This window comes from Psittacula echo (genome assembly GCF_963264785.1).
Source record: "Psittacula echo genome assembly, chromosome: 3".
NCBI lineage: Eukaryota > Metazoa > Chordata > Aves > Psittaciformes > Psittacidae > Psittacula > Psittacula echo.
In genome coordinates, this window is record NC_137736.1 from 116,741,010 (window position 1) to 116,813,098 (window position 72,089).

A 72,089-nucleotide genomic window follows, 5' to 3' on the forward strand; every position below is an offset into this window, starting at 1 on the left:
GTTAGATGTAAACGGTTGTCTGCAGCTACAACTCCACTGCAAACCAAAGCACAGCCCCCTCCCAAGCAAGACATTAGCAATTTTTCACTAGAAAAAGTATATTTAGAATGGCAAGTGTATAATTGCAGTTAAAGCTGGCTGAAATATTCAGCATGAATACATGATTTGGCACATCAAGCTGTTTCTTGGACCGCAGGTTCTTTAACCTGATCCTGATTATTGCAAAAGGCTCATATTTAGCGTTGGATACTCTATGCATGAACAGGCTGAGCCACAAGGTTGCTTGCAGGGCCTTCAGCTCAGTTGTTTGCTTCTCCCAGCATGTGACAGGTCACCCAGCTCACACGTTGTTGCTTCTCTTCCCTGATTCTCAGCCTCACACATTTCATACATCTGAAATGTAATATTAAATATTCTGGTTCCTATGCAAAGTGTCTTCACTAATATGCAAATCACAATCTGATGGGAAGAAGGTGTTTAGAACCCTCCAAAGCCGATGGTCCCAAATTCCTCTCTTGCTGGTGTCTGTGGTTCCAATTCTACAGACCAGGAATGAGCAAAGTCAATGTTTCCTGCCCACTTTGCTTGGGGGTGGGAAAGGAATCAAACCTGAACCCCTCTCACCACCTCAAACCCTTGCCATAGGATTACTCTGCAGAGGAGGAACCAGCTCTCAACAAGGTTGTAGAGGCAGCTCCATCCAAAGAGATGTCAGTGTGGCTGGACTGGATGTCCCTTCTGCAGGCAAGTGGGCAGTTGTGAGCACACTAAAGCCGAGGTTTGCCTTTTCCCCACCAGCACTGTGTTGTGGACTCTTTGATGAGTCTCTTCAGCTTTAAATACTTCTTTGAAGGGCAGATATTTGTTGGATAGGGGCCTCAGAGAGTTAAAGAGGAGGCTAGGTGGGCTGGGATGGGTTTCATAGGTGGTTTTGGTGTATGCAAAACCTTCCCAGTGAGTCTGAAGCCCATCAGAGAAGTCATCAGTCAGTTCTGCCCCGGACCTTGTCCCCTGAAAGAGGGGCAGTGGCTACAGAAGCGAAAGAGAGAAACAATTGACTTGTGCTATTTGCAGACGATGAGAGGAATCCTCTACGAGAGTTCCAAAAATCCAATTAAATTGGAGGCATCTTTCATGTAGAAATATTCTTAATGTAAATTAAGGCTATTTGGCAAGTTCTGAGCTTCTACAATACTGATTGATTCTTTAATTTTATGGAGTGAACTAATAACATTTCAGAGCTGAAGCGTAAAAGGTAATTTTCTGGTTTGTGTGTTATGAAATGCAGCCTGCAAAAGCAAAATATAAAGTGTCTCTGGAAATAACCCTCGCAACTGCAATAATCGCTGGCAGTGGCTGCAATTCCCAGTAGCTGCCTGTACTCAGCTTTACATGAAATTGATTTGACTTTGCATTTACTTTTCGATCGGGGCTCAGGTGATTTGATTCAGGGCTCAAATTAAGAATGGGTTCCCATGTTAGGATGGAGCAATGTATCAGATGCCTAAGGGAGAAGAGCAGAAGGGAGCTGGGAAGCGCTTTGTTCAAACTTCTAATTATTTTACCTCATTCTCAGTCTGAGCAGCACAGTGATGAGTTTTCATGTGATCACATCAAACTTTCAGTGCACTTCTTCTTTTGCTCTAGCTCGCACACTGCTTACACAGCACTGAGCTTTTAGTTCCATGACACTCACAGATGTGAGCTCTGCTCCCCCCACTTTGGAGCTAGAAGCTGAAACAAGCAAATAATGCTCAAGTGCTCATCCCTTTGCCTGCAGACCCAGGGCCTGAAACACCATGGCAGCTCTCAGCTTCCATACTAACAGCACTTCATCCTTGCTTAAATGTGCCTGCACAATAGAAAGCCCTTTTCCTTCAACTTCCTAAGCTTCTACTGAGAAAAACACCTAAGTTTTGCTTATGCATTTCCAACGAATAATCCAGCTTTGTGTGACACCCACAAGCACGTTAGGTTTCTCTTTTGGGGGCTTTCCTCCCATAAGCCCCAGTGCTCATTGTCCTTGCAGCTTCATGGAACATAAAAGCTTTGGAAGACTCCAAAGGCACAAGGTAAGGGCTGTCCTCACCCTGCCTGTGGCTTTGTGGTGGAGCTTGATGGCAGGACACGGCTTGTCCTTGTGTCTGTTGTTGAGAGAACCGCACTCCTTTGGCACAGTTTGGGAACTTGCCTTTAGGAGGCAAAACACAAGCAAGGATGCAGAGGTCAGCTCTATGCAGGTGAGATCCAGACACCAGCCCAAAGAGTGGGCATCTTGCATGCATCCCCACTCCATTATGTGGGAAAAGAGACAAGCAAGCAGCTCCTCCTCTCTCTGCTTCCTGTGAGGAGAACAATGCTAGAGGAGAATAAGAAGATCTTAAGAGAGGACAAAGGCTGCCACCCCACCACAGACACCCCTGTACCCTGCACTGGGCAACAAAGACAGGGAATGGACCACATGGGCACTGCCTCTGTCAGAGGAACTTCTGAATGTGGCTCTTCCCTTGCTGCAGGTACAATTTCCCATTGACTTCGCAGCAGCATCCATCTCCCCCATGGGGAAGAAGGGTCTCTCTCTCTAAGGCTAAGCTGGACTTCTGCACCAGCCTCTCTGAGCTCTGCCCATCCTTTCATGAAGCAAGAACGAAGCAGAGCTAGGCAGAATATGATATACACAAGCCCTCCAAAGGCAGGAAGAGCTCTAATCATCAGAACTATTTTTGGAGGGATCTTTTAGCTTTCTCCCCCTTCACCCTGCTGAAGCTGGAGAACAGAGCCAAACACCCAGAGGGAAAAAAGAGGATAAAAGGATTTTTCGTCCTAAAGGGAGGAGGGACCATTATCAGAGTCACAGAAAGAAGATCAAAAAGAGCTACACAAAGCAGAGGGGCAGGCTCTTTCAGTCCAGAGGAATGAGTTGCGAGCCAGCAGAGTACCTTTATAACGCATTTTTAAGCCCCACACATCTGTTACATCCCACCAGCATAATACTGCACTGGCATGTCTTGTTAATGCATTAGAAATCAGAGCTGCACCTTCAGATTTTAGGGATCTGTGATAAACAGGGACAGGGAAAAACAGGGGGACTCAGTAGTTGTCCCAGATGTGGTGGCAAAACGATCTGAGCAAGAGACTGAGCCACCAGTGCCACCTTCCCTCTCTTCCCACCAGGACAGCACGGATGAGAAGCTCCATGCGAAATCTGCTCAGCTCTGATGCCCCTAACAGCTTATAGCTGCATGGTGCCTGTGTGCGTATGCAGTGCAAGGATGTCAGCCTTGCAATCAGTATGGTTTTCATCAGCAGAAACAAAGACATGTGAACAGCTACTGGCAAGCAGCCAGAACTTTCCCCCATCACATTTTTCACAGTCATTTTGCATATGACCTCAAGAAGACCTGTTTGTTTTGCCATAAAAGGCAAAGGGTCTAATTCTAGGCAGTTCAGTGCTGATGCTTCTAGTTTTGCAGGCAAGAAAGCTTCTGCCTGAAGGCATTAGCAGAGAAAAGGGAGTTATTGGTTATGTTCTGGTTTTTCACAGGATAAGAGAGGGAAAAAATTACACATAGACCCAATAAAGGAGCTGTGGTACTTAACACATCAGCACTTGTTAATAAGTGCTATCCAGGCTTAGATATTAGAAATGTGTGTGTTTGTGAGCATGGCTGGTGACAAGAGAAACACAGTATGATTTATTAGTGGTGACTGCGGCACAACTGACTGCTCTTTGCCACTGGAGAAAGCAAGAAATTATTCCAGACACAGTTCTTGCCACTTGACAAGCTTGGGAGCAACCAGAGGTATCCATTGCTCCTGAAACAATGATGCTTAATAGCTGACACACAGTTCAGGTCCAGTTAAATTCAGTAGACTAGATCTACAGGCCTCATCCTGCAGACAAGAGGGACTGGTCCTCAAAGGATCCCCTCTTCAGCCTGAAAGCAAGGATCCATGACATGCTTTTGGCAGCTCCATACTTGACCCACTAGGAGACATCTGCTTCATCTGGGTGTGTGGTTTTTTATCTTTCCCACTCTTTTCTGTTTACTTTACACTATTCAGAATGTGAGCTCTTTGAAGTTTGCATCTAGCGCAAGATGCATCTGTGAACTTCCACAAGAGAAGTAAAGCTTACAGTTCAGTGCCAAGTGTGAAGTCCCCTACAGGGAAGTTGACCCTGGTATTGTAAGACTTATTTTTGTAAAGATGCCATAGGCTACATCAGCAAAACGTTTGCTTACCCATGATGATGGATCAAACATCACCGAACTCTACAGATTATCTGCACAATGGGGAAAGTGTATTCCACTTTGTATTCACACAGTTGTCTTACACATGGGCTGGACAAGTAAAAAGTTTCCTGGGTTGGATTATTTGAAGAACTGTTCTTACACCATTGAGTTGTACTGGAAGACGAGCACCATAAAAGCAGAAGAAACCATATAGAGGGTTGTAAACAAGTCTTGAAAAGGGAGAAAGTGCAAGTGGGGAAGGCCAGTGTGCAACAGCTGGTGTTGAAAAGCAAGCATACAGCAGTCCAGCATATTGGAGTCATTGTCCAGGAAAAGTTTATCCTTGTGAAGGTATTTCCTCCTTCCAGTGCTAAGATCTTGATGGAGATGTTGTTGGGGATCTATCTTATACATGGGATCTTTGTTTTAACTGGCAAGGAGAGTGTGCTTTCATGGATTGCTATTATCTTGTGCAAGTCCTGTCTGTCCATCACATGTACTTGTTCTTTGTCGTTTGTATGAAGAAGCAGCTGCTTCTAAAATTTATTTAAGGGTACTTAGTTTTCACCTGGACTTAATGACTTTATGACACACCAACTGTCATAAAAGGTATTAAAATAGGTGAAAATAATTGTCCTGGTTCAGCAGTAGCAGTCATTTTTTCTCCTTCTTAGTAGCTGGTGCAGTGCTGTGGTTTTTTTGACTTTCGGCCTGGGAACAGCGCTGATAACACCGATGTTTTTAGTTACTTCTCAAATGTTTACTCTGGCCAAGGACTTTGTGAGTCTCATGCTCTGCCAGGGAGGAGGGGAAGCCGGGAGGAAGCAGAAACAGGACACCTGACCCAAACTAGCCAAAGAGGTATTCCATACCACAGCACGTCATGCCCTGGATGTAACTGAGAGTTCCCGGAAGGGCTGGCTCATGTCGGAGTGGGGGCAAGGTACCAGTCGGTGAGCGGTTGTATTCTCTTCCCTTGTTATTTCCTTTATCATTATTATTATTGGTGGTAGCAGTAGTGATTTGTGTTATACCTTAGTTATTAAACTGTTCTTATCTTAACCCGTGGGAGTTGCATTCTTTCAATTCTCCTTTCCATCCCATTAGACTGCGTGGTTCTAATTTACGGCCTGGGCTTAAACCACGACAATAATAATAGACAAAAATAAAATGGGTGAAAAGATAATACACTGACAAAACTGGAAACAGTGTTGCTAAGTCAAAAAGCACATTCTTTTAGCACCTTTAAAGAAATGTGGGGTTTTTAGATAATAACTTATGCAGAAAATTAACTCACCGAGAATTATGCTGGACAAACATTATTCTTCTGCTTTATTTTCTACTATAGCACATGCAATTTTAATTTTTTGATGTCTTTGAAATGATCAAGTTCCTGTAATACTCAATTTAACTTAATTTAACTCTGGAAAAGCTAAATGGAATAGCCTGGTTAAGACTGAATCAGTTGCCCTGACTTTAACTGAAGGGGAATAGGGGGCTACTGCTATAGGACTTTACCATGAGGAATTAAAGAAGTTTAATAAAAATTATGTCAATCAATTACTTACAAAAACTAGGCCTAGGGGTACCCAGTGAGATATTTAGGGATTTCGAAAGGTGACTCATAACTGTAGCTGCATAAATACAGCACATACTTCCACTTCCACCAAATACTTGATTCACCATACACTTCTAACAAAGAAGCTGCAGCGATAGAAACCCTGTAAGATACACAGTGAAAGGATAAAAACCAGTGAAATGTTAAGTCTTAAAAAATAATGGCAGATGAAAGGAAACTCACTGTTGAACAGGTGAATCTGAGAAAGATCCATTCCTCAGGGACATTTTGTCTCTGGTTTGAAGAAGAAATCAGATTGCTGGTAACATTTCCAGGTGACAGAACAGCAGTGGGAGAGGTGAGAAATGGACAGGACAATCTGGACAAAGACGATCCAAAGTTGACCTAAACTGTATGTAAGCTGGGCATAAACAAATGGGACATCCAAGAAAGTTGAAGGTGAGCTCATGTCTGAAGGTGGCCAACAGTTCAGTCGTACTTCGAATATGTGGTTGCCTTTCTGAGAAGCACAGACATGCACACAGACACAGAGAAATCTTGGCAGGGATGACCAGCTGATATCCTGCTTCCATGAGATGCCCAGCCAGCCCTCATTAGTGCTTGGCTGAAGAAGCAAAGGGGTCTCAGCTAAGATTAGGGAGGTTATGTTCCTTCTGTATCTGCAGACATCTGGTTATTCCTGGAACATCATGCCAGGTCTGGGGTCCTCCTTTCATCTTGTAACATTAGAAGTTGGAGAGAACTCAAAGAGCCACAGGCATGACTGAAGGTCTGGAAAACATGCCTCTAGGTAGGAGTCAAAGATGTTTGTCTATTTACCTGGAGTACAAGGAGGGACTTTTGTCACTGTTCATAAGACACTGCATAAGGAACAATAATTTTTCAGCAAAGAGGTTTTATATCCTCATAGGCATGTGTAACCCAAACACTTCAGACGTCTGACCTTGGCAATGGTTGTCATGTTAGCAGGTAACTGGAGCAGGGATTGCTAAGAGAGAAAGTCTGTTACTGATATTTTTATTTAAGAGAAACCCACATGTTCAGGGTAAGACCTCCCCTATGTCAGACACAAGGGTGAGATGACTTACACATCAGAAGTGCTTGTTTCCCAGTATGGAGTCTCAGGGACCAGGGACTGGTCCTGTCAATGTACCCACTCACAGAGCATTATGCTCAGCCAGCTCGTGCACCCTTTGGATGCTTGTTGGTGTTGTTGGGTGTAAGGCAACCTAGAGAGCTTGTCTGAGGGGTGAGCTGGAAGGACGTTTGGGGCCTTTCCCTGGTGCTGTTGTTAACACACTCAGAGCCCTTTGGAAGACTGTTTTAATCTCTCTGTGCTTCATTTTACCAAGTATCATCAGTCATTTTCAGCTCTGGAATGCAATTTGCTCTATGAGTGCAAAACACAAATCTGTCCATGGCTCTCCTTGCTCATTAGGGACTGCCGCCTTGCTGAAGCCAATTACAGCTCCATGGGCCTCTTAATGGGATTTCTTCTTTTTTTCCCCATTTCTTATTCTACTAATCTCTCAGCTAATTTGCTTGCAGGTGCTATAATGTGAATTCTGCTGCACAAGTCAGAGCTGGTGATAATGTGAGAGAGAATACCAAGGTTCCCACTGTGGGTTTCTTTATGTGGATGAGGTTTCCATCTCCATGCCATACACGCTCAGGTGCAGATTGCCACACTCAAGGAACTGCACAGGGTGACATAACTGACCCAGCCCTCACCCTCCATAAATCTTCTCCTGGAAAGAGAAAACCTGTGATTTTTCTGTAGCTGTACTCAGGGCACAGGTTCATCCACTTAAAGGCTGCTTTTCTGTCTTTCCCCAACCTCTCCATTGCTTCACTTCACTCCGTGCCCTCTGTGTTGGAATGAAACTGGTCCAGTCTCTCCTGGGTCAGCAGTCTGGGGCTGGCCAGGCTGGTTTGCTGTGACTGCTGAGGGAGGTGGCAGCTCGGCCAACACAGAGAAATGCCATGGGGATTTCAGTTGTGCTCCTTCACTTGTGCAAGCTGCAATTCACAAGACACAGTTTGGACAACTCAGCGAGGGTGGATTTCCACGCATGAAGCCAAGGGCACATCCTGATGTACAGGTCATTCTCATTGACACGTTTTAAGCCCCTGCTTCAAAACATGAGTACATTTGGGTTTTTTTTTCCTTAGAAAACAGCGACCAGAAATCTCTTTTTCTTCTCTAAGTCATTCTGGATGAAATTAACCCCTCCACACATGTGGAAATCAGCCCAGAACAGACATGCAGAACAGAAAGTCCAAACAGTTACACTTGAACCATTATATAAATAACTGCAAACAGGGATATGCAAGGCAAACATCGTAATAACAATGCCCAGAACAGCCAGATGATAGACAGGAACCCAGTAACCTCTTAAACACCAGAACAACTCTGCAGCTTGCTACAGCTGCACTGACTTATAGATCACAGTTATTCTAACCAATGAGGGAATTTTATTATATTGCATTATATTTTATTATATTATATTAATTCTATTAGTGATTGCTTGGCTGTTTAAAAGAACAAAGTCTCACAAGAGCCTCGGTCCCTTGCAGAGAGCGCCGTATGAAAATCTCCTGATAAATAACAGTTGTTGGGAGCAGTTGCTCAGCCCACGTGCTGCCCGGTACAGAAATGATCATCCACAGCAAGGTTTTAAGAAACCAGGAGAGCTCCTCAGAGAAAGCAGGAGGAGGGATGGAGGAGTGGGGGAAATGGCTTACGGAGGCTGGAAGCTTCTGCCAAGCATTGCTGTGCAACTGCTTGCCTGAGTCAAGTGGTTTTTCTCTTTGCAGCATCAGGACCTGAGCTGGTAACTTGAATATTAAAGTAGCACATCAGCACCTTCTAAATGGGTGCCTGAAAGCTCACAGGGCTCTGCCTGCCTGTGATTCTCCTTCCCAGCCATACCCACTCCATGCAGTTGTACCAGGTCATTTTAAGGGGGAGGCTCATCTGGAAAGCTGCTGCATATTTATAAGAAGACCATCTATTACACCAGTGCAGGATGGGATTGAAAACATATGGTCCCCCGAGACCGGCTGCTTCTGTTTTTAGGCCTCTTATGCCCTTCAGAAATGTCAAGATGGAGGAACAAAAATGTCAAGAAGCTGCAATGTGCTTACTCTAAAGGCCTCCTGTTGGTGATGTAGTTATGAAGCTGTTGGAAATTTGGTTCACACCGAGCACAAGAGACCAGGTTTTAAAGACCTCATTAACAGAGTGGTCTGCTAAAACCAATCCTCCTAATCTGCATCTTTGACACAGGTCACCATGCACCTTAGGAGAAAGTCCCCACTCCTGTAGTGCTGGTTTGATGCTATTTACTTGTAGGGGTCTCGAGGAATGTCGCTATGGCTTTGCTGCTGTGGCTGGAGAGCCAGGCATGCCAGGCTTTACCATGGTGGTGAGCTGCTGCGGCGGGTGGTGATGGTGCAGCTGGATGGGATGATCCAATGGGACTCATGTGTAGTCCTTAGTGTCTAAAATCTGATTCACGTGATCAAACAGAACAATGACCTGGCCCAAGCTGTGCCAAATTCTGGTTCACTTCACTAGTGAGCATGCAGCCACATGGACCAGTTATGGGCGACTCAAAAGTTCTCCTCATGTTTTACGTTTAGAGATTCAGCCAGAGCTTCCTTAAGGCTGATTGCTTCTCAAAAGCCACAATGTCAGCATCAGTGTAGTACATTAAAGACATAACAGGTCCCACAGACTATCTGGAGCCAAATCAGAGAGGGTCAGCTAAGCCCTGTTTCCTCCCTGGACTATAAACCCCACTCGCCTGCAGGACCAAGTGAGATATTGATCCTACATAGCATGTACTGACAGCCCACAGGAGCTGCCAGTGGAGCTGAATTGTCTCCAGTACAAGGTAGACTAAAACTACAGAGCTGCTTTTGGAACTGATTGCAAATACAACCTGATGCTGTCTCAGATGCAAAGTCCTGGCTGTGCTCCAGCAGCAGTGACTTGGCCACCAAGCTGGAGCTGAACCACATCAGAGCTCCTGATCTCTTCCCAGTTCCAGCTTTATGGAGATCAGAGCCCTCAAGTCATCATCTTTAAAATTCCCAGGCAATCCTCAGGGGAAGAGATATAGGGGTTGGGATCATGGTGTCCTCCCAGCTTGAGGAGGATGGGAACGTGCACCCAGGTGGCTGTGCTGGACTGCCTGTGCCATGGGAAAGTATGAGCATCTCTTTTCCTTGTCTATGGCCAATAACACAGTCCGACAGAAAGAAGAGGAAGAGGCTTCCAGCAGTAAGCTGGAACAGAGAGTGGAAATATTTCAGTCAAGCTTCTCAGGATTTTAAATAAATCAGACTTATCAAACATCATGGTTTCGTTGGTTTGGGTTTTCTGGTTTTGTTTTTTTATTCATTTTTGGCAAAAATTTCTGGCAAGGAGCACAAAGCTGTGACCATGTTGCAGTTCCTGCTATGAGCTGTACTAGAGGAAAAGGATGTGGGAGGTCTTGGAATAGAGAAGAGCTGGGGGAAACAGATATGCCCTGTTTCTGAGCCCAGAATCTGGGATGGGAGGTGGAAAAGTGGTTAAGTGTGGACAGATTATAGAGAGACAAAGTGTGGACCATTTCCAGAGTAGGGCTGAGAGAGAAGAGAAAGGATGAGACAAGACCCTTGAGCAGGGAGCTCAGCACCTCTACATGGTGGCAGGACGGGCTCAGCAGTTACCTCCCATCTGCAGCTTACACACGAGTTAAATTCTACTTCAGTTCATCATGAGGATAACAGCCCTGAGACAGGCACTTTCCCCAAGGGTAGCTCAGTTGCAGTGAGACGGATGTGGCCATGCAGGTCCCACTCCAGACTGTCTTATAAAGAGGCAGAAAGCATCACTTTGGAGCCCAGGGTATGTGATTCTACAGCAGGAGCAGCCCCATTGGAGGGGATGACAGGTTTGGGTCTGCCTGTAAGCCCCGGTGTGCAGCTCACATCACTCCCTTCTGCATGACCCTTCTAGCAGGCTGGAAGAGCATGCCGGAAGTCATATGGCAGAAGAGGGTAATAAGTGAACAGCAGTGTATGCAGAGCAGGGAGCAGAGGAAAAGGATGGATAGAAACATGATATTGAAGAGAAAACAGGAAGGACTGCAGGAGCAGAAAGGGATATCACAAGCTCCTAGGGAAGATTAGCGTATGAGCAATGGCACATAAGAATTCAACCAACCTACAGTTCTGCTTGCAGGAACAGTCTCTGCTGGTCTTTCACGTGTTTGTGTCTCTTCTCCCACCCTAGAACCAGTCTGCACATTTCCAGACGCGGAAATCCCTTCTGGTGGCTGTACATAGGGGTATTAAGCTTTATCTCCAGCATCCTGGGTTTCACCTAGTTCTTGGGGTAGGGAAAGAAAAGGAAGCGATGGAGGATAGATGGTAGTGGTTGAGACTGAAGAGACTTTTTCTGGTAATGAAGAATGACAAAGAAAGAGATGAAGAAAGAGGAGAAAGAAATTGTCTGAAATCCAGGCAACTCTTGGCCATTCTCAGACCCATATGAATCTCTGTGGGTGCTGGCTAGTATATAAATTCGGATATGAGAAATACCAATGAGAAGAGCAGTGACCGATATCCCTCTGTCCCATTTCCCAGGCAAGGGATGGAGCGTTTCCTGTGCCTATAAAGCAGTTTGATCTGGACCCACTGTGTTTGTGCACCAGCTTGGTTACCTCAGACAGTTAAGGCAGTAATTCGTCCTCCCATTGCAACTTCAGGCTGACCAGCAATCCCAGCCAGCTGTCATAAGGCTCCACTGGCACAGATTTCAGTGCACAAGGAAGAGAAGTTTGTTCTCTGACTTGGGGATAGCATAGTTTGGAGCAGAGGGTGAGGAGGTGGCAGGTTTTAATCTTTGCTTTGCTGTTGGTTTGTAGCCAGATGACCACTGTCCCTCTGAGAAACTCTCACTTTTCCACTCAATCCTCATCTGGGTGGGTTACATGGGGAGGAAGTCCACAGCAAATCATTCCAGGGTTAAAGTCTGAAAATCACTGTGGAGAAGTAGGAGCTTGCATTCCATCTTGGAAGAGCTGTTTGTTGTTGAGTGAGACATCATCCCAGGCACCCTCCACCCTTCATCCTCAAATGTAGGGGTAGCTCAACAACTGGCCTGGGGGCAAGACATGTTGCACAGGTCAATTATGGGGGAGCTGTAACCACCAGCTGTGGGTCTGCAGGCTGCTTATGCTTTTGTATACCTCCAACGGCAAGGAGGTTGCTGTCAGCCAGTGCTGGGGCACTGCTGATGCAGCTCCACACTCAAGCACTTCCCCTGGTGTTGAGCAGCTCAAAGAGGAACAGAAAGAAAAAGCCTTGCATGTAAATGTGGAGCAGGTCATCCCCAGGCAGCTCCAGCATGGCAGTTACAATGAGAGGGACTTGTTCAGGTCTTCTTCAGGTGGAGATAGACATACTCCTCCTGAAACAGGCTCATACTGCCTGTGGGGATGTCATCCCATGATCACGGTGGGTGTTAGGTTAGGGGATTTTACCTCAATGGAGGTAAAACCACCTGGGTGTATGAAACCCTTGGGAAAATATGACCTTTCTCTCTTAATTTCCCTTCTTGGTGTGCTGGAGATAACCGTGCTTATCTGCCTCTGTTGAACACGTTGAGATCTGCAGAAGAGAAGCACCGGGTGCGTGACTAACTTCAGCATCATCCTCACCATCCCTTTGCTGAACCCCAACAGGCTGAGGTTGCTGAGAGTCAACTTTGCACCATTTTAACTACCTGTGCAGGGGAGGGCCACAGCCGTTGCAGTCTCACTCAGATGTGGAGGTGCCACTAAACAGCTTTATCCCGGTGATACAAGCCATTCAATGAGGTTTTCAAAGCAAACTCCAGGCTACCAGCAGAAGTGGGTAAGAACCAAGCACAGACGTGACGATAGGGAGCAGTTAATATTTCACAGGCATGATCCACAGCCACGAAATGTGATCATGGCTGGGAAATGTGGGCTTGTATTTTTTTGTCTAAATTCAAAGGACAAGGCCAGAGCTCCAGCAGAACATGGGACCAGGGAGCTCTGTTTTAACTTTGCAGCAGAGCTCAAGCCTGCCTTTAATACTAATTAAATCTTTTGCTGTTGTACAAGGAAAAGTATCAGCTAAGAGACTGCCTTTGCCTCCAGAGCTTTTGATGTGGTTAATTTCTGGAAGGGAGAATTTGGGACTTGGATTTTGCAGTGCTTCACCCCACTATCCTGGCCCGGAATAAATACAAAAACCCATGCCAAGAAGTAACAACAAGAAAAACATTTTCTGTGGTTTTCTGCCACAAAGCTGAGATGGGGATAGATGGGTTGATTTGAGGCAGGTGATGAGTCTTCAGGGTGCAGGACAATGGAGGGAAGGGGAGTGAGTGTTGCCCTTGTTACCATACAGCAGATACCATTCAGAAAGAGGTACAAAGGTGCTGGTGCTGACACAGCAGAACGCTTTTGCAATACGCCTATTTAAATAAATTCATTTATTGGATGCAGTTCTGTTTACTTGGACTAAGAAGGAGACTGGAGGGAGGATAAAACTCAGAGCGAGAAGGAGTTAAAGCATTTAGAGGGCTAAAACCTGCACCACTGGGATAAAAGCAAACTTAGCCAGTGACTTCACTGCAACTCAGCAGTAAATCCAGAGTCACTGTTTTCTGTGGAGTGCAGATGTCTGAATGCCATCCCTGGATGGGAATAAAAGGAAATGCTGTTTACTGTGAACAAAACGCATTATGAACAAACTCCGACACACCCTAAACCAACTTTCTTTTGAAAGCAAGCAAGGGTTTCATTAAAAGCAAAATCTGTGAAAAGAGATTTACAGGATATGTGGGAACTTGCTTGAACAATTAAAAATTAATTACAGCAAGGGGGAGGATGTAGAAACGCATTATGTTAGGATGCCACTGCATGGCCCAGACAAATCTGTTCCTGAGATTGCAAATTCAGTCCCTTTCCTCCCCTTCCCTCCCTTATATCTGATTTGCCACTGGGCTTGCTGGGCACTGGAGCAGATGCCCTTCCACATTTGAAAATCACAGTGGTGAGTCAGTGGTGCAGCGCTCCCTGTTAAGGCTGTGTCCTCCCTGTCCCCCATTTGTGCTGCCACAGAGCAAGGGAGGAAAAAGGCTCGAATTGTTTTCTCTTAGGTTAGAAAAGATCTTAATACTTCCCAAGCTTGCAGCTTTACAGATATCAAGCAAAGCCACCAAAGAGATGGTGGAAGCATTGCAGAAATGGGCTGCTGGTGTCAGAGACCCAGGATGGGAGATTGGCCCCGCTCTGATCCCACCCATGTACACTGAACTCCTGCCTGCAAGAGGTCCTTAATCCAGGCACTCACTTCCCACCTTCTGCAGTGGTGGAGGGTGCTGGGAGAAGCCCTGTCCATCCCTCCAATGAACCAGTGCTCTGAGCAAGACCTTGTGAGGTGTCATGGGTGGCATAAGGACTGTCCCTGAGGGAGACACCAACCACCAGCTCTTTGCATCTCCTCTTAGGTCTCCCTTTAATTTTGGTCTGCTGGTGTTTTGGTTTGCTCTTCTTGGGGGTAGCTGTATAAGACCGTGGAGCAAAGGGGAAGCATGGCTCCTGATGCGATATGGAAGCAGGGGAAATGAGGCTTGCTTTTTGTGTATTTGCTTTGCGTGTGCTCTCTAAGGAGCACAAACCCAGCAGCAGAGACACCTTCAGGGCCTGCTGTGGCTGTGCTGAGTTGTCCCCATTTTGGGTAACTGGTGCATAGCACCCAGTACAAGCCCAGCTTGTATGTGAAATGCCCTTCAATTGTCTCCTACCCCATCCAGACAGTGACCTGCAGAAGGGAAGCAGCTTAGCAGCAAGAGCAGCAGCACATTGATGGATGGAGTCCAGACTGAGCTGTAGGTGTTGATGCTGTCCTTGCTCTTTTAGCTCCCCACATGAGGCTGCTGGAAATGCACAGATCTGGTTGTCCAATGCCTGCTGCTGGTGGTGGATGTGGCAGACGTGCAGCACTTCAGAAATGAAACCAGAAGGCAGCAGCAAGTGGCAGATAAGAGCAACTCCCTTCTCCCCACTGTCCTTTCTTTATTTTTCCATGAATTTGATTTGTTTTCATTTCTTCTTCTTTTTTTTTCTTGGTCATGTAAAAAAAATTGTGTGTCCCACACAAGTCCAGGACACCTTCCTTGTGCTTACCATTCTCAGACGGAAACACAATAAAAAACACTGAGAGCTGAAAACTGGTTTGATTCAAGCCCCTGACCTCCAGTTTCCTGAGAACAAGGAACTGCTTTGTGCCTGCTTATGTTTCAGTGGTCTTGCACCATTTTATCACGCCCAGAGAGCAACTCAGACATAAACCGGTGATGGAGGACTTGGTCTTCTGCCCTTCCTCCTCCTTAGCTCTGTTAAAACAGTTTTCAACCAATCTAGATACTTTCTGCTCTGTCTTCTTCTATTTTTTCTGGCCTTTATCATCTGCAATAGCATCACTATCACCAAGAGTGTTTCCAGCAATCATTGCAGTACGTGTCTGAGGCTCAGCAGATGTACAGTAGAGCTGCAAGGCTGCTCTCCTGCAGTTGCTTTCCCATCAATTTCCAGCCATTTAGCTTCCTCCAGCCCCAGAGCTGTTTATCCTTGCTGCGAGCTCCTCAGCGGGCTGATTCACCCCTTGGGTTGTGCCAGCTCGTGTGAGGGAGCCCTGTGCTCGCCAGCTGGCAGCCCCTCCAGAAGCAGATGAGCTGGCCCGGAGAAGGGCTGAGGTCAGGCTGGCTGGAAGAGCTGCTCAGTTACCATTCCTCCAGGGGTATTCTTCAGTCGTGGGGCTGGGCAAGAACTTGGAGCGGAATTAAAGAACCTCTGCAAGAAACCCAGGAGAGGAAGGGTGGTTTGATGGGAAAGTGCTAATTTTCAATCTGGGAGAGAGAAATTCAGTCCCTTCCAGCACCATTTAGCCCCTTAGTGCTTCATTTCTTCCTCTTCTGCAGAGATGATGCTCTCCTAGCAATTGAAGGTGGTGCTCGACTTGGTGTAGGGGCTGTCCAAGTCCACAGAGACAGCCTAGTGCTGGGCAAAGCCATGTGGGACAGGTCTGTCAAACCCAAGCCTTCTGCTGACTCCAGTTGCAAGATTCCTAGGGAACAGGCAGCAGTGGGACTGTTTCTTTTTACCTCTACACTCCTTTCCCCTGCCTTGTGTTCACACTCCAGTGCAGTTTGGTGACGGTCAGTGGTAGGGATGAAGCTGAGATCAAACACAACTCTTTAGGCAGATTTTCTTATTACTGTTATTACTTTTTCAGAGACAGAAGTCTTGCCTGGAAGGACCTACAGGTCAGTGAAAATCCCATTAGCCAACATGTAGCATACCCAGCTGTTCCACAAGACAGACACGAATTCAATCAAGTATTTTGATCCTGCCAAGGCAAGTGGGTGTGAATCCCTGAAGAAGTGGGTGAAGAGGAAATGGCCTTAAGTTGCAACAGGGGATGTTTAGATTGGATGTTAAGAAAGGGTTGTCAAGCATTGGAACAGGCTGCTGAAGGAAGTGGTTGAGTCACCATCCCTGGAAGTGTTTAAAAGATGTGTAGATGTGGCACTTTGGGACATGGCTTTGTGGTGGGCTTGGCAGTGCTGGGTTAATGGTTGGACTCAATGATCTTAAAAGTCTTTTCCAACCTGAATGGTTTTATGATTCAATGGCCCTGTGGAAGAGATGCCCTCACGCACCCCATGCAGAGGAGTCCCCCTTGCAGAGCTCTGATCCATGCTGTTAGCTTTCTCTACACCTCATAGAAACTCCTATCTGTGTAAGTCACTTTCCACACCTCTTGCTTTTTCCACTCACCCCATTCCTCAGCTGGGTAGCACCCAACACCCCTTTGCACAGTCTCTTCTGCACTTGGAGTAAAGCCGTCCTTTGGAGAGGACAGCAGAGATCACCTTTAAGGTCTTGGCTTTCATAGTTCAATGGCAAGAGTGACGGAGGCTGTATGAGGACTTGGAGGGAGGCAGCTTGTTTTTGTCCTCCAGCATACGTCTGTGTGGGAAGGAGAGCACTGATCCACAAACAATCTGCTCGCGGTTTTGTTTGCAGGCTGCGCCAGGGACTTCTGGCCCAAACTGTGTCTCCAAAGAGGCTGAGATAGGCACTGGGGCAAACTCTGCCATAATTTCCTTCCCAGTGCACAGGGGACAGCATTCAACCCATTGTCTGATCCGGATGGGGACTCCCACACTTCCCCATATATGCAGATTAACATGGCATCCCAAGTACTGCATCTCAAGTCCCGCACTGCATCCCAAGGCAGACTAAGCCTGGAGCCTCTAGCTGCCAGAGGAGCAGAGCTGGGAGGGATACCATGGGATGCACAAAGTTTAGTGGGTCCTTTCCCTCCTGGGGTCAGGGCATCGGTTGCTGGGAACAGAAACGTATGAGACATAAGGTGCACTCTGGATAGGGCTGGCAGAGCCACCTCCCGGGGGCTTAGCAGCATCGGTCAATGCCAACTGTCCTTACTCATGGAAAACACCCACTGGAGTCAAGGGAAGTTCATTGACTCAGTGAGTGGAACTGCTGCCAGGCCAATATTGTAACTGAGGGCCACGTCTGTGCACTTACAGTCAAGTTACCTCGAATTTCTTCTCTATGAGATGTCCATTTCATTTTAGATGGAGGCTCAGTGAAGTTCCCCTCTATCTCTTGCCAGGGAAGCCCGTCCTATTAAGAATGAGGCTAATGCACATGCGTGTGTAAACTGTGCAATCCCTTGTATGTAGGAAAAAGCACTTCATCTGCTTCTCTTTCTTCCCATTGGTCTTCCCTTGTTTTCTTCTTATCTGAACTCTTCAACCCTATCTCAAAACATCCCACTAGACAACTCTTATTGCTGTTAATACTAAAAGTCTATGTTGTAGAGACCTCCCTCTTTCCCTCAACTACATTACGTTTATTGTTTTTCCTCTAGTTCTTGCCATGCTGAGTCTGTGCCCAGGTTGACCATCAGGACATTCCATTGCTGACAACATTCAGTATGTAATTTGTGGCTGCCCCATCCCTGGCAGTGTTCAAGGCCAGGCTGGACGGAGCTTGGAGCAACCTGGTCTAGTGGAAGGTGTCCCTGTCCGTGGCAAAGGGGTTGGAATGAGATGATCTTTCAGGTCCCTTCCAACCCAAACCATTCTATGGTTCTGTGATTGCATGATTTCAGTGCTGTTCTCAAGGGATTTTTCACACTATTCCTGTTGGATTTGATGAGATTGTCCCTCAAGACCACCCCAAAAATGTTACTGCTGAGTTTATTTGGTCTAGATAAGAGAATTGTGGGTGGATCACAGCCTCACACTGAAGTGGAGGATGTACCAAAGTCTTTACCATGTCTGCAGAAGGCAGAAGACACATGCAATGACTGAATGAAATTACAGAGAAGTTTTAGTTTAGGCATTTCTAACAGTGAAGATGAGCCTGGTAATAGATTTCCTGGGGATGCTGAGCATTTTCCAGCATTAGAACTTTGCAAACAGGTTGGACAAAGCTCTATCAGCAATGGCTTGGGGGATGATCCTGCCCATGGGCAAGGCAATGCAGTAGTCAAACACCCAAGGTCCGTCCCAGCCTTTGTTGATTTTATCATACAGCTTGACTTGCACAGCATTGCCCTTAGAGCTTGCTGGAAGGTCTGTGGATGCTGAAAAGTCTTCTCTTCTGAGGCAGACCTCTCCAGCAGACTTAGGTAATAGGCTAGTAGCACAACAGAAAGTCTCCTGGCACTGCAAAACCACTGGTAACTGGGATAAATCATGTTATAACTGCTTTGTATGTGCTGAGTTCACTCCCAGTGACTGAGCATAGTGTGCGACTCTCAAATGCAAGTGATACTGGGAAAAAAAGTCTATTATTTCTTCACTTTCTTGTTTTTCCATGTAGCTGAATTGATGTTCTGCAGACTGCCCAGGGTCACCGTATGTGCTGTCCTGCAGATGCAACCAACGTGGTGCTAAGCATGTGCGGACCAAGGCTGTTTCTCATCACAGATGGTTTCACCTGAAAGGATAGCCCACAGACAGATCAGTGGGAAGGTGGGGGGTTCAGATGCCCGCGCTCGCTCTGGGCAGCTATTTCTGCCCGGTGCACCCTGTTGCTGCAGCTCCTTTGCTGGATGGCGATGCAAGCTTTCCAACATTGAGTAATAGCAGAATACATCTTATCTAGGGGATTGGTTGTGGTTAAAGATAATTCTCCTCAAGTATTCACACACGCTCTGCTGTGCAGCTGGGATGTTTGGAGAGGGTAAAAAGGAAAGCTCACAAACACGAATGAGTCAACATTTGTTTTTTGAATGTTAATGGATGTCTGTGGGGCAATGCTCCTGCTGTGTGCTCTGCAGCTCCTCGTCTGCTGAAGGAGTTCTCCTTTCCCTCGTTGCTATCATGAGCAGCAGCTCTGGGAAACCAGCTTGCCCTGATGGCCACCACCAAGGGCAATGAACTTCACTGATGGCATAGAGAAATCACAGGGAATATTGATTGCTGCAGGAATTTGGTACCTGAATAGCTTCAGGGACCAGACTGAGTGAAGTCGATGGTTTCAGTTTAGTGAAGACAGCACTGGAATAGTGCTGTTAATTGTGAAGCATTGCATCAGCAACCCTTGGAAAAGAATTAGCATCCTTATTGTTGGTGAAATAGTCAGAAAATGTATATGACCAGCTGAAGGCTCTGGAGATAAAAATACTTGATGTGGATGAATTTGATGTGGGAAACATCATTCCTGTATTTGTTCTTGGGACCCTGAGCTTTTGCAGTGCAGGAGGTTTTAGAGCTCTCCCTGACAAGCTGGAAACTAAAGAATTTGGCATGCAAAACCTGAGATCCTTATACATGCACTTGGCTCTTATAGCTATGACCTTAAGATCAGCATCTGCTATCACGAGTCTTGCCATGAAACCCGTAACTGTGACATGTAGGCAATGAAGTGTTCCTCAGCACAGGCATCTCCAGGCTGGCAAGACGCAGATTTCTACAGCCAGGCCTGTGATGACCTGTGGGCAGCATCACCTTGGGCTGCTGGACCCAGGGATGCGCCAACCTTTAAACCAGCTGACAACACAAACACTGCGGATGCTGATGGCTGGAGGTGGAATGCAATCAGACCCTTCAATTACATCTCAGTGATTTAATCAGCTCCCTACCAAATGCTAGCTGGGTGCCCCGTGGTACTACACAAACACAGTAATCACTCCTGTGTGCCATTTTGCAATAAAATATAACTTACCAGGATTAGATAATGCCATTTTGCTGTCAGCTGTCTGCAGCCCCTCGATAGGCACCCTCATAGGCAAGGTGCCTCCTTGACAGTGCTGTTGCTGCAGAACAAAACAGGTTCTGTTCTGGAGTATTAAGTAATTTCTTTCTTGTTTATGAGATTAGGAAGTGTTGGGAGCAGCTTTCTGGATAAAGCTCTGGTTGAACTGAGCCCTTATACACCAGAAGATCTGATTTGAAGGGGGGAGAAAAGGAACCATACAAATAGCCAACGCACAGAACTGAAACCAAGAGCTGACTGAGGCGGTTTTCACCGCGTGCAGCCCTGGAAACACAGATGTGTTTCAATGAGCGCAATCTGAGAGGCGATGAACTCATCTGGAAGCCTTGTTTGTTCCTTTCTGCTTCTCCACCCACTGGCCACCCCCAGGAAAACAGCGGCTGCCGCCGCTCCAGCTCTGCAAGTGCTCCTTCCTAAACACTCCCTTTCCTTTCTTGTTCTGTCTACAAGGACACAAGCCTTTTGGTTTCTGCCTGTGTCTCCAAGGCCAGAGGGATGGGAATGCTGAGGTGCCATAACCCCAGCCCACCTTAGCCACCCGCAGGAGACACCTAACACTGGTCCTTGCTTCGTGTGGTTGATGGAGAAAGGGGTAGATCTAGGTCCAGGAGCAAGGTCTTTCCCCTGCAGCCTGCAGCCACAGCTGAGCAGCACTTTGACAGGGAAGCAGGGAGAGATGGTGAAGGCAATGCACTCTCCTCCAGCAGCACAGGGATCGTATCTGCTGAAGTATCTTGGAAATCTTTTCTCCTCCATCAGATGCAGCTAGAGTGGACCAGTATTCTGGGGTTTATTTGATGTTGGGGAAGAAAAGGGCATAGATAGAGCCACAGGCAGCACAACGGCTTGTGCATCATTTCCTTAGGAAACCAGGCTAAAAATAAGAAGTGGAGTAAACATGAAGAAAAAAGTATGACACACTGGGGAAGTAAGGGCAGAATAGGAGAAGTACCTAAAATAAAAGCAATCTGGAAATAATAAGGGCAGAAGTGAAGAGATTCAGCACAGAAGGACTTCCATTTTCTTTCAACTGATGGAAATCTGGCGCTGCATAAGGAAGGTACCCGCGGCTGCACTTTGAGTGAGTACTGCATATGCAGCACACCGGTACTGTGAACCCAAGGGAGCTTGGATTGTCTTGGGCTCTGTATGAGGATGGAGGAACAATTACTTTACTTCTCTCACCCTACAGCTCATTCTTCCACTGCCAGTGCGGGGATGCCCAGTTCACCCTGTGAGAGGATGGAAAGCAGGGTTTGGTTTTACCACTGAAAGCATTTCATGCACACTGGCACCAAACAGAATAGATTTTCATTTTGATTTCCTTTTACTGGGTAAAATAGGCAAGATTCATCCCACTCACCAAGCCTGTCATCTGTTCACCACTCTTGTGTTACCTTCCCACAGGGTCAATGAGCCCTCTTGGTGCAGCCAGACACGTGAGGACCAAGTGGGTCAGAAAAAGGGGAAAAACATCTAAATGCTCCTACGGATTTATTCGTGACAATGGATTTCATTATTACATTATCTCCCTGACTACCCGCCCCCCTCCTCCACAGAACGGGTAATCACATCTCAGATCTCGGCAATAATCGCTCCGCCACACTGACAAACCCAGTAAAGAAGCAGCGTTTGTTGAGAGCTAAGAAAGCTTTGCAAACATTGCTGATTAGCTGGATCTCTCAGTGTGCGAATGGAGGGCGAGTTCAACTGGAGGTGATGGGGAAATAGCCCAGAGCAAAAAAGAAAAGGAAAAAAGGAAAATAAAAGATTAGTCATAATAATATGCCTTTCGTTGTTGTGCTCTTGTTTGTGACACAGTGTTTCTGCTTGTCTTGATGGGATTCACCAAGTGTAATCTTCATATTTGCATGAAGGACTTTGACTTTGCTTGTTTGAGACAGCAAATATTGCAGATGTGATGGAGGGTGATGGAGGCTCAAGGCTTGGCACAGGGCACACACTTCTCATGGGTGGCACTTCGCGTTGCCTTCATGTCCTCATGGAACACAACATACAATCATTGAATCATAGAATGGTTTGGGTTGGAAAGCACCTTAGGATCATCTAGTTCCAACCCCCCTGCCATGGCCAGGGACACCTCACACTAAACCGTGGCACCCAAGGCTCTGTCCAACCCGTCCTTGAACACCACCAGGGATGGAGCATTCACAACTTCCTTGGCCAACCCATTCTAGTGCCTCACCACCCTTACAGTAAAGAACCTCCTTATATCCAACCTAAACTTCCCCTATTTATGTTTGAACCCATTACCCCTTGTCCTATTGCTACAGTCCCTGATGAAACCGCTAACCTAACACCAGCAAACTGGTGCTTTCACAGAACAAACCCGAAAACTGCCTGTGCCCACATGCAGGTCTGGCAGAGCCATACTGCTGGTGCCTCAACTCACTGCTGTGCCTGGGGCCAAGCACTGACCCCGGCTCCACCAAAGAGCTTATGCCTAAGAAGCTTACATCCCCGTGCGATGCTGCACCAGGAGCAGAGGTTTAGGTTGAAAAGCTGGCACTGTGTGGGACCCAGGGACTTCTGAGCTTCGGTGGGGTCATTTTGTTGTCACTTTCCACCCAGAGGCTGTTATTTCTCAATCCCGTCTCTTGCACCCTGATTTTTTAGCACCTCTCTGCATCCCACTGATTCTTGCCCCCTTGCCCTCACTGCTGGTGCCTGGGACTTCCTGAGGTATCGTGTTCCATGCTGCAAGAAGAGCTAAAACTAGTAAATGTGGGCAGAGACCCCATCCACAGCTCTCTGGACCCAAACAGCTGATGTCTGGGAGGGGATTTAAGTTCTTGCATAAGCAACATAACTGTCTTTGGCCATGTGTCACCCTCTCCTGCCACCTCCTGCCATCTCATGCCACCTCCTCCAGACAGCCTTGCCTGCAGCACAGCAGACTTGCTTGTGCCCCATGCAGCACCTCCCCTTCTGTGTTCCTTTAAGCAAAGGAAAGAAAACAGGGGCAATTCCCAAGCTTATGGTAGTTGGGCACTTCATGATGCTGTGCACTTCATAAAACCCTTAGCTGGGCTATGGGGCAGTCTGTTTCTTGTGCATGGGGCATGTGCTGTTTGCTATGGGTACCTGTTCAAACCACAAATGCATCCTAAGGTGTATTTCACTGTAGGAATCCAATATAACTGAAGTAGGAAAGGCCTGATTTCCATCTGACCTCATAATAACTGTCCTTTCAGAAATAATGAAGAAAGGGCAGATTTCTTTCCCTGATGGACCACCTCAGTAAAACTGGCTTGCTTAGGGAGTATGTTGAGGACTAAGGGTTTATGATGAGATGCCACCCCTTCTTTTAATCAGATACATTTTCCAAAGAAAATTCATGTTTTCAGCTAAACAGAAACTTTCTGTTTAGGTGAAAATGCCTGCTTAACGCTCTTTTTTCCTTAAAAACGCAGTGCCTGCAAAATAAACAATTCTGATAAAAAGTCCAATGATTTCAATTTGGAAATGACAACTTGATCCATTAGGATTGTTTCACTTTGATTGCCGATTGGCTCTTGGTTTTCTCTATAAGCTGAGCTTCCAGTAAGCACTTTGAGTGTATGTTCTGGTACAGTGATAGGAAAATCCTTCATGTCCCCCAGGCGATGCAGCCCAAGGGAGGCAACTGAGAAGAGACTCAGAGCTTGAGGCATCCAATTTCACATGAACATAAGATGTTTCTGTTTTCATCCAGAAGTTCCACTCACCAAATAATTTTTTATTTTTCCCACTATTTTTCACTTCTCCTTAATATTTCCACTAAATGACTAAGTAATTCAGTGGAAATGAGCCTAATTAAATGACACCCAGGACATGTTACACTTCAACTATTCAGAAGCCCAAGCGGAATGAGATGTTGGTCTTGTTTTCTTACACCATCAACAGGTAGCACAGGAACAGCTCTGCAAGTTCAAACCAAAGGTTTAGTTGGTTCATTTCCAGTCATTATCTGGTGCTTCAAAGCAGAATCCATCTTTTTTGAACAGCAAAAGGTAGTGCTGGTTTACTCTAGGTAATGGTCGCTGTCTCTTCTTCACCAGTGTTTTGAGGATTAATCTGACTTGCTTGCCCTCTTCTGATTTTCTGCCTCAGGCTGTCACTATTAATGGTTATTAGGGGCAGCACAGGAGGATGGTTGGATCTCCCCCCTGCCTTGGCAATCCCAGACTGGTTTGGGTTGGAAGGGACCTTAAAGCTCATCCAGTTCCAACCCAAGCGCCATCCAACCTGGCCTTGAACACTGCCAGGGATGAGACATCCCTCAGGACCCACAGATGTGTCTCATCAGGTTCCATGTTCTTGTGCACATTCAGGTTCCTTACATGGTCGTGAACCTGATCTCCTACAGTTATCAGTGGCATCATTCATTATCTCACAGGTCAACAGGTTTCCAGACTCCTATTGGATAACTGAATGATATAAGAGGAAAGTTGCTGAACATGTGCTACCACTTTCCCAAATTATTCCCAGGCAGGGTGTGCTGTCCAAAGGCAGTAGAAGGGAAGGGGGCAATGTACCCAGTGAAGCAGCCCTTGAGCTGCTCTCTTTTAGCCTCCATTGAACATCTTAATTTCTGGGGCTTTAGGGAAGGTGCAGCTCCAATGCTAGGAGCTAGTGGGACTGAACTGATCCTCCTCAAGATGCTCACTCACAACCCCTCCAATTCTATGCACACTTCCACATGTGGTGGAGCACCCATATATGTAGAAAGCGATGATCCCACACAGCTGAGGGGTTCGTAAGAGCATTTTCAGGGGAGAACTATCAGCTACTTCCCCTGTACTCAGGCAGAGACTGAAATAGGGAAATAGAGAAGCAATCCTGCTCCTTCTGAAATAGTTGATATGGTCAAAATAGCTCCTTCTTCTGCCATGAGGAAGTTTATTTACATTTAGACAGTGGGAGGAGGCTGAGGGGAGAGCTGCTGTTCTGCTCCCATGGATGGGGGCAGGAAGCAGGTGAGGAGGGGAGTGATGAAGGATAGGTATAGCTGCCTTCCAGCTCATGCCAATGCACCAGCATTCCCTCTTTCAGGGGTCTGCCTTGTGAATGGGTGGATCACCAGCAAGAACGTGTGGCCGTTGGTGACACCCCTGCTTCCCAAACCTGGCTGGGTACCAGGCTGGGTGGTTAATGGTCCTCAGTGGCAAAGTGATGTAGGATCCAAGCACATTTGTTAGATCATTGGGTGACCCAAATCTCTCTGTTGTGCTCAGGATTGTCACAGGACCACCCTGTCTTGAAACATCAAATTAATTTGGGAGGGAACATCAAAAAGGGAGTTGCTTCCTCCGATGTGTTGAAGGTTTTGATGGTGCCATGGCTGCTGCTATTCAGCCAAGCAGAACTGTCACTTTTTCTGTGCTCCTCTGCAAGTATCCGTCCTCCACTGGTCTTGGCACATGCAATGACCCTCTGAGGATGGGCACACGCTCATTTTCCATACAGCACCCAGCATGAGAGGATCCATGCTGGTGACCAAAGGCTCTGGAAAAAATCACTCTCATCTGCTGCAGAATGGGGGTAACAAGAGTTTTATCTTAAGTCTTTTAAATATCATGCTGCCTGCAACAGTAAGAATGAAGAAGACCATGAATTCATCCTCTACTCCAAAAAATGTCCTTCTACACATCATATTCCCTTTTGAAGCAAATGGTCAGCAGCAATCAGATTTTTTACTGAAGCAGCAAAACTCCACACAAGGACAGAACACAATATCTGTGTTATTTACTCCAACATGAGTTATGATCTGCCTACTGCGTACAACTACTTCTGTGTTTACCATTGATGCAAATCAAAAGCCTGTATTGTCTTTTTGCTGACGTTGTGCTTCACTCACTCATTACATTGGATGCATTTATTCTTTTTTATACATGCGTGTATTTCAGTGTCACAAAAGAGCCCATTCTGGAGTGAAAGATCTGACACTGTTCGTGTCTGAGGGCTCTGTGCAGTCCTGCTCCTGTACTGTGCAGTAAGTGTATTTCAGTGGAAAATAAATGACTCCGTCACACCCATGAAATGGAAGTAGAAGGTCTGGGAGGTTCATTAGTCCACAGGCTTCTAAAAACACCTAATCCCTGACCATAGGCTGAAAACTGGGACAAGAGAGCAGCAGGACCTCAGCTGGAGGAGGAATTGTGGCAATAAACAAGGCTGAAGCAAAGCCCCATCTGAGACAGGGATCATGGCATGCTGAAGCCCCTGCACTGGCGGTCACCATGCTGTGGCTGAAGCAGATGCCATCACACACAAGACTTATTTGATCTGCTCCGCATCTCTGTATCCACCCAGGAGCTCCTGTGCAGCCTCAGGGAGGAGCAGAGAGGCAGTGGGATGTCACAGAGCAGATGGCAGTGATGCAGGGACAGGGTGGGAGGCTGAGCCCAGCAGCTTCTGCCCAGGCACAGGCCATTGGGAAAGCAGCCCTTGGGACATCTGTGTTGACAAGGTGGCACAACACACTGTTGCTTCAGCCAGCAAAGCCCTAAGGAAGAAATTTCCCAAGGCATGGTGGTGATGGGGCTGCCAAAGTCCCATTGGAAGTAAACTGATCCTTCAGGCACCAGGAGGTCTGTGGCAGCTTCTTGAGAAAGTTTTTCAGTAAGGAGGATTAATTTCCTAATTATGTAATTTTCTCTTACATGATTTCAGCAAGACTCTGGCCATGCACTCCAAGTGAAGGCAGGCTCATGCTTAGTACTGTTGATGTAAATCTGCGCTTTGGTTCCATATGCCCCAGCCTGCTGCTTCAAACCTCTTGTACCTTAAACAAGTTGAATGATGGAGCGTTTCACATGCAGCATGACTCACTCCTGTGGGTCCATCTCGGAGAAACCTCATCAGAGCAGTTCAGAGCACCCATAATGCTAAAGAGGAGAAGAAGCAGTGGGTTTACTCCCTCAAAGCATGTCATCTGTAGGTGCTTACCAGTTTAAACTACCCTGCAGACAGTCCTTTGAATTTACCATCCACGCAGCCCCCAGCACCATCCTTCTGGCTTTCTGCCACCCAGCTTCTATCTTAACAGTACAGAACACAGAAGTAATACTGCTTTTTTGCCCATATTTCATTTCAAATGGCCTAGAAATCCATCAAATGGCCTAAGCATCTCTCCACATTCTCATTAGAGCACAAAGAATATTTCTCACTGGTAACATCAATCAGTTTCCAATTGTCTGGTAACATTATAGTTGCAGGCAAAGATTTTTTGGAAACTATTAGAGAAATAAAGGCTACCAAGGATAGGTGGTGTTATGTGGATTTTTCAATTTTTACATGTAGATGGAAGAACAAATGCTACCAGCAATAGTGGCTTCTGGGTATTCCTGCCAGTGAGAGCCAGCAGGGGGTTTTTAATGACACAATGATTGAATCATCCAAAGGCAATGCTAATTTAGCCTTTTTCTTGCTAAATAATGGCAAAGAACGTAGTCCATAAATGCATCTTTGGGTAGAGTAAAAGGAAAAGAATAGTTTGAATTGCATGGGAAAGTAAATAAAAAAAGTAACAGAAAATATGCAATTTGGAAAGGCCAAATTAATTTCAAAGGGAACTGATGAAGTTTGCTAAAGGACTTGAACATCAACGAAACCTGAAATTTCTTTACATAAAAGGTGCAAGACAATTCACTAGAACACAGAAAATAGGTGTTGCAGAGAGAAAGGATAAAGGGGAAATTGCAAGAAAAAAGGTTGATATAGACCTTGCAGAGGTCATTAAAACAAATAAGCGAGTTCTTCAAATGAAAAGGCAATTGAAAGAAATGGACCCGTGTGCAAGGAATATTGAAGGTACAGAATGAAATTAATACTTTGCTGTAGTTTAGAAAAGGATGATGTTGAATACAGGAGGGAAAAAGGTAACACAGGAATGTGAGAACAGAAATGATCACACCTGATTAGAAAAAAAAAGCTTTTAAAACCTAGTAGGTACTTAAAATCTGTGGTGCATTCTCTATATCTAAAGGCAGGAAGAGCCAGCATCTGAAACTGCAGGGGCAGAGCAAAGGGCCTTTGTAAATTAGTCAAGCTGGGAGTAAAAGCAAATGGAGTACCTTCGCTCAAGAGGGGAAAGGAAAGTAATAGAGGCAGCTGCAATCTGCTTGTTTCACAGCTATAGCATTAGACAGGAAAATAAACTGCATGGAAAGAATCATTGAAAAAGGGTACATAGATGGAAAATGGATTAAAAAGCATTGGAATTTGTGAAAGTCGTGCCAGATGAACTCGATTATCTTCCTCTGATGCAACTATTTTCTGCACAGGGATCTGCAGTGGATCTACTATTTGGTACACTGCCACAAGAAAATTCTTTATTTAAACTGGGAAAAATGGGGATTAGGCAAAGAACAGAGAGCTGATGAAAGGGAAGGCAAAGGGGTGTCCTGTAAGATGCAACATCTGTGGGGAGGAAGGTCATTAGGAGGGCTCCTCATAGAGGTGCCTTTGAACTGTTCTTAACGAATATTTCATTAATAATGTCAATAAAGGCAAAGTGTTGATGAAATATCCCAATGTCACAATGTCAGAGGGGAGTGTCAGTAATAGGAAGAGATGAATATCATTCAGGAAGATTAAAATCACCATGAGAACAAGAGCAAGAGAGGCAGAAATGTGATTATACAGAATTCAAGGTCCTACACTCAGAGGAAAGAAAGATCTTGACAAACTTCTACATATTTCTTTAAATCAGATGAAAATTATACACTAGGAGAAAAACATGGGTGTGTTAGTCAACCGGAATAGGTCATAAACATAAGCCTAGGAACAAGAAAGGTAAGACTGCTAGGGCACTTCCAATGGGAAGGGAGAAGCATTAATGGTACCTGAAGAACAGTGTAGGCTTCTGGCAAGTCATGTTCAAGAAAATGAAATCAAATATGTGGAGGTGTAAAGGAAGACTTCTGGGAAGCAGAAGGGAATAAAGATCCATTTTCATGCTATGAGATCAAACACATAACCTTATCCAGCCCGACTAGCAGTACAAACTCTATAGATTCACTTGAGGTAAACATGAGACGGGAGCAAAAAGATCTATCCAATTTAAAGGAGAATGTTGGCCTAAGAACAAATGGGAATAGACTAACCACAGAGCTGGAAATGAGGTTTCTCCTCAGAGGCATGAAGTTTTGGAACAGCCTTCCAGGAGGAGGACTGAGTTCAAAAAACTGCTTTAAAGACGGAGTTAGTGCAGTTTCTGAAAGGGGTTGTATGGCACGGCTGCTTCTGATAGCGGGGGAAGGCAGGGGTTAGATCTGGTGAGCCACAAACCCTGCAATGCTACTGCAGAACTTGGTCATGCAGCAATTACAGCACTAACAGCTCTATTTCTGTCTGCCCCCACAGCAATGGGACAGAAGGGCAAAGAGCTTTACTGGGTGCTTGTGTCAACACAGTAAATGTGCTCCTCTGTGTTTCTCTGTCACCTCTGATCCTGAGTTGCAGGCTGATTTTCACTTCAGGTTTCTGTCAAAAAGTTCCTTGCAAGGTTTGATTCCCAGTAACTGCCAAAAAAAGTGTTGCGAAAACCATTGTCAAGAGCTGGGATCCTCCCCGAAATTCAGATTGCCAGAAATGTCACTGTAAGGGTGAGACAGAAGAAGTATAATTAGATGTAAGAAAGGATCACAAGCATTACTGATACAGATTTAGATAGGCAGGTAAATTACAACATAGGCATTTTACAACTGGAAGAGTCAATGCTGAGGGCTGGGGGGGCTTGTTCACAAGAAGTGATGGGGCCTTATGGGGGCTCTTGGCACAGCAGTCAAGAAAGAGCTCTGCTAGGTCAGCTCTGCTCACTTTAGGAGTACAATTTAAAGCACTGGTCGTGTGTAACAGCAAGGTTTGATTCAGATTAAAGACATGTAAGTGAAAACCATCTTAGTGACTACATCTTGTCAGCTGAACAGCTCTCCCCACCCTGTCTAGTTCATCATTTCAGTTATCTCTTGGCTTGAGAATCTGTTTGCTGCCCATGGAATCATAGAATCATAGAAGGGTCTGGGCTGGAAAGGACCTTAAGATCATCCAGTTCCCTGCCATGGGCAGGGACACCTCCCACTAGAGCAGGTTGCTCTAAGCCCTGTCCAACCTGGCCTTGAAAGGGATGGAGCATTCACCACCTCTTTAGGCAGCCTGTTCCAGAGTCTCACCAAGACCTGCTGAGATACCCAAGTTTAGCTGAGGCACCAGATGGTATCAGAAAACATGGGGAAGTTGAGACCTAATGGAAGACTGTTTCCTTCTGGAGTAGCTTGTAGTAGTTGGGCGGGATGGTTCTATCAGTTGTCTGTGTGTCGGCCACTGACTTGAATCCTCATCTCCACCAACTACAACAGGAGTTTAGAGACTTGCCTTGTGTATAGGCAACTTCTGCTAGAAGGTATGGGGAACTGGCTTCACCTAAATGCAGTTGTCCAATAATCTGGATCTGATGCCTATCCAAAATATCACTGTGCAGAGCACAGTAACACTGATACTTGCTCATGGGCTTTGAAGAGAGAAATAAAGCTTTTAAAAGTGCATATGGCAAAAACGTGACTTAGTTAAGAGGGTTAAGCCTGTTAAAAGATAGGTTTGGTAATATTCAGAGGTGGATTGAGCCCACAGATTAAAGAGGTTTAAATGCAAGCAGAAATCAAAATCATGATATTCCTAGCAGTCAGTTCTTACCATACTTAACTCAGTGGTCCCAGCTCTTGCTATTTTATCATGATTATCCCTGAATTCCAGTTTCACAAGTTCGAGCTCCAGTCTTGAGAATCGATTCCAGTCTAGGGAATAGGCTCCTGAGAATGCCAGCTTCTGTTTTTAACAGTTATGGAGGGAAAGCTTGAAAGTGTGACTTGAGCATATGCCAAAGATTTAGAAACAAAAAGTAAATAAAATGAATGCCAAATGCCCATTTTTATAAAAGTCCTGAACACTCTCTATTTTAAAGCTAATCTCTTGACTTTGGGGTCCTGGTTCATTATTCCTGAATGCCTGATACTGAGAATACTGATAACTCAGACACCCTTTCGAAAGGATTTGTGGAAATAGACTGAAAGACCTTCACTGTTCTGGAATAATTGGTCCCTGGGGAAAACCTGAGGAATGCTTATTCTCTGTGGAAAAGCTGGTAAATGGATAATGCTTGATCTCCTTCTTTCCAGATTAAACTAACAGAGGAGGGACAACAAAGAAGATGTGCCTGGACATGTGAGATAAAGAGTGCAAGTAAACAGGGCAGCTGCCTCTGGAGCAGCTCAGCATACTGATACCATGGAACTGGAGAGGCAGCACTGATGGTGAGTGGTCTCCCAAGGTAGTGGGTGCTGGAGAGAAGGTGTGTGGAGCTAGGATGCAGGCAGGAAGCCTTTGGCAATGGAGCACCCTTGACTTGTTTTACCTGCAAGCCTGGGCTGGACATGTTTAGAGGCGAGGTAAAGACCACCAGACATGTAGAAAGATGTGTTCCCATCATTCCCCACTTTCCCTTTCATTTGCCAGGCAACTCTGTGGATCTCGAGATGCTTATGAAGACCATGTGCCTCCAGAAGGGATTTCTGTCTCCAGCATGTTATCAATCACAAGAACTCCACAGACGCTGCACAAACCTCTGAAGTAAATTCTATTCCAGTGCATAAGATAGTGTGAGGACCTGTCATGGGCTGAAAGACATATTGACCTGTTGAGTCATTTGGAGTCACAGCACTTGGCCAAGGAATGGCCCCATCTCAGGGCTCCTTTTAAGCCTGATGCCCCTTGATGTAGCTTGTCCCTACCAGCCACTTTCTTCTGCTCTGAAAACCCACATACCAAATGCTGCTCGTCATCTCCCAGCCAGCTGCAGAGCATATGGAGCCACAGGGCAAGACAGAGGCTGCAGCAAATGCAAGAGACACAGTGAGGAGGGACACAACAACATGAGCCTTGCACTGAGCGCATGAGATCTCATGGGTCTGCTCACTGAAGGGTAGGAAGGTGGATGTTTGCTCCAGGCCTAATGCTGACTACTGCCACTGAAAATGGGGAGAGGCTCAGGAGCCCATCACTAACCCACACAAGCATCCTGGATTGCTTACCATGGATCAGATGGCGAAAAGGGCCTGGGTTTGTTGCTTGGAGCAGTCAAGTCACAGCACGTAGCAAAAAGCCTTCTCAGTATGTCTGTGCAGAAGACGAACCTGACACTTCAGAGTTTGTAGCTGAGCTCTAAATGGAAAACAGAGACTGGGGAAGGGGTTTTTTTTTCCACCTCTGGTTTTGTGGGAGAGAAAAAACTCTAAAATCTTGCTCAAAAGCAGTTTTGTGCCTGCAAACAGGGTTTATTTTTATGAGATTTATTTTTAATTTCATCCAGATGTTTATTTATAAAATAATTCAGGATTTATATCCAAACTGACATCAAAGAAACCTTCTGGGAGTAGCACTGTTAGTAGCAAAGGGGTTTAATGATCCACAAGGCGAGTGAATGGGTTTGAGCAGTGTCAGAGTGCCTTGGGGGAGCACATGCATGAATCCAATTAGGAACCCGTTCCAAGGTCACTCAGACACGGGAAAGATGCCTCCTTTGGGAGAAGGATGCCAACTATTATGCACAGTGTGATATGGGGTATTGCAGAGCACACATACTTTCCTAAAGACAGTACCAGGAGGACTTTTGCCTTGGAGAGTGCCACGTAAACTACCCACCATGTCAATTGCTTTGGGTCATTCTAATCCCAAGTCTTTCCCATGATGTTCTTAATTCCCTTTCATGCAACCTGTAAATCCCACCTCTCCTTGGAGGTAACATCTGCTGCTGTCCCCCAGTTTGAAGATAAATAGACAAATCCCATTATCCCTGTGCAAATTTAATGGGACAAGTACTGATGTGTCATGCTAGTGTCCATTCACTTCACCTCCACACAATGTGCAATGGTTTGCTTGCTGTTAGAGAAAAATGCTTAATTACACTGTTCAAACTTTGTGTTTTTCTATAATTGGTTTCTATCAAACAGTGTTACGTAGCCCTTTGTACCTCAGTGAGTTCTAGTTAGTCAATGTAAACTAAGTCTAAGTAGCATAACACGTCTACTCCAGTTTAACAACATACAGTGAAAAAAAACTATATCAAATTTATGCAGATTTGCTTGCAATTGCCTCTTTTATTGACATCAGATTGACTGAGTAAAAAGATGCACTCTGGTGCTTCAGTCAGAGGCTTCCATTGACTTGTGCCTCTGCAACTAAGACTTCATTTTTTGCTGAAAAATCACAGCTCAGCACTAAAGGTCATCTCTGTCCTTCAGAGCTGAGCTCCACAGTATGGAATAGGCATGTTACAGGAATGGACCACACTTAGCAAGGATGGGATCCTCCTTTCTGTGGGTTTTCGTCTGACCCCCTGCCGGCTCCAGGGCAGCTCCAAGCAGCTCTAGGTGGCATGGCCAAATGTGACAGCTTCCAGGATGTGTTCTTTCCTGCTGGGGGATGAGGATGTCCCCTGTACCATATCCCCACAGGCTTGGCTAAGGAGCTGGCTCTTGCTTGCTCATCTCGGCTGCATCAGTGCTGGCCAGACTGGATGGGTCTTTATAGATAACCCTCTCCTGCCTTCCTGACCCTGAACCCAAAGAGGGAAGAACATAGTTTGGGAGAACTTCCCACTTCTGAAATGGGGCTGCTGGCAGGCCTGTGTGCTGCAGTGCTGAGAGCAGCAGCAGGAAGTGTGGTTGCATGTGAAAACAAGCAGATTTGAAACAGTATTCACTCCAAGGGATTACACAAATAACACCCCAGTGACAATGGAGCTATTTACCCAGTTGACAGTATGAAGAAAGCATCTCCTTTTATCTACTTATGGTGGTTAGCGGGTTCGTCTCTCTGCAGCCTCTGTTGCTACTTGCTGCTTCCCTTGATGCTTCTCTCTGGTGCTTTTGTTCCAGCTCTCTTTAAAAAGCTGTTTATTTGAGGAGGGTGTAGACTTCATGCCAGAGAAGGGCAGCTGCAAAGGCGCACAATGAGCAGCCTCACAGATTCCTAAGCACATACATATTGGCTGCTAGGGACCTATGGGCCATTGAAAGCACTCTCCTTCAGCCCACCCCGACCCCATGAGCCTCCTGGTCAGCCTCCTGTGAGATGTGAGAGCAAAACTGAGGGTGCATCTTCCACGAAAGGCTGCACTATCTCCATGTCTTCAGGAGATAGGCTTGGCTTGCTTGCACACATCTATACTTGTCCCACATATGTCTCATATATTGCCCATGCTACCTCACCAAGGCAGGCTGTGTAACGGCATAGAAAAGATCATGGCAATGGTTTAGGCTTCAAAATTCATACTTGGAGGACCTCTGCACAGTTCATAGCTCTGTCACAAGCACCTTGTGATGGTGTTTATGGAGGAACTATCACGCTGTTCATGGCATCTGAGCTGCAAATAACCCTTACAAAAGCCGCCATACTAGAACAACTCCCTTGCTTCAGGAGTGGTACAAAGCAGATGGATCTCTCAGCCCTTAGAGTAAGTCATAAAAATGATTCCATCATATTTCCAAAATGTGGACACCATGGAACTGTGCAGACACTGTCTGCCCAATGTCAAAGGCCCACACCAGGTAAATAACACTGACAACTGACCAGTTGGTGTATCTCAGTTTGCACCTATACTCCCTGAACCGAACTGTCCTATACACAAATAAATAGCTAATTTGGTGTCCATGCTGCTCAAATGGGACCAGCAGCAAAGAAGGACGTTCATGATGTGATCCACTGCAACATTTGCCAATTCAAAGCCATTAAACCAGCCATAAGGCAGTAGAAATTTTGGGTCACTACAGGTCTGGGCAATACAAACAGTATTTATTAGAGTAAGTTTAAGCCATCTAAAAACTAAAGATCAAGGCTAGACTAGTAATTTTGGGTTCCTCTATAGACAATTTGTGGTTACCTTCAGACAGCAGCTTTGAGACATCTAAGTTGAATTGTCCTTTCAAGGTGCCTTTCTCCATTGCCTAGAGTGAAAGCCTAAAAGGCCAAACTGCTAATTTTTAAATAGCCAAAGGTAGATAAAACAAGTTCCAGGAACTTTAAGTAGTGTCTGGTAGAGCCCTATGAAAGGTAGAAAGTTCAACTGTCCACTCACTGAACCATACAGTCTCTCTTGTGCAGGTAATTTTGTCTGTCTGAGGTTGAAAATGACCTCTTTGCCATTGGCTTTTGTGTTGTAATCATCTTCCATTATCTTAAAAGACCTATTTCTGAGAGCTTTTTTATGCTTTATTGTTGATATTAATTGAAGCCAAAGGAAAAGAAAGAAATGGTTAGCGAGCACCAAAGTAAGAAAGGAAGGACACTGTGGTTGTTCCACCAAACCTATATGAAGTCAAGGCAGATTTTGCTGCCTTGTGTCTTCTGGTTCTTCTGTGCTGCTGAAAGGATTCATTGAGTGTTCTGTGACAAGTAATGACCTCCTCTCTCCCTCTCATTGGGCTAAGGACCTGAAGTCAGTTATAGGGTGTATTAGGGAGCTGTAAACGCAAAGAAGTGCTGCTCTTTCAACTACTAGAGACAAAAAACCTGGATCTTATGACTTCCTGTCAATAGAAAGGCACATGTGTTTTCTATCTGTTGATAAAGAACCCAGTGATACCGAGCTTTGCTTGTGGAATATCTGTATTTTTTAATGGACATATAAAACCTTTACTTCATGAACCAAGATTCATTTCACATTCAATATGTAATTCCACCAGTCTGCAAAGGCTTCTTCTGTGGCTCACTAAATGGTTCTTATGCATATTTTCAGTTCCAAAAGGCAGATCAAGAAATGAAAAATCTCTGCTCCCCAGCCCACTCTTCATCTCACCACTAGTAGTTAGGAGAGCAGTGGGTATGGAGGAGGAAAGAAGAGAGTTCCTGTGCGGTGTAGGGAAATGGAGCAGCAAACAGAATCCTCATACAGCTGAGCTGAAAAAACATGAGTGAAAAAGGAGGGAAAGAGTAGGACCCTGGCTGGATAGAGAAAGAAGAAAATCTCCATCCATAATGACGGAGAGACATGAGGTAGACAAAAGAAGCTAAGACCCACCATTTCCTTGCACACATCCAGAGTTACCTGCTAAAGACAACTGAGATGGCTGATGGAGACGAAGACAGGATATTTGGAAGCGAGCAGCTTAAAGAAATGTGAATAGATATGTACATTTGTCATTAACTGAAGTTGGAGCCAATGCTGGGGTAAAGTCATTACCAACTGGGATAAGAGATGGAGACTGATATGAGAAATCCATTCTCCAAATGGGAGTGACTGACCAAAAACAGTGATACGATGAGGATATGACTAATAATGTGACATGGGCCCAAACCACAGACATCAGGCCTGGATTCAGAGCTGGATCTCTCTCAGTGCAGTGGCAGTGAGAGCCAGCCCGTACAAGAGCAGGACTGAATCGTGAAGGCTGGATACAAACTTGGTGTTGAAGAGATTTGGGTTTGGCTTCTCATTACTGAAAGTGACATTTATTAGAATAAATGGTGGCTGAATCTCTAAAAGCTCAAGGCTGAAGCATGTTCCTGCCGCTTCTGTATTCAGCTGAATACCTGCATTGGAAGCACAGCTCCAGAAATCCCACAGGAAAAGAAAACTTTCAGTAAGAACCAGAAATATGCAGGAATCACAGCTTCTTTGACAGAAATGGTCTCTTTCGTCACGAATCCCGTCCAAAATCCCAATAGGCAAAGACAAGTGGATATGAGCAGAGACTCGTCTAACTGAAGTTCATCTCAGGGTCAGTGCCTAAAAGGGTGGAAGGGTGGAGGAAGAGGGACCTCGTTTTGGCGAAAGGTTTTATCCCTTAAAGCCTACCTTACATTGTGTATTTTCAGAGTCAGATAAGGGAAGAACATCCCCTATGGCTGCTTATATATATTGAGTTACAGCTCATTATGTGGAGGAGAGGAGCTGCTAGCCTACAGCAGTTTCAAGCTGTTCATACTTCAGTGATGAATGAATTAGGTGGTCTCTTCCTGTGCTTCATTAACCCTTAGAGGCATATGGTCATGAAGAAACAGGAGAGATTATTTACAGTAGACAGTAGATACAGTTTTAATTAGGGAAAGGTCCATACTGAGGCATCCCAACCAAGGTCTGAGTCTCCTCGAAGCTCAAAAGAAATTGAATAATCTGGAATTTCACTTTGAAAACAACCCCCTACAATCCATTGAATATCTCTAAAGCACAGCTGCCTTCTGCATAACCAGGCAGAGGTTGATTCATCTCATCGCTCATTACTTTTATTGCCAACTTCATAGGTTTTGATTGCACAATGCAAAAGTGATAACAACACTGCAGGGCAGCAGAATGACTCATCAGGCATTACTGCTCGCTGTCAGCAAAGGCTTTTCTATTTACCTAGGTGCTTGTGTTGCCTCCATCTCCCTGGTGTTTGAGTGCTTCCCAAACAAATAAACCTCCATCTCTGCCCGTGCTTCCTCTGCAGACCCAGCAGGAGTGTTAGGCTGCTGTGTGTGCCAAGGTGCTGAGACTTATATGCCAATAAGGGATAACCTGTCCCTGCCAGACCATTGCCAGCTGTGAGATGGAGACTGGGAATATGGTGCCCCAGCAGGGAGGTAAACAGGGAATTCAAGCAGTTGGTGACACTCACAAACATAAATAGCCTGTCTCCTTACTTATTTTCTTAGGACTAATAAAACTTGGTGTGCTCAAAGATTTCTTTCCTTGGCACAGATTTTGCAAGGGGAAACAGAGCCAAACTTAGCTCCCAGCTCACTGGACATGAGATATGCCTTCCATCTCATCCCAGGCAACAGCAGAGAAAGCAGTGTATTTTCAGGTTTTGTGTGAAGGTGTTCCCAGGAGATTGGATCTGCAGGAGAAAGTGAGGATAGCAGCAAACGGGATTACCCCCATGTCACCCTTTGGGAAACAGCTGCCTGCTGAATACTTAAAACAGGGACAAATTCTCTCTGGACTACCCCTCACAAATGTGCATATTCATCACCATCCCCTTGGGATGCTGGAGGACAGTAACACCATCGATCTGCACTCACAGAAGAGGACAGTTTCTCTTGAACGTGGGTCTAAGTGAACCTGACAGCCCAAAGAAAGTGTGGGTCTTGAATGCTCATCCCTTGCCCCTTAGCTTACAAGACCAACATGAAACCTAAACTGTAGTCTTCAAACAGCTTGGGACAGCGGATTGAAAACCCCACTGCAGTTGCATTCAAGCATGCACAACTGGACTTGAACCAGGGAATGGTTCATAGAGACTGATCCATCATTTTGTCCTGTTGAGGACTGACTCAACCCTGAGCTTTCCTACAGTCCCAGAAGCATTTGATACAGGGCTGACACTGCAGGCATCATCCTGTATTAGTAACATAGTCTTCTCCAATGGCCAGATCAGGGTCTGGGGCTACAGATCACACCCACCTCTAATGACATGATGGTCCAAAACTCCTGATAAGAGGAAAGACCTGCACACGCCACCAGGGCGGGTTCAGACAGCATGGGTGCTGACCTGCACCCTCTGTTCACCCTCCTGCAGATCTTCTGCATACAGGGACCACAATGGTTGCAGAATGTGGCCCACAGTGGGTTTGGAGTGGGACCAGAGACAACACAATTCCTGGAGAGCACTACACACCAGGGATGTCAGAGGGGCAGGGACAAGTGTTAGTTTAACATATTTAACTTGAACTTGTACTATTTTAAGATGCAAAACCTCCGAGAGGCTCCAAACTGCAGCTAAAAAGGACTTACTCTGCTATTTGAGTTTATTTCTTTATAAAAGGCAGATTTTATGCTTTATTTAAAAATACACAGTTTCTCTGAGTTGGCAAGATCTTCATAGCTATGTGGCAAGGATTAATATATCTGAGTTTCTAACTGGATTTTATACCTCCCAAGTATCTTTCCTGCCATTGCATAGGACCAGAACCATATGTGGCGACATCATATCTAGCTTTGTGATGGACTGGAGACATCTAATGAGACTGGTCTCAGCATGGGGTCTCCCCATTTGAGTCCTTGCAGAGGAAAGTGGACAACAAGAGCCAGTTGTGTTCAGGATCCCACAGGTCTGTGCAACGACCGGTGTCACCTAAGCCTACTGCTGCTGAGCCACAGGCGGTTTCCTTCCTACCACAGACATCAAAGTAGAATATAGCTTCTTAATTTGCAGTGAGAAGATGACACTGAGATGTTGGTGTCCTCTGCGGAGCAGCAATAGGCTACCCTAAATTATAAAGGGCAGGGAAGAACTGTTTTGGTTTGTTTTTATGGGAAAATGGAGTTTGAGGTTATGGGAATTCCATAAAGGACAATGTCTCACAGTAGTAAAAGATTATAAAACCGAATTACAGTTCAAACGAGTAAGTGTTACATTATGCACAGAGACACATTGACTGTAAGGCTTAACAATACACCAAAGCCGCCAACACTAGAGCAAGGCAAAGGGCCTCCTTTTAAAATTCAGTTTAATAGTGCCTGACACAGAATGAGTAATAATGTTAAGCAACAGAGAATGGACCATAAAACAGTGCTATATGCAATAGCTATTATCCTATGTGCTAATCTTTATATCACATTATTTCCTCAAATAATCAAAATATTGTGCCAACAGCCCCTTCATTCCAACTCATTATTTCTCTAGCTTGCTTCCTTCACAGGGAATAGGACTCACACTAACAATGCCCTCAGGGTCCATGAGCAAAGCTGCGCGCTCGGGGTACCCAGAACAGAGGAAATCTTTTTCTTGGTCCTTTTCTTCAGTTGTCTCTGTTTTTTTCCTTCATGCAATTACAAGGTAGTAGGAAAGATTTTCATGGAATAGAATAAAGAAATCCTTTACCATCACAAGTCTTCTGACTGCTCTTCTGGTTTATGCCTGTCACATGTTTATTCTTCTTGTTCTCACTTCTCACCAGTTGGGTTCTAATGTTTGCGCTCCTCTTGGTGCAGTCTCTGCTCTAACATTGTACAGCGTGTTCCTGCTGAGAGCTATCAGCTTTGGCTTTCTGCAAATAAAAAACCCTCTTGTCATTATTTTGTCACACTTTCAGCTTCTACTAAATAACTAATTCACAACAATAAACCTCCTGGTTGCCATTAGAGGCAGGCTGCCAAGCAGTTCAGATGCAATCTTGTGTTATGTTGTTTTTATAAAGGTTTCCCAAAACCCAGTGTGAATAGACTTGGGTTTTGTGACTTAAAGTAAAACATTTGCTTAATTTTACATTCAAAATGTTACTACCCAGAGTTGGAAATGTGAATGCAATGATTTGAGGCCCTCACGCCAGCACAAACTAACTTCTCGTGCAAGCTCATACACAAACCCAAATGTGGTATTCCATGTATTCTACATGGAATAATATATTATTTTATTATATTATTTATTAATATATTTATTAATATATTTATTATATTTATATTATTATATATATTTATATTATAATATATATTTTATATATTATATATTATAATATATATTATTATATTTAATATATTTATTAATATATTTATTATTAATTATTTATTAATATATTTATTATTATATATTATATTATAATATATATATTCCATGTATTCTACATGGAATAAGTTAAAATAAGTAAGCTCACCTTGTTCTTTCTTTGCATCTCCCTCTCTATCCATGTCTGTCCCCTACTATCTGCCCTTACATTTCAGTTCCTGGCACTGGATCTGGGTTTTTGGGGTGATTTATACAGCATTTAGCACAGTGGGAGAGGAAAGTAAACAGCAGTGAAGCTGCCATTTGAGATCACAAGGTGTATGTGCGTCTTCCCCGTGGCCCACATCGGGCCAAACGCATCATTTCTGCCACGCAGCAAACAAAGCCCTGGATGCTGATCAGACGTGAAGACCAGCTGTAATACTGATAAGGCAGAAGGAGGAGCGGGGCCCAGGGTGGGATCTGAGCAGCCTGACATCCCTGACAGGGCTGAAGGAACTGAAATGGCTTTGAGCGATGTCAGCAGCAGAGTACGAGATGCGTTATGGAAAACTTCATTTCAGTGGCCTCAGAGGGTACAAAACCACCCCTCACATTTTCCTACACTCTTGTTAATGAATTCCATAGTGACATGGTCCCACCAACCAACAGAGAATAGCTTTAGCAAGATTTTTCTTCCACTTGTATATTAACCAATTCATTGGCTCACTGATGCCTGTTCCATCCACCTAATGACACAACTCAATGGGTCTTTGCAAGATTTCATGCAATAAATGTGGCAGCCGTTAACTTTCCCTCCTGTTGGGCACTTGAGAAGATAAAAATCCTCTCTTTCTGCTGTAAATTTCTGCTATAAATCCACAGATGCAATTGCACACAATCCAATTTCAGGCTCCTGGGCCCACATCCATCCTTGTCCAACTATTCCTCTTGACTGAGCTGATTAGATTATAGGCAAGGCCAGGCTCTCTAAATGCAAGGTCATGTAGCTTAAATTAAATCTAAAGGAGCTACAATAATATATATAACAGAACTTAGACATCTTTACTATGAAAGAGGTGGGGAGAAGGTGCTCAGATGGCTCCACTCTGGCATCATTTGATCTTGAGAAAAGTGGCTTGATCCTCCTTTGGAAGTCCCTAGGGACCTGGTTCCTAGAAATGTTCATAATCTGATTGCTCCCAGAAGCCACATTTCTGGAACCATTTGATGTTCCTGCAGGTCCTGTGTAACCTATGGGTGACATGCTGTCCCCACCACTGCCTTTGAGCAGCCAAATGGGAGGAAATGGGACAGACGCCAGAACGAGCAATAATGTGCTGCCTCCCATAAGTCACACTACAACTTACTGTACACCATGTCTGGGCTGCAGAGTACAGGTTTGAAACCTATACTGTTTTAAAAGGCTTGTTGGCTTGGTGTACCATACAGTTATGTTATCCTACAAACAAAGCAGCTTGCGATTTTCTGGCTACTGTCTGCCTTTTTTTTCCTTCCTTTTAGAACAAATGGATGATGGAGTTACACAATATGTGACACACGCTGCTTATTTTCCAGGATCATAAAAGGCCCCTATTTCCCAACACACAGAGTGAACTGAACAAGCTTCTGTGCTCAGAGTTCCCTGCCTTGGTCTGGCCAGCCATCAACCCAAAAGCACTTCCTTACGAGTGCTTCTCCAGCTCCTCCTCATTGCCTTGTCTGCCCTCCTTACTGCTTTGTTTGCCCTCCTCACTACTGTTTCTGCTCCTCTCACCCCCCTGCATCCAGCTTTATCCAGCAAAGCATTTTCTCTTGGAGCCCATCAATATTGTCCCTGTTAACAAGCGTTAGAAATGAAAATCTGAGATTTCATTCATGGGAATTAGAATGAGAATAAAGTGACTTGGCTTGAACTGAAAGGTCGACCCACCGAAGCAATGAGAACAGGGCAAGAGTGGTATGGAAAGGGTAGCTAAGCTGCATTTTGCTAATCTGATCTAGCCACAGAGCCAGGAGAAGCAGCTCATCAAGCAGAACAAATGCTGAATGCTCATGCATTTCTGAAATGTACTGTCATCAGCTTACATCTCAAAACCTGAACCGTTCTGGGTATTTAACTGGAAGCAACTGAAATTCTAGAGCTGGATGTGAAATTCTGCTTTGAGGTAAGAACTGAGGCAGAACTAGAGCTGGCCTGCTGCACAAGGGGTAGAATATGAGCTATAAGTGCTTCATTGCTAAAACAAACTGCATTAGCACTGGTTCCTCAGCAGCCTCACCAGGCAGCCTGGCTGAGCCCTCATCACTGTGCTGCCTGTTTTGGACATCTGTTGTCGCTACTTAACTGCACAGAGCTACTCCAACTCATAGTTTGGGGGTGATCCAGCAGGTGAATGAGAGTTAAGTCCGGGGAATAAGCCAGGACCTTGTCTTTCTGAATCCGGCTTTTCCTCCAAGAGCCCAAGCACAGAGAAAGCTGCGTGGCCTTCAACAATGTGGGAAAGGTGAGCAGCAGCAGAGACGACAGAGTTAAAACAAGGCTCCTCTATCAAGTATTTGAGCTTAGGCAGAAAACATTTAAGCAAGTGTTACCAGATGGGAGATGGGATGCTACAGCAGGGCCTCATGGAGGTTGGGGTCATTGGTCTCCTGATGGTACCCCTGGGAAGCTGGCATTTCAGCAGCACGTGCAAGTCCAGAAGGTACAAATGCCCTGATGCTGGATTAGGGCTTTCCAAAGCAGAAAGGGTAAGGGCAAACACGGAATATGTAGGAGGGAAGCAAACACCAAATACAAGGAAAGAGCAAATGAAAAAGGATAAGAATGGAGGACGAGTGGCAGAGACCTGACACACACAGAAACATGGCAGGAAACTAACAAGAGACAGGGACCTTAAAGGCACCCTTAGAGGTGGCTTTGCTTCCCTTTCACCTGCACAAGTCTTTTGACCCCTGTGGGTCAAGCTCAAGGTTTAAAGTCACAAACCTTGCAGAGGAACATGCCTTGTCTTGAAGGGTTTTCCTTCAAACTCCAGTCAATCACACCCAACAAAAATACTGAGCAAAGGCCACAACTTAATTTGATTCAGTATAAAAGTCAGCCTGAATGAGAGCCCGGATGAAGCCAAGGAAACAGCACAAAACACACTGTTAAAAGGAGCAACAGATTCATCCCTAGTGGTTCATGCCCAAGGTGGCTATTTCTGTTATTATTTATACTCTTTATGGGATAAGATGAAGATGTTCATTCTGTCTTGGGAACAGCTGCTGGCTGCTGATGCCACATCTCACTACCACATCTTGCCAGCTTCAATCCCCACCACACAGATGCAACTTAAACCAGCATCAAAGTCTTCTCCTCAGACAAGCTCTGTATACCTGTGCAGATAGGTCCTGAATGGTCCCATTCAGGTTTTGGGAATGCTAAATGTTTATTGAAAACATGCCATTTATCATGCTTCAAACCCATTTATGTGACCCCTGGGAGCATTTGTTTGCAGCAGTTTGACTGCTGGCATCCATCTGAATGCAGTGCCACAGATGCCTCTGCTTAGGACTCCCTGGCTAATCTTTATGTCTATATAACACTGTGATGATGGTTCTGTCCATGAAATTGACCTTCATAGGAATTGCACTGAATAAAGAGTGGGTAGAAGGACCAGGTCCTTGAGATCTCATGGGGAATCCCAGCTGGGTCCCAGTGCAGCCTCGGGAGAGGACATCAAGCACCAAAGGAGGGTTTGCAGCCCCCAGGAGGGGCACAGACACGAGCTCCCCAAAGCAGATGCTGCTGAGGCCAAGGCTGGTTGAGCTTCCCAGCTACAGGGCCTTGGTAGCCACAGAGAACATGACTCAGCCTCCAGGAGGGGCTGATGGGTTGGGTGTGAAGAGCAGAGGTTGTATTCTATAGCAAACAAAAACCCCTAGATTTGAAGACATGTAATGAAGATGTAAATGCTCTGCCCTGGGACAGCGGAGAGTCAAAACAACCTGGTGGGAAGGGGCTGAGTCCCACCCTGAGGGTGCAGTTAGGGACAACAGCCCTGTTCATGGGATGTGAAAAGAAAACATGGCAACAACAGAGACAGGAAAACCACCCTGCAGCAGCCCAGAACAAAACCTCAGAGTCTGTGTTTGTGGTAGTGTGACCATCTAAACCAAGGAAAACAAAACAGACTCAATGGAGGGACACACAAAGTGTACATGTGCTTCCTCCCCCATGCACACCAGGGGCCAAGCACCAAAGGACTGAGCTCCCCATGCTCTCCGCACGCTGTGAAGGCTGCATGTGCCCATGTGGGTCTGGGCCATCCCCAGCTGCAATCCCACAGTCCCAGCACCCGCTGGGCAAAGGCATTGGGCATACACAGTGCCTATGGTTTGAAGAAATGCAGTTCAGCTCCCCCAAGGCTCTTCCCTACTGGGATCATCCTGATGGAAACAGCATCGGAAACATTTCTGTTTGTAGCCCCAAATCCCTTCATCATCTGCAAAACAAATAGTTTGGTCTCTTGTGCCAAACCTTCCCCCTTTTGTTGCAGCTCCTGTTTTTTCTGCCATGCCCCAGCACCCACTGATCTCAGTTCAGGTTAAAGCTGGTGGGAAATGACAAATCCTTTCCACATAAATCTTAACACTGGCTTGAGTTCGTTGAGAAACAGTGGTGATTTATGGGGGATTAGCAGATCAGAGTTGAGGAATGTAAAGAGGTTTAGGCTAACTAAGTGGAATGCTGAGAGCTGGGTCACGGAGAATTTGATGCAGGCTCAGGACTCTTAAATGGTGTGCAATAAAAAGTAGAAGAGGGAAGCGTGCGTTTCAAATGCCCCTTGCAGCACGGGAAGTTGTTTTCCTGTGCTACAATTTGGAGATAAAGCTTAGGCAGCCCTCTGCGTGATGCTGGTTCCTGGTTCCTGAAGGTTAGCATAAACAGAACAGTAAAGGTACATTTATTTATGGTGTATTTTTATTGATTGTAATTATACATTCCCAGCAGATGGAGGAATAGTAAGACAATAAAGTCAGAAGGCAAACAGAGCAAAGTCAGAAGGCAGTGAGTCCCCATGAAATGCTAAAGGCAATGCAGTCAAGAAAGGGCTAATGGGTCTTTTTTTATACAAGAAAAGAGTCAAAAATAGAACAAGTAGGAAAAACATCTTTTCTTTAGTCAGGATGCGGAAAGTGAGGAACAACCCCCTTGTGCCTTGCTTTGATTTTGTTTTCCTCATTTGCTTTGTGGTTCTTGTGAGTGTTGGGGTGCGCTGTACCGTAAGTAAGCACCTGACACTTCCTGAAGCTCAGGGCTTAATATCAAATCCCCAGGCTCATAAACCAGCAGCTCCTCACTGGGCTTGTCAACAGCTGCCTTCTGCTGTTGGCTCATCCCAAACTTCAAGGCACATCACCAGCCCCGCGCATCGCAGCCCGCACAGGAGCACAGCCCTGCCCTACCCCTGTGTGCGAGAAACAAGCAGTGAGTATCAGCCAGGCAATCAAACGCTGAGGTTCAGCAGGCCAGGTGAATAATTACACATAGGCCAGCACGAGTAAAATTATTTGGAATGACGCAAGTTGGTGCAGAATACTGCTCGTGTCAGAAGCCCTGACAGGGCCAGTGGTCTCACTGCAATTACCCATCTGAATTGCATTACGCAGGACTAGACCCTATTTATTGCATAACATTTATATATTTTGCTGCCCTGTATTAGAATAATCTACTTATCCAAGTAGTAATGAATATTTCTTATGTTTCTCAATAAAACTTCAGAGCGCTGCCAGACGGTTCTCTTCCTGAATTACCCCCTCTATTCAGTTCATAAGGCCAAAATTTCCTTTAATTTCACCAACTGCAAGACAAGAAGAAGAGCAATTAAATTCACCCGTATAAACTTTTTAATGTGGTTTTAGGGGATTCTTTAATGTTTGCATGCTACAGATAAGCCGCGCATCCACCCATCCACTTAATTACAGGCCTACTACCTCCAGTCACTCTGTTTTTTAATTGAATTTGCTGCCCAGTTAGAATCTGGAGGAGCCTTTGCCATAACATGCCTGCCACCTGCACCTTCTACCATCTTACCTATGAGCTCCCAAAATGAGCAGCTCTTTACCACTGTGAGACACTGTGAGGGGGTTTATTTTATAGCATTTCATCCTTTGTTCTCACGTAGAGGGCAAGAAATCACATCTCTGTATCCTGAGCTCCGAGCAGAGATGGATGCATAGGGGTTAAACGATTACCTGGCACCTCCATTAAATGCAATCCTTTTGAAAGTGGCCAGTGATTCTCACTTGACTTGCTTCTGCATAGAATTGTAGAATCATAGTATAGTTAGAGTTGGAAAGGACCTTAAGATAATTCAGTTCCAACCCCTCTGCCATGGACAGGGACACCTCACACTAAACCATGTCACCCAAGGCTCTGTCCAACCTGGCCTTGAACACCGCCAGGGATGGAGCATTCACAACTTCCCTGGGCAACCCATTCCAGTGCCTCACCACCCTCACAGTAAAGAACTTCCTTTTCTCTAACCGAAACTTCCCTGTTTAAGTTTGAACCCGTTACCCTTTGTCCTATCCCTGCAGTCCCCAGTGAAGAGTCCCAAGACTGTTTCAGAGAACCTGTGTCTCAAGGCCTGGGTGTGACCAAGGAGCTCTGGACATCTCAGCCTGGGCACCTTGTTCCTGATTCACAATCACCTGAAAACATGGAGTGAAACCAAGATAGGCATGGACGAGCTAAGCAAATAAACCTACCTTCCTATAAGAAGCCCACCATGCCCACCCAGGCACGGCAGCACTTCGCTTTCCAGCCCCTCTGATCATTAATTGCAAATAGTTCAGACAAACACCACTGGTCAGTGATATTTCAAGCCATCCTTCAGTGACAGAGCAATGTGTATTTGCATAATAATCTTCAAATCACCCATGGACTTGGACTGAACAAGGTTTCGTAAGTGGATGTTAACAAAAGCTTGAGCTTGGTGTAATGGGGTGAGATATTCATCGAGATGTGAACGTTAGTTGCTGCAGTGCAGCTATTTGTGTCAACTGAAAAAAAAACAACCATGGGGAGGGTATTGGAAAAGAAACATACCTAATTAACACATGGCCACTGTGTTCAGCTATTGGGTCACTGCAAGAACCACCAGGGATCACTTATCTGACCCCAAAGGTGGCAAAACCCATCTTGTTACAATGCAGGCCACTTCACCAAAAAGAATATTAACATTTGCATAAGTCATTAAAGAGTGATGTCCTTTCCAACCCTAAGTATTCTATGATGGGGCTGGAACACTGTGTCTTAAAGAAGCTGATGGACTCCCAGCAATGACACCCGTACAGAAAACTGCATTTCCACCAGCACCAGGAGAATTTCTGCCATTCGACACCAATATCAGCAGAGTCGCAGCAAAGATGACAAACTGGTCTCTGGCTATTTGGCTGCCACAGACCAGTGCCGTAAGGCAGCCACTAAGGGTTTTTGTTCCCCTCTGCATCAGCAGCTCTCAGGGCATGAATGCAAAACTGACTTAATGAAACGTAAAACCCACATGGGAAAATTCATATGGCTTAGTGCTTCAGACCTCGAGTCTGCACTGCCAGTGACACCTGTATAAACCTCGAAGCGGGCGTCACCGAAGCTTGTACTTGGCCTGTTGGGGCAGGGAGCAGTGCAGAAAGGATTAAGCACAGGACTGGATCCAGCAAGCAGTAACATAAACCTCAGTTTGGCCACAGAGTGGATGGGGTGAGAAGTGCTGCAAGCGGTATGACATGTCTTTATAACAAACCACAGCTGGTGTCACTGCTGGAACATGCAGAAGGGATGGGAGGAGGGTCGCTTATACCCTCGTGGACCCATGCTCCAGACAGAAACCACCTCACTCCTGGGGTCTGGGATGAGTGAAAAGACAGTTCTTCATAAGGTTTGGGCATGGTCCTGAAGGCACTGCAGCCCAGACTGAGCGAAGAGGCACTTTGCATTAGGAAAGACTCAAAGTAATAACAGAGCACAGGAAGAGCAGTCCTGACCCCAGCCCTGCTGTTGACTCTTGTCACCTCGTGGGATGTTTCCATCAAAAAGCTCATTTGGACAAGTGACATCAGGGACCAAAGCTGTCTGTGAGCCTGGCAATGGGTTGGCTTCCGTTTGCCAGAAACACTTTCACTTTCAGGCTTTCCCTACCATTGAGTGTGTTGTGTTTTGGTATTTCTCTCTTCTCATCCAGGCTGTGAAAGCAGCAGTGCTAATATCCCCTGTAGAGAGGGCATTGAGGCACACCTGAGCCAAGCCCAACACCTATGGAGGATTTATGCAAAGTCCCATAGGAAATAAATGGTGAGACACAGATAAGGACTTGGAGCAATACTGGGCAAGCCCTAGGTCAGTGTTGTAATGACCATTGCTGACTGCAATGACCAGCTCCATATGCTGACTCTGCTAACAGATACAATTGTTGCCAGGCTTAATTAATCAATAGCTGTAAAGGCCCTTGGATGGAAGTTTCTCTAGATGTAGATAGTCCCAAATTGATCCCGCACTTGCTCATCAAAGCAAGGACTATGGTAAGACAAGCGTGTTTGCACTGCACTTAATGAATATAGCTTCGGCTCTGACTTGGGATCAGGGTCCTACTGCAATGTAAATACAGAAGAGTAATGATTACCAGGAGAGTGGCTCTTGAAAGGCTCCATTCCTCACAGCAGAGATTTCTGACAGTCAGTGACTCAATGTTCTGTCTTTCATAACCATAATGACTCACAGCCCCAGGATGGAGAATGAGTGCAAGACAGCGAGTGCTATTGTTCCAGAGCCCATCAAAATAAGCAAGGTCATTTTCAACATTTAAAAGAAAATGAAAATCCATTGGATTAATTTTTTTGGGGGGAGGGGGGGAAGGGGGGAAATGCACAGGCAAAAGAAAAAGATAGATGAGTAAATCTTCAGAGATTAGAGTTCACAAACAGATTCAATCTTGAATTTTATAACCACAAGCAAGACAGAGCAGGAGCTTGACTTTGATACCGTTTGCTCAGCTATAAATCAAGATTAACCCCATGTGGATTTATGAGGGGTAAATCTGGCATAACACAAGAGAAGGATCAGGCTTTGAGTGCTAAGTGCATCTGGGTACCTTCTGTATTGCCTGACACTACGAGGATCAGAGAGACTGTTCCTCACCACTCTGTGGCCTTACAACTTAGAAACACATCTTAGGATAAGTAAATTATCTCTAAACATGTAGGAAGGATGGCTTAAACACAGGAGGTAACTAGCATCAGCTGCAGCACTCCCTGGAGTATGTCCCAAGCGACCCGCAGCTCCTCAAATCAGATGTCAAGGTTAGGCTTTGAGATGGCTGACGCGATGCAGCTTGGAATTTGTATTTAAAACTAATGCAGTGTTTTTACACTTAATGACATACCAGCTGTAGACGAGAAGCTGGAGTCTCTCACTGTCATCAATGGATGTACAGCCACAGACTTCTAGTTTATCCTAGCTGAGGAACACAGACACTGGCCTCCACCAGACCACAACCAGCTCAAGGGCTCGCCTGTTGTTACAAGGTCAATAAACAAGAGCACTATGCTCATTTCTGAACAAGGTGGGCTGTGATTTTTAATGCATTCCTAAAAAGGAAACCTGCTTGGCTAAGTGGTCTGATTTCCTAGAAGTGCTGAGTGCTCACCAGGAGGTCACTGGGTACTTGGTACACCTGAAAATCAGACCAGTCAAATGATGCCCTCAGAGAGAAAAGCCTCTTCAGTGGTGCCATTTATGGAGCTCTTGTCTGATGGTGAGATTTCTAAAGGTCAGCAGTAGCTCCCATGAATGTTTTTTACGCACGGATGGTACACCCCAATGAGTCTCACCCCTCTCTTGTGCAATGTCCCTGCGCACCATTTGGTTTCTGTCTTTCACATGGTAAGTTACACCACAAGGGGTAAGTGATCCATCTCAGGTGATTGACAACTGGACAACATTTCTGTCCTTCCTAAGAGGACACACAATACTCTCTCCCCATCAGAGATGCATTTTTGCCAGTGGCATCACCAGATCGGTTTCCTAGATCACAGGGAAGCTGTTCCTTCATGTTGGTGTCATGTGGCCTGACCCTGCTAGCCTTGCTCAAGCAAAATGCCACTGGTGGATACTCCACAGTGTTGGGGTTCATCAGAGGGAAGAGAATGCTTTGGAGCGAGGTGACAAGTGCCAAGGGGTGAATGCTGGCTTTATCTTTCCAGCCTGGCAGGAGAGAAAGCACAGCCCAGCATGCCCCAGAGGAGTTTGTGATCTATGAGAGGCAGCTCCCACCCAGACCCCAGCCACTGGAGAACTTCAACCTCCCGATTGTAAATGTAGCCTGGAGGGTCATCGATTAAGCAGGGTGCCTGTTAGTGTCCCCTGGCGCTGCATGTGGGACAATGAGCCCTACGCACCACCCTTGGGAAGAGGAAATAGCACCTATAAACTTTAAACAGGGAGAAGAATAAGGGGCAAGCGCGACATTAGATTCCTGGTGGTAGGCACTACCTGGGCAAATATTTGTAAAAGATAGCTCCGGCTCTTTGAACAAGGAGGGGAAGTGGAGGGGCAGGGACCTGCCCAAGGTCAGCCGGACAATCTGGGGCAGATCCAGAGACCTCTGGGTCCCAACCCAGCCCCCATGCTCTAAACAGGGCCATGTCTCCCCAAGAACCAACACCTTTGCAGCTTGTCTTGCCTGTGTTATGTTTTCTTTTTTCTTGGTGCTTGAGACTTGCTGGATGCTCTCCCGATTTCCTGAATCATGTTTCTAATTTCCTTTCACTGTAGCGAGCAGTACTCTTGCAGGCAGTTGCTTGAGTCACTGAGTCCAAAGCATCTGAGACCTAGGAATAATGTCAGCCTCCTAAACATTTAATCAGCACGTTTTCCCTCTCACCAATCAAAATGCCATAAAGCTGATATGGTCATTTGCTACAGACAGCCTCAGGGCCTTGATTACCACCAAGGACTGGCATACAAACAAGCATTTCATGAAGGCCAGAAATTTGCTTCTGTATAACATACGGACTAGGTCACTGGGATTTCTGGGGCATAGTGCTGTACCTGGAGTATAAAGAGTGGGGCACATCAATACCTGATGTACTATTGACTCAAGTTTCCCATTCTTCAGAAGAGTGAATGAAGCTAACTAATGTCTGGATGAAGGAGAAATGAAGCCACACTTATCCCATAGATAAGTTTGGTTGCAGGTCTAATATGACTTGACACAATGTCCGCTGAAAACTGTGGGATTTTACATGGACGTCTCTGGGCTTTGGACAGGCACATACTTCGGAAGGACCAAAATGGCACCAGCCTGATGTAGACATTTCAAAAGCCCACTGGGGAGGTTTTACTTCTGTTTTTTACAGTGTTTCCTTAGTGGGAACCAGGTGCTCCAGAAACAATACAGAAACCTCATAAAATCCCACATCAAGCCTTGCTTATCTAAACATGAAAACCAGCTCCTGCCCTGCAATGATTTCTGATCTACAATTACCTGAAGCCTGCAGATGATTTGCAAACTGCAACTCGGCTCTGCACACCAGCCACCCACTCCCACCTGCCCACTCCCTGGTATGCAGCAGCAACCATCAGCAGAGGGAGAGGAGAAGGAGAGCTCTGTTCTGCAGAGAGCAGCTCCCAGAAACTGCTGTTTTACTGTAAAAGTAATTGCTGCTTTGCACAATCCTCCTTGCCCCAGATTTCCCTTACAGTTCTCTTTTCTTCTACCTGACATGTAGAATATCAGCCATGCTGAGGCAGCTGATAATTGCATTCACGTTGCTTATACATAGCCTCACATCATCCTTGGGGTCTATTAAAGGCCTGGTGCACTCACTATGTCTCCTGCTTAACCCAAGGAGGCTCCTTGAGGTGCAGAGCATCTCCAGCTGCTTGCTGGGCTCCTTCCATGCCCACCAGCAAAGGAGGGCTGAGATAAGCTCCAGACCTCAGCCAAGCAGCAAACCACATCTCTTGAATCTGTGCTGGTGCTACCTGGGGCTGTTCAGGTGGCTTCACACACACAGTGCAGGCCCCCAGCACACTCTGCTACTGCAAACACAGCAGTGGTGATAAACAGCAGCGACAGTGTGGTGCAGTCAATGCGTTGGAGGGAAGAGATGCCATCCAGAGGGACCTTGACAAGCTTGAGATATGGGCTAGAGCAAACCTCATGAAGTTCAACAAGGCCAAGTGCAAGGTCCTGCACCTGGGTCGGAGCAAGCCCAAGCACAAATACAGGCTGGGCAGAGAGTGGATTCAGAGCAGCCCTGAGGAGAAGGACTTGGGGGTGTTGGTTGAAGAGAAGCTCAAGATGATCTGGCAGTGTGTGTTTGCAGCTCAGAAAGTCAGCCACATACTGGGCTGCATCAGAAGCAGCATGACCAGCAGGTCAAGGGAGGTGGTGGATGTGTCATCCCTGGAATCATTAAGGCCAGGCTGGATGTGGTTCTGGGCAACCTGATTTAGTTGAAGATGTCCCAGCTCATTGCAGGGGGGTTGGACGAGATAACTTTGTAGGTCTCTTCCAACCCAAACTATTCTATGATTCATTGCTGACAAGGTATCTGGGTGATCTGGTACAGACAGAATAGTAAATAATGAGATCATTGTACACAGCAATTAGGATCCATTCAAACAAAATATGGTTTCATAAAACCTGATTTGTATCTACTGGTACACGGAGCAAAGCTCAGATGATTTAGGGCCAGAGGTGAGGAGCATCTCCCCAAAGCACATAGCAAGAGAGGGTAAATGACCTTTGGATGTTTCAACAAGAGAATGACGACGACAACAAGGAAGGTGATTTTACCTCTTCCTATGGGTTTGATAAGTACCAAAAACTGTATTCAACTTAAATGTCAGCACTTTTAAAGGGCTTTGAAAACAATTGTAAACGTGGCAAAAACTTATACAAACAGTGTGAGGGTAAGGAGAAATTCTTGCAATGAGAGTTGTGAGTCTTGTGCTGCTCAGTTTATCAGGAAGAAAATTGAGAGGCAGCTCTGACTGGTGTGGGTAAGGACACTCACCAGGAGAAATGGGGGATCTCAGTTGGCTATGATGCTCAGCAGGAAAAGACATGAAAACCTGAAACCTCTGCCCAGATGAATGAAAAGGGAATTAAAATGCACAAGGAGGACTGTCGTGGTTTAAGCCCCGGCTGTAAATCAGAACCACGCAGTCTACTTCCCCCCCCACCGCCCCAGAGGGATGGAGAGGAGAATTGAAAGAATGTAACTCCCACGGGTTGAGATAAAAACAGTCCGGTAACTAAGGTATAACACAAATCACTACTGCTACCACCAATAATAATAATGATAAGAGAAATAACAAGGGAAGAGAATATGATACCGCTCGCCGGAAAAGAGAGCCCGACCGAAAAGAGGACGTGCCCTTCCAGGTAGCTCCCAGTTACATCCCCGGGCATGACGTGCTGTGGTATGGAATACCTCTTTGGCTAGTTTGGGTCAGGCGTCCTGTCCCTGCTTCCTCCCGGCCCCTCCTCCTCCCTGTCAGAGCATGAGACTCACAAAGTCCTTGGTCAGTCTAAACATCGGTGTTATCAGCTCTGTTCCCAGGCCGAAAGTCAAAAACACAGTGCTGCAACAGCTACTAAGAAGGAGAAAAAATGACTGCTACTGCTGAACCCAGGACAGGACTTCATCCAGATGTAAGTAACTGGCCTCAAAACGGAGGCAGTGAGGTGACTGCTCGGTGGCCTGGGACACACGACAGACCACACCATTTGAAAGAATGCTAGACAAGATTTAAGCTCAATTCGCTGACCTTCACCTCCAAACCCAACATCAGGGTTTGCTCCATGCAGTGACAGATGCTGCTGTGGTCTTCAGGAGGCAAGAAGGTGAAGAGTAGCGTCTGGATGGGGCCTGCAGAAGAGTATCCCCACATCAGAGACCCACAGCATCAGTCCTCCTGGTCTTGCAAAGGCAAACAGCAAACCCTGATAAACAATTAGCAATCAATGTCTGGGGTTTTATCCTTGCAAGACAATACTATATCAAGTAGTTGAAGTTGCTTACCTGGCAAGAGGTTGCACTTTGCATGCTATTGTGGAAAGGGGTCCTCAGCAGTGAGGGCAGAGGAGGGGTTTTCTTCTGCCTGCGATGGGTAGCACAGGACCCTGGCTTTTCCAGTGTGCCCTGTGCTGCTCTTCTGGATAATTTTCAGCACAGTCCCACAGTTCTGAACCTCTGAAGCAATTGCTGGGCAGAAATAAGCACATGAGCGTACATGGAGCTGTCAGTGTGACCTAAGTGGTACAAACAGGAACCCGGGGACCCTTTGCTGGAGAAAAACTAGCTACCTAAGCTGATCCTGACCCTGCATGTCAGATGGGAGTTATAACCCAAGGGCAAAAGCAGCACCAACAATAGCTTGGGGAGGTTTTCCGCCAATTAAGGAAAGATGCTGCTATGTTCACCTGTGTATAACTTCATACAATCAGCCTGGGAGATGTCCAGGCTATTGAACAAGAATCGCTTCCCATGTTTGCTGTGCAGTAAGATATCTGAAACAGCTAAATTGAGACTGATTCTTCCTGCCAGTGCAATCGAGCAAGGAAACCCCTGTTTGCCTGAAGCTGATGGCAACTGGCAGTGTATGTTTTGATATGGTGGATAACACCTAAAGAAGGATCTAAAGGTTGATAGGACTCAGAGCTCACAAGCTCAGAGCAGTGCAAGTAACACCCTTTCCGCTTCCCCCAAGCTGTCAGTGGGGACAGCAACTGCTTCCTCTCTCACACACATCAATTTCAGGGCTGCAGGTCCAAACTGCCAGCACCAAGTTAGAAACCAGGTCCCCTTGCTCCTGCTGAGGATGTCTTTTCCCCCACCCTGCTTCATCTGAGGGGCTCAGGAACTGGGCACGGTCAGCACGGACCCTCCACAGCACTTGGTTGGATTTCATCTTTGCAAGTCGGATGTTTGAGAAGAAATCGGTGTCACTGCTCAGTCCCCACTGGTAGCAGTAAGCCATCAAGTGTGAACCTGTGCAGGAATGAGACAAGTGCCTGAAGGACAAGTTAGTCCTGCTTCCCACAAGAACACAAGTTTCCTTCAGAGATTATCACACATGCATGCCAGTTAGGTCAACAAGTGGTAGCATCCATCAGAACTAATACAGCCAGCTTGGATAAGAAGGTTACATGGACATCCTATATCCTACCAACTCCCTTTTGCAGGCATTAAATCACCATATCTATCTTGGTATGTGGTTCCCTTCTCCTCTACCACTTGGCTTCAATTCCTCATGTCCACTCCAGAGTATGATCAGGGGGCAGCACAGATTTTGCTGTTGTAACTCACAGGAAGGTCACAGTATTAAACACAGGCAATATTGCAGACTGGATTCATATGTGTTTTCCTTTTGTGAGCCATCTGCAGACAGGGATGGCCTTCTCACTCTCTAAGCCCGGGAAGGGAACATAGGGCTGAATGACCACAAAATAGATTCAATATTTTTCCTTCAACCTAGTGGGATTTTTATCCAACTGAGATAATCTGCACTGGGACCTTGGATGATGTTGGCATTGGAGGTTTCTATTTGGTTTGCTTCTCAAGATCCTGTCACAAAGGGGCACAAAGCAGGGACAGATTTAGTGGATTGCCTTAGGAGATTTCAGCTTTCTTACAGATCACATCAGTGACATGGTCCTGTTTGCATCTTCCCTGCTTGCCTCCAGTTCCTCGACACAATCTGTTAGACTTAAGAAGCAAGACAGGAGCTGTGGTGAGCTACCAGGAAAACAGGAGATGGAAGACCATGGGGTGGTCTTGCACCTTTCCCAAGCAAAGTCCCACTCCACAAACCCTTCCTTGCCAAGTGACTCAATGTGGGGAGTTCTGTCACCCCATGGGTACAGAAACTCACCTCTTTCCTTCTCACCAGGGCTGTCTTCAGGCTGACCTGTGTACTTTACTGGTGTCTGGATTTCAGTGAAACAAGATCCTTGCACCCTGTGTCCTCATCAAATTAAAACCAGGGACAGAATGGGCTATAGGTAGATGCTGGAGAGAGGCAAGTCTGGCAACAGCACGGTGATTGCTGAAATGAAAGTGCTTGTTTCTTTCTTGTTCCATATTCACCATTCAGAACCATTATCTACCAAAGCAGAACTGGTAAAACGAATGTCCTTTCCAGTGTTGTCCTTGGCCCAGCTGCCTCTGTATTACCCACTACTCATGGCAAACAGACACGTCTCACTCTGACACTGTTGTGCGAAGAAAGGAGCAAGAGCCGGCTTGCATGGTGCCTTCTTTACCAGAGGGATTTGGGGTTTTGGAGGAGCACAAGGTGAAGGACAGCACACCAGCACGAGGCAAAGAGTCAGTTAGTGTAATCCACACATTTCCACAGCTGAATGGCTTCTGCCCTCAACTAAGGGGTGTGAGCTTGACCTTTCGTCTTGGTTTGTGCTGGTGGTCACAGCAGGCAGTTGCACCACAGAGCATGGACTGGACAGTCCGAAGCGGATGGTCAGGATGGTAACCACTCCTCAGGTGCCAGCATGTCTCCACCATGTTAGCTCATTCACCTGCTAGACTTGGGATATCCCTTTGGCAGATCAGGCAGTTGGTATAAACAAGCTGCCTGAGAGCGTTTAGAAATAAACTCTTCTCACAGTAGGTTCTTCCTAACAGGGTTTCTTACACCTCCATCTGAAGCAGCTGAAGTTGGGCCTTCAGTGTTCCTTTTTCTGTGCCAAGATCCTCAGGTGGGAGAGTCTCAGTATTCATGCAGATGATAAGAGTGGCTGTCCATGGGTGATGCTCATGACCTACAGCCCTTCCTCATCATAGCAACGACCTGGACTATGTTGAGCAAAGTGCCAAGTCAGTGACTGCTGCTTCTTGACTGCTGTCACCTCACCTCTGTCCTGAGGGGTTAGTAGAGAATGAAGGGGGAATGGAGGACCCAAGGACACTGTGGCCACGTAAGTCTGTAGGATGAGGCACTCACCCTGGCACCCTCAAGAAGATCAAAGGGAATCCCCCGAAGACCTCACTGTGCTTCCCCCCATGGCTGCTGGACCAGTCTGTGTTCATCCCACAGGGTGGAAGAACCAACCTCAAACCATACTTCAAGCATTCCACCACTTCCATAGTCCTAAAAGCAATAGCAACAGGTAAGCATCAAGCACCAAGCCCTTTGTGATGATTTAGCTAAAGGAATAGCAGACTTGTAATAGGATCTCTAACTGCAGTCTGCAAAAACATTGGCACTGCATGCTCAGATCTTCAGTTTATGTTCTCAGGTTGTCACAATATAATACACCCCTTCCTTTCAGGAGTGCAGAGATAAGCCCTGTTTGTGGGAGTTGTTATTCCTATTTAGCTTTGCATGCTGGTGATGCAGCCAAGAGGGAATGTGTAGGGCTGCAGGCAGTCTTAATTTCTTAAGCCAAACCTATAAAGTCAGACTTGGACCAGCAGTGTTTATATAGGGCAGCATGTGGTCCTTCTGCTCTGTTATGTGAGGTAGGCACCAAGGCTTCTCAGCTCTGTAGAGAGGAAATAGGAAATACTTTGAATGTATGCATCTTTACTTTCATTTCCTATATTTCTTGGATTATTATGTGTAGCCACAAACATTTGCATTTGTTACAGCCTGCTACTTCTAGCAGAGACCCAGGCTTTCAATGCACTCCAAAAGTTTCTTGAAGTAGGTTTTCTAATGGTTTTCTCTTCCTTAAAGTGAAATTTCAGCCCGTATCTGTAATAGCTTCACAGAACTGCATCCTACCTTCTGTCCATGCCTCATTCAGCCCCACAGCTGTAACACTAGGGCAAATACCCTGAGGTCAACACAGTTAATTACCTTTGGTGGAACTGGGATCAGTATCTGTCCTTCATGTGCACTCTCCACTCTCTGTTGAAGAATTCTTTATGGGCTGCCAGGGTCTCTTCGCTGGTGGGCTGGCTTTAAAACGTTTCGCTTCGTGGTAGTAAACTGCCTTTTCCACTGTTTCCTCTGGTAATATCTAGATTTTTGTAGGCCACCTTCATAGGTGGTCTAATTTATGCCAGATGCACACACTTGTTAATGTGTCCGTGATGATATATTAAAGCTCTATATTTAGAAATGCCTAATAGGGCATTTCAATAGTAAAGATTAGAAAGGAGAAAAAGTGAAATAAAGTTCTGTTCTATAAGTGCATGAGACACCAGTGAAAATCAACTGAAAAAGTTGGGTTTCAGTGACTGCTGAAACCAGCATCAGATCTAGGTGCAACAAACTAGTGGAAATTCACCCTGATAGTAAATAGCCTCAAGCACAGATGCCCACTTCAGTGCTGTAGCAGCTCAGAGAAGCTTTGAGATCCAGGCTCAACAAATCACTCCAGGTTTGGTTGTTGTATTCATCGGGATAACACCTCAGTAAACCTAGGGAAACAGAGCCATCCCATTTGAAGCATTCCAATTGTAATCTTAGAACTGCTTTCCAGATAAGCCATTGTTGACCACAAAAAAATACTGCAGTTGTTGAAAATACTCATCAGTCTTGAAAAGTCTGAGTCCTTTTGAGACAATGGACCAAATCTGGGCTTACCATCAGTAAGGAGAGAACTTGTGAATGCTGAATCATAGTCATAGAACCATAGAATCACACAATGGTTTGGGTTGAAGGGACCTTAAAGATCATCTTGTTACACTCCCCTGCCGCAGGCAGGGACACCTTCCACTAGAGCAGGCCTCTCCAAGCCCCGTCCAACCTGGCCTTGAACACTGCCAGGGATGGGGCAGCCACAGCTTCTCTGGGCACCCTGTGCCAGTGCCTCACCACCCTCATAGAGAAGAATTTCTGCCTAAGAGCTCATCTCAATCTCCCCTTTGTCAGTTCAAAGCCATTCCCCCTTGACCTGTCCCTACACGGCCTTGTAAAAAGTCCTTCTCAAGCTTTCTTGTAGCCCCTTTAGGCACTGGAAGCAGCTCTAAAGTCTCCCTGGAGCCTTCTCTTCTCCAGGCATCTCCTGATCTGTGATGTGATGAAGAACCAGTGCAGCGGAGTTTCAGAGACATCCAGCCGGTTCCCTTAAAGAACATAGAGCCTGAACACCAGAATCTAGGTAAGAATATCCCAGGGTTTGCAATACTTGAAATTCCGGAAAACTTGGCCAATTCATTCTTTCAGGAAATAAATCAACAGCCTTAAACTCACCCTTTTTTACTCCCTACTCCACCTCAGATGGGTAGCCTAGACATATTTGGAATTAAGCAAGTAACTGCTTTATAAGTAGGTCTTCTTGCCACTGCTCTTCAGTACTTGAACAAACCCATGAACTTAACTCAGGTTTCTCAGCTAAACTGAACAAAAGGATGAAAGCATCACCTGGCTGGCTGTGCAACAGGAACCCTCTGAGCTACGTTCCATGAGCTCTCAGCATATTCTTTCTCCTTAAAGTGGTCTTCGGCTGCCATAGGTTGCTGTAGCACTATATTAATTAACCCCAGATGGGAAATCTCAGTTTTTCCCCCCTTTCTTTCTTCCCTTCCCCACAAATTTTAACCAAGTCCAGACTCTGAGAGCCTCTGGCACCGTTCCTATAAGCCCACAGGATTCACAGTATTCAGAAGCTGCGGTAAACAGTCTGAGGATAGTGATGTTCACTGCTGATCCAGCGAGGATTCGCAATATAGCAGGAGCCTTATGACAAAACCATGTGAGCAGGAGCAGATGACTGTAACAGCACCTCATCGCTATACTGTTTTCTCACATTCGAGCCCTGATTTGTAAAATACCCAGTTACCCAGATGGCTCACAGAGCCAAAAATACTCACAATTTCAGGGTTTAAAACTTAACTATGAATTTTCTACATTGCTTTTACCTCCTTCTGTTCCCTGCATATTATATTCAATTTCACTAATAATGTATGTAGCTTTTATTCTTCCCTTCCTACCTCCTATCCTTTTAGTAATTCACTGTATATGCGGTGAGTGCTATTGTATTTTGAAACCAATGCTTTGTCAAATTGAGTTTGATATCACTCCCTCAACTTCAGTGATTTTGCCGTCTGTGAGCTTACATGGTGCAGGGAGGTAGTAGAATAATGTCAATATTTTGTGCTGTTTCGGTCCCCTGACTTCCGTAATCTATATATTATTCAAAGTACACTACCAAAGTGTTACCATGCCTCATGGCCTCCTGAAGACTGAGCATACGCCTGAAGTGCAACCCCTTTTGTGATGGTCTTCTTTGCACTTTATAGCATAGAGCTGTAAATTTAACAGGGCTGTGGACTAGCACTGATTTAATAATGATAACACTTCATGCTCTTAGAATGCTCTCCACTTCCAGAGGGCTGTTGAAGCAATCATTAACTCGGCATGGTGTCAAAGCAAAGCAAGTGGGTTGGTGTTTGCTGTGACTACCAAACAGAAGGAGAAGGCACAGCAGTGAGGCTGGGTGAGCTACAGCAGCACTCCCTGATCCTGCTCCTCCACGCAGGATCTGGTCCCGCTGCACTCCTGAGCTGAGCCATGCCTAAGCAGCAGTCCTTAGGAAGCAGGCAGGGCAAGCAGCTCCAGCAAAGCCCTGCAAGGATGAACCTCTCCATTGCCACCCAATGCCACTGGTCCTTGACTATGTCACTATGTCACTATGCCACTTATGTCTTCTATGTGTCCATCCTCCAGAAGACAAGGAAGGAGACTGTCCTCATTGAAAAGGAAAAGAAAAGTCACTGGACAGAGAAAAGATTCTTTCTGTCAGGATACTGGTATATAAGATACTATGACAAGATATAACTTGCTATCTTCTACGGATGAAATTATAGGCTGGGTTGATAAAGGCCACAGAGCTCATCTAAGAGATTCTCAGAAGGCATCAGAATTGCATATACATGGCTCTGTGTCTCAAACAGTGGGAAAACCAGCACAGCATGGCTGAACGTCGGTTAAACACCAGCAATGACAAGTTTCAAATGTAAAGGTAATCGAAAAAACATCCCCAAATAGGATCCCATGAGACCCCTTCTTGACCTTCTTTTATTTAACATTTTTGGTTATGACATGGAAAGAAAAGTTATTTAATAAAGTTGATAGCATAAATATAGGCATAATAGCAACTAATGAGGACAGCGCACCACTGACAGGGGTCAACAAACAACAAAGACAATTGATTTTACACACAACCTGGGGGATGTTGTGGAAAACTCACTAAGGCCACACATGGATAAACAAAAACTTGTAGCCAAAAGCAAATGAAACTGAAGTGATCGAATGAACATAGAACTGCTGGGTAGGAGTTCAGAGATCATGGCATCTGTGGTGTGATTGTCCAGCTTTGGTGAGAACACTTTAAGAGCAATTTCAAAACATTGGATACCAGACTAAAGCTCTGGGAACAACCAAAGGAAACACATTTGGAAGACTGAAAGAGTTCAGTCTTTTCAGCTACAGAAAAAGAGATTAAATGGTGCCTTGATGACACCATGTAAGTAGGGAGGAGTTCGAACAACAAAGGGTTCACTGCTCTCACAGACAAACCTACAACATGATCCAATTCTATAAGCTGTCATTTGACCTATTCAGAGTAGAAAGATGCATTTCAAAGGGTTAATCACCAGAACAACTCCCTGATTGCTAAGGAGAATTCTCTGTCAAAGGAAAATCTAAAATCAGGGCTCATGTTATTTTGTGAAAGTCATGCCCTTGTTCTGGCAGATTTGTGGCAGTCACAGCTTTATAGATTCTGGCTTCAGTGAGTGAGCGGGACTTGTGACAAGGCCTGTGTTACGCAGGACATCAGACACCTGATATGATTTCCAGGCTTCACAGTCTCAACTGAGAAACCCAGCAAATGACTGCTCTCCAGCTATGTGAGCGCTCGGGTTTGAAGGTGTATCCTGAACTGAAGCTAGCTCCCAGGGTAAGACTCGGCTGATAAGTAGTAAATCTCTTCCTTCTCAAAGCACTTAAATGCATGAAAAGTCAGAAATGCAGCAGATTGACTGCACTAGAGCTTTTTACAGTAAAGATCCATTTTAAAAGTGGGGTAAAATTCTTCTTTCACCATCTGAAAGTTAGCAGTGAGATTCAGTTGCAGAGACACCTTTATGAGGGTGTCTGCCACATTAAGATGTGTATGTGATCTAGGTGTCTAAGTTCCTCTGTACCCCATTGAGGCCTAGAGTCTCAATCCACATGGGCAGGTATCTGAGATGCCCCAGGGTACCCTGCCTATCCTCCAGCTGCTTCTCCAGAAGGTCTCAGATCTGCCTCCTATCTACCTGCCCTGCATGGATATCTTGATATTGCGAATCACCTCATATGGCACTGTATGTCATGTGTAGACCACCAAATCTTACCCCAGCCAACAGAGCCTAGAGACTGTTACCTTAAAGTAGGTATCTGTACGTGCCCACCTGAATCTCTCACTGATTGCACTGATTAGATCTTCCCTGATTACAGTGAGAGTTTGGACACTCAACTCATATGTAGTCAACATCTAAATGTAGGTGTCTGAATCTGCAGCTGCACCCCACCCTCGAGGCTTGGTTTGGTTTGGTTTGACTGCCCACCATGAATATCCTGAGCCACGTGATGTGTCCTTGACTACCCTGCCTGCCTTCCAACTATCATTCATTGGGATGCTCACGTCCACCAGCCTCATGCAGGTGTCTCACATGCCCTCAAAAGTCTCAAGCAGCACAAAATGCTGCTTTCGGGTAATCTAATCATGACTTAGCACTCACTGTAAGGTAGTTGTCTGTGGTCACTGGTGAAGAACAAGGTGTACATTCAGAAGGTGATCAATCCCATCTGTTCTAGGATTATTTGTTTCACAGCACACCAGCCTTGCAATGTGCTATTGGTTTAATCCAATCTTGGACATTACATGTAAACCCTTTTGTGCAACAGAATTTTGCTCACTTCCTATCCACTTCTTCTTGCCCAAGAGCCTGCCTCACATTGACAGAACAATTTCCTCTAGTCCAACAATCAGCTAAATCAGACAAATATGAGTTGACATTTGCAACTTTCTTTTTTTCCCCTTCAGCAGGATGGGAGTAAATTGCTGAGCACATAAAATGGCTCCAGGCATCTTATAAAGGGGGTATTAAAAAGGGAAACCATTCAACAGCAGGCGAGCATTTGGGGAAATATCCATTTCTGTGGTTAAGCCAAAGCCCACACTCAAAAGCAACAAGGTACAAGAAATAATCCTTCAGCAAAACAAAAGGGGAAAAGGAACCGTTTGGTGGGATGCTTTGTTTGGTGATGGGCCTTTGTGCAGAGCCTGCCCAGTGCTCCAGCTGCATCTAAGTTGCGCCCAGCATCAGCCTAACATGGGGAACCTTCTCCACATAGATACAGCCATGGCAATGTTGAGCTTGCCAAGGATCCAGCCCATCATTCACACTCCGCAGCCAGGCCTGGGCTGAGCGAGCTCACTGCTAAAGCCTTCCCTAGCTCATTTCAGAGCAGAGACATGCCCTATGCGTTCAGTGCTGGCCCTCACTGACGGAAATAAAGCTGAGAGCAGTTCCAAGGCCCTCCGCCAAGAGTTGTATCATTCAATTCTTTTTAATAGGAAATGTATGTCTGTCTTCATTTGCCCACTGGTGTCCAAGCTTTTAGAGCTCCTCACTTGGTTTGCAAGCCTCCTCTTCAACTTTAAAAATCAGGCATTCTCTAATAAAGGCAATCATTGATCATTCTGCAAGATCACTTGGCTCCAGAAGCCAGAGCTTCAAGACAGCAGATACCTCAAGGTTAGCAAGTGAAATACTGAGCTCCGCCTGCCAGGCACCCACTGGTGTCAATGTGGAGGAGGGATGAAGAGAAGAGGGCCCACAGTCCTAAACCTAGACATGGGCTCATGAGCAAACTGCAGATCTTCTGTCCTGTGTTACCTCCTGAGCTAATATGTTGAGCCTGCTTGACGTTAAACATCTCTGAAGATGCTCGCAGCCCCCCTTTAGAAATGGCAACATTTGCACTGGTTATTTTCTAAGCTATCATGTGAGTATCTGAAACACATGTATTTATGAAAGAGAAAGAGACAAATGGAATTTCCCTCCTGTCCAGTTGGTTGAGACTAGTTTCTCGTGATTAGCAGAACAAGGTCTTGATGAACTACAAAATGCAGCAATCGGGGCTCCGATAATCTCCATGCTGAAAGCAGCACACAAAGCTATAAATACAGGATGGGAAAAACCAGTGATCTCAGCAAGGCAACTGCCAGTAGGTGAGCTAATGAAGCAGACACAAAATTAACGTCAATCCTGCAGTCTCGTCTGAGCACTGGTAGAAATAGGAAAGGCCATTATCAGATTGACATCATCTCAGTCCTTGTAAGCACACTTTTACAGGAAAACAAGCCAGAAGGGTCTGCCAAGCTTAATGGCTCTTTGTTCAGGAGCCTTCTCGGCGTTTAGATAAACTGTCTTCTAAATTATGGAGGTTAAAAGTGAGTGGTTCTGCTAACACAGCTCTTACCAAGAGGCTTACAAGCATGTGCCTGGACTCCACTTGCAATGCACTCAACCAGCAGTGTAAGACACAGCATAAAGACTGATTAGAAGTTCTTCTCTGTGAGGGTGCTGAGGCCCTGGCACAGGTTGCCCAGAGGAGCTGTGGCTGCCCCAGCCCTGGCAGTGTTCAAGGCCAGGTTGGATGGGGCTTGGAGCAACTTGGTCTAGTGTGAGGTGTTCCTGCCTGTGGCAGGGGGTTGGAACTGGATGAGCTTTAAGGTCCCAAACCATTCTGTGATTCTACAGTTGGTACAAAGACTTGATGCCATGTGCCATGAATGGCAGGCCCACGTTTGGATCCAAAGTCTCTAAGTCTCTGGAAACTCATGGTTGAGACAATAACCAAAAAGTGCAAGGCACCCTAAAATGGGCCAATTCCACCTTGTGTCCTTCAACTTGGACATGCAAACTGCGCATCTTCCATCCAAAAAGAAAACTTCTCCAGCTACTCAGTTGGAGAGGGTAATATTAGCATCAAGCATTTCTTACAGACCCCTTTGTGTTAGGTTAAATTTTTGCTTCTGTAAGTTCAGCAGCACAGGACTAAAACCAAGAAAAAATACACAATTAATGGATATTTAACAACTCTAAAACTCATGTAAATTATGTTTTCTGCAGCAAAAAACATCATGACTTTAAGGTCTGCTCAATTTGTCAGTCAAAGAAGATGTCAGTGGTCCCTAAAAAAGGCTGAGAATTTATCATTTCCAGTCATATAAAATTCCCTTTTTCTATCCCACACAGTCACACAATAATTGGATCTCAACCTCATTTTTGGTCCAGGACCCAATATTGTGTAGCCTGCATTTCTATGGGTAATTATATGGGGTGTGTGGGTAAGGAATTTCCCAACAGGGGGAGGAAGGGAAGCAGTTCTGTGCAGGTTGGTCTCACTTCAAGGCCCACCGGCTGCTGGCAGCCTCAGGGAGGTTTTGGAGCAAGAGAAGCACCCTTAGGAGATGGATTAGCCTGCTGAGCACAGCAGAGGTGGTCAAAGGTGCACAATCCATCAGGATCACTGCCACGGATTCTGTGCGTATGTACGTGGGTATTTACGTGCGCGTGTAACGTAATACATCCCCATTGTTGGTTTAAAGGATCACTGCCATCTCGCCAAGTATTTCATGGTTTTTTATGGTCTGCTTAGCCTTGGATCGGCTGAATCACTGAAACGGACCAGGAAGTGCTGTCTAATAGATTGCAGGCCTCTGTGAAAAACCACTATCAGTGCTGCAGCAGCGCGCTGTGCATGTGTCAGAGAAGTGCACTGTCAGCAGGATAGCGCCTGGGCGTCTATCCACGTTTCCCTTACTTTTAAAAGAGCCGGTGACCTTCCAGAGGCCTTGATCGAAATGGGATGGATAAAAACTAGGTTAGGCATTGTAGTTCTCCGGGCTGCTCCTTTTGTTGTGCATAAAGTGGTCTGCATGTCCATTTGCGGGCATGCGGACAGGGTTTGAGCACTTCTTGGGCACTCGGTGTGAATTCATCCACACAGGCTGCTCCTGTGGTGCCAGAAGCAAACTGCACCTCGTGTGACCAGCTTCCAGAAGAGGATCCGTGAAGCTACAGAACAAACAAGTGACAAATGAAATGCAGCTTCAAAACTTAGTCCACAAACCCAGATTGCTTTCTCCATTAGGTTCCTGCTTTCTTTGCTCTCCTGCAGCCCCTTTGGGTGAAGGTATGGGCAGAATATGCCTGCCACAGTTTGGGTGTGTTTTGAGCCAATGTGCTTACACAAGATATAAAAAGCACTGGGTGCACAACGGGAAGAGGCAGGGAGGAGCAAAACAAGAAGTACACTGAGGAGATGCAAAGTAAGCTTATAAGGTACCCTGGATACGTGGCTTTCAGTGCTTCTTCCCAGCACTGGGAATTTGGTTAAGCAACAGCTGCCAAAACCTTGCTATCAGTATTACTGAGGGACAAGGCATGCCATGGGGGGGTGGAAAAGGGACCATGAAACACTCCTTTTGGGACTGAAGTCCCTCAGAAGCACTGGAAATCCTTATGCTGATTTTACTGGCCTTTGGATCGGGATTCCCGTCCACTGAGGAAGACAGAACAAAGGCTGCAGGATTGCTAATTGAGTTCAGTGTGATACACTGCTGTGCCAGAATGGACCAGCCCTACCAGGACTATGTGAGCTGCTCAAAGGGGCCCATGTATTTGTCCGAGTGGTAATGACTCAGGAGTCATTAGGGACCAGAAAGGCTGATTGCTATTAAAAATCCCGCACCCTGGCTGGGCATAGCAACTGGTTCTAGCTACCCTTGGTGAGTTAGGAGGTATCATACCTTAAATCTCTTGCTTCTTATTCCCATATCTTACATCTGGGATGTGTCTCGTGCCTGTTCTTATGGAGTCAGAGCCCTGCTTGTATTCCTGCCAGGGAAGGAGACACAACTGCCCCATCCTGCTATGGAAGCAGGTCTCTGACCTGCTGCTGAGCCTCTCAGATGTCTGGATGACCCAGCAGTGAAAACCCAAACCCCAGACCTGACTGCATCCTCCCTCCCTTGCTGCTTCCAGTGGCTTCCCCCCTGCCTGTGCCACATGCCAGGCACGGAAGGGATGTGTGACCTAACTGTGGGCCAGTGACAAGCTGGGACCACGTCACCCTGCAGTGCACCGCGTGCAGTGATCCTTGATCAAATCCTTGCACAGTTCCAGCACTGTGGCCTTCCCTCGATGCCTGGTATGGAGCAGCAACCCACACAGGGACCAGCAGCAGGGTCCCGCTGGTACCACTCTGAACACTTCATACACCCATCAATGGCTTCTGAGGTGTATGGACCCCTTAGTGGCTGCATGGAGGAATAGAAGCAGAAGGGAGGGTCTACAAATGGCTCAAAGTGATGTATTGTTGTCAAAACTGAAGAGATTTCTAGGCTTTTTAAGGAGGCAGGCCATGCTCAAACAGTGCCTGAGATAAGGGGTCCCCGGCTTTGGAGGATCTCAGTATACTGTTGACATACAGATGATAAATGCATTATTGAGAGCTTGCTAACAAAGCTGGAAGCACGGGAGCAGGCAGAGTCCTTTGCACACTGCACGGCTGATGCTGTACTTTCACCAGGAGGTCTCAAGGCCTTTCAGGATGATTATCCCCACTCATGGATGGGGAAACTGAGGCAGGACCAGTGGCAGCTCACAGCCATCCAGCAGGCTGGCAAGCACAAGGAGGGGGAGCAGTCAGATGCCACACTCAAGCCTTGCGCTAGGAGAAATGGTAGCAAAAACAGGCAAGCCTAATCTGTCCCATTCTAAAGGGAAAGCACTCCACCGGCTTTACTTCTGTGTCAAGCACTACAGATTAAACCAGATCTTCCTTGCTCACTGCATCCCAGCACAGAAAGGAACTATCCAGGAGTTGCTGGCAGGAACAGCATGAGCTGCCCAGGCTCTCTGAGGCACCAGGACTATCTGCAGCCACCCAGGGAAAAGCTCAATGTGCTACTGAAAGTAAATCATGCATCAGGGTACGGTGACATTCACATACAATGCTGCAAGGAAGGGTTATTTAAAAGCCGTGAGTCAGGCTGCAGGTATTGTACCATTCAGTATTGCTGGGTGCTCTTTAAAGCACTCTCTATAAGGATATGGCAGGAAGAAAATAAAGAGGGGAAGAACAGAAATGAAGCAAATCTTTCAGAGCAGGAGAGGATGAATCACAGGTTCCCAAGTTCTCTTTCCCATATATTGTCAAAGCCAGAGGTTCCTGTGCTGTGCATTTCAAATGAAATCTGAAATGGAAAATAATGTGAGATGGAAAATCCAACTTTCTAATTGCAAGCATATCTCAAGAACCATATGAAAATATCTCATCCCTCATTGGAGGCTGCTGCTACCAGCCTCTGCCCCTGCCTCACTCCTTCGCTCTTCCATCCTTCTCCAGGTGTCTGCTCCTCACTTTTCCATCCATCAGCTCCTGCAGTTCGCCTCTCCCAAACCTTAACCATCACTTGGACACACACTCCCCATTCTGCCCCTCTTGGGTGTTACCACCTCCTGCTACCCACCAGTGCTTGAACCCAGCTAGCACTAGCCTTCCCCAGTGGCAGGGTACTGGGCACACTGAGCAGCCCCTGTGACTCACTGTGTGCCTTTCCTCACATGGGCCCTGGGCCCTGCTACCCATCCCTTACAGGGGACACAAATATGATACTTCAGAGCACAGCAGGACATTATAATGTGAAAAAACACAAAGAAGAGATCAAGAGGTATTTTTGCCACTGCTTTCTGCAGGGCAGGGTTGGGAATGTCCAATTTGAGGTGGTTTAACTCTCTTTTCTTTGGATGTCCCTTTTGAGAGCGATGCCAGGGACCCCTCCATCCAGCAGAGTGTATTTCAGCTTCTGTCTGACGCAGAGGGTGCCACTGCTCTGTTTCAGCAGGAGGCTCTCAGAGGTAAGCTAGCCTTCCCTGACAGCGCGCTCGCCTTCCTCCCCCAAGCTCCCCCTCACCCCTGCCAAACTGGATGGACTGGATACCTTCCCAAGATACACCCCGGCTTTCAAAGTGCCGTTCTGCTGACATGGTTCAACTCACGTCTCCCTTCAGCTCCTCCACGTACAGTGACACAAACTCCAGCTGCCTCCCAGGAGAACGGGTTTCAAGGGGGCCCAAGGTGCTGCACAGCCTGGGAGGGCAGGCTCAGTGCCACCAGGAGCAGCCAGGAGGATGTTTATCCCCAGGGGACGAGCCCTCAGCAGAGCTGCGGGTCTGCGGTCCCCATGGGAAGCCTATTCAGTCTAGTAATCAATCGCGTTCCTCTTCTATACTCACAGTGGTTTAAGACACATCGTCATAAATTACTGTAGCAGCAAAGGTGGCCCAAATACTTTCAGTATGGGTTTGGTACCCTTCACTGGGAGAAGATGGTTGGTTTCTGTTGATGTAGGAACCAACTGACTCAAACTTAAACAGGAAGATCATGAGGAGCAAAGATGAGCTGATCCACACCATTCACCTCTCCTTCCACTGATGAAAGCCCATTTTGCCCTTATCCTTGGAAACCCTTGTCCCCTGCACACAAAGCTCCCCAAGGACAAGACAGCAGCATCAGGGTTTATGAGGCCTTGCACAGGATTTGGTTTCTGGACACCCAAAAATACAAGAGCAATTTTTGGTCACGCAGTCTCAGTATTAACTTACTCAGCTGGAGTGAAAAGAAATTGGGTCATATTTTGAGGATGTGTGTGCAAATAATAGCTCTCAAAATCCCATTTGTTTTTCTAGCTTTCACTTTATTTGATCTGTGATAGCCCAGCACCCAGACTGACCTCTAAAACAAACAAGTAGATGTACTTTTTCACCCAACACACAATTAAATTGTGATACGCGGTGGCATGAAATGTTGCGGAGGCCAATAATTTACACAAGTTCATAGAGGCCAGACCTACCGAGGGCTGCTGAAAGTAATGTTCTGGATATAACTTCCTGGCCAGCAAGATCTCAGACTGCCAACTGTGAGAAGATGCATCTCTTTATTGAACTCCTATTACTGACCAGATTGAGCCCAGACTGAGCTCGGTGGACTTTTGCTCTACAAAAGGATGGCTCTTCCTTCCATGCATGACCTCTCTGCCATGAACATAAAGCTTTTATTTCTCCAGCATATCTGGAGAGCCACACTTTGAGATCAGATGTTTGCTTGCTCTGGAGGGGTATTTGTTTGCTTGGGTTTTGGTTGGTTTTGTTTTGAAGAGTGATGCGGTTAAATAAAAAGAGGTGCAGGCTGGACTCTTGCATTATTCATCAGTTAGGCAATCCCAAACAAAAGCCAGGTTGGCATTAGTGGGAGTTTCATGTGCTACTTGTTCCTCAAGGAGATCTACTCCATCAGTGCTAATTGGTAGCCTCTACACCAGGAGTCCATGTCTCCATCTCCAACTTTCCCAGGGTATGATGACATGGAAGTCACTTGTGGCTGCTGCAGATTGCAGACACCATCCAGCCACCCACCTTCCCCATGGGCTCAAAGGGAAGACGCAGGAGTACCAAGGCAGCTAACCCATACCAGGTTGCAAGGAAAAGTAGAGGAAGGTGAGATGGATGAGTGACATCTGAATAGGAAATGGGATGCATTACATTGGGTTTTGTCTTCATGTACAGTGATCCACAGCAAGGCTTGCAGGGACATAGAGCTGATAACAATGGTTCAGTAGAGACCCTATGGAGCCAGAGATGTGCTCAGCTATTCCTGTGGTGTTGATGTGTGAGGTACCCATGGGCTGACTCATCCTCATGCTACTTTGGTGGATCCCCTTTTTTGTCAGGGCAGCACTGTCAGCACAAAACAAGGAATCACAGAGCAGTGATTTTGGGAGCCGTGGAGTGGCATTTCCACTAGAGTCAGCCTCTGTTTGCCATGGTCTTTGCTGTGAAGAACACATAAGGCTATGGCATGAATTGAACTTTTAAACCCAGGCCATTCAAGTGGGTTTGAAATTGGGATCTTCTTTACTTAATTAAAAATGAAAGGCTCTCTACAGGATCAAGCTGGCCTTTGATACAGTTAAAACTGCAAGGAGGGAGACAAACCAGGATCCTAGCTGGGGTTTGGAGATGTAGCTGCTTCACCTCAGTGGAGCACAAGTTGTTTACAAAACTGATGTTTACAATAGGAACAAAGCGCCCTCAGATAAAGCAAGAAAACCCCCTTTTACCTGTGGGGAGAACTGGTAACAAGATGCCTGAGCTAAAATCCCTAGTTCGGCAAGGCATTCCAAAATGAGTTATTTTGTGCTGCTTTCTGTTGATTTAAAGTGAGATGACACAGAGACAGATTAGCTAAAACCACAGACATTATAAATTGCAATTTGGCCTCCGAAGCTGAAATGCTTTGATCTGTGACTCAATTGGGGCCAAACTGAAGAGCTTTTAAAGAGGGGGAAACACATACAGGGGGATAAAG